Here is a 53,203-nt window from a genome sequence, read left to right as displayed (position 1 = left end):
GATTTCACCGCCTCGCGCCTGGAATGCAGGCAGAGGAGCGATGGCAGGGCTGGAACGGCTGAGGGGGGAAGAAGCCCGTGGCTATTTCTGCACGTCCTCGCCCTTGGGTGAGGTATTCCCCCCCTGGTCAGAGTAGCTCCATCGGCCACGGGTGCTGCAGCCCACGCCCACGCTTTGGGGTGATTCGGGAGGTTTTTTGTCACTCTTGAGCTCGGCGCCCGCGGGGCGGAACTCTGTGTCCGGGACAGCACGGAAGGTTTCCAGCGACGGACGCGGCGGGGCCGGAAGGCGGCGGCGGCTCCGCCGGAGTGGCGGCATGGCGGGATGGGGGCGGCTGGCCCGGCTCGGCCGGCGCCTCTGGGCCGCGGCGGCGCCGGCGCCCGCTCCCGGACACAGGTAGCGGTACGGCTGGGAGGGAAAGGGACTGCTTCGGGAAACGGGAGGGAAAGAAGAAGCAGCGGGGAGCAGAGCGTTGCTCGGTCCCTGTCGCAGCCCCGAGGTCGTAGAATGGTAGAACGGCCTTGGTTGGAGGGGGACCTTGAAGGTAATCTAGTTACACACCCCTGCTGTGGGGAAGGACGCTTTCAGCTAGACTAGGTTGCTCAGAGCTGCATCCAGTGTGGCCTTGAACGCTGCCGGGGATGGGGCATCCACAGCTTCTCTGGCAACATTTCAGTGCCTCACCACCCTAAAAGCAAAGAATTCATTCCTAATGTCTAATCTAAGTCTACTGTCTTTCAGTTTGAACCCACTCCCCCTTGTCCTGTCACTACAGGCTCTTCTAAGTAGTTTTGCCTCGTCTTTCCCGTAAATTCCCTTCAGTGCTGGAAGGTGAGGGGCACCTGAGCGGCCCTTTTCCCTCGGCCCGGGGCCTCTCCCCGCCCCTGGGTGCCGCCCTTTGGAGAGGCCTCTGTGTGCAGCGTGCTGGCAGCGCCTGGAAGCTTTGTTCTCCGTGCCTGGGGTTACTGCTGGGGCATTCCAGCCTTAGAAATACTCCCAGCCTGCATGGGAGTTATGGCGGGATAGGCGTGTTCGCGTCCAAAGCGTCTTTGCAGCATAGTGAGCGACTTGACCTGCCGTGTTTTGGGTCACCTTGGCCCGCTGGCCGCGTGCATTCACTGCCTGTACTATTAAATACTCTTCCGTTGGCGTTGCAGAGGATTGAGGAGCAATCAAGCCTTTTTCAGCCCTCGTAACATTTATGGCAGGACACTGAGCTGTTCAGCAGTGTGTGTAGAGTCAGAGAGTTGTTGGGGCTGGAAGGGAGCTGAGGAGCCAAGCTGAGGTCTAAGTTCTTTCTCACAGTGTGACCAGCTCTGAGGTCAGACAAGGTTGCTCAGGGCTTTGTGGTTTTGGGTCTTGAAAGCCTTTAAGGACTGAAACTGCACAGTCCCTCTAGACCCCAGTGCCAGTGTTAAATTGTCTTCAGGCTGAACATTTTTTTTTCCTTAGGTCAAATCCGAATCCCCCTTTGCAGCTTATAGCACTTCTCTCACTGTCCTGGTGTGCACCTCGTGACATGGCCTGCCTCGGCCTTGTCAGTAGCTTTCTCACAAATTATTCCAGGCCACTTGTGGCTGGGATGGTGCATTTCTGCTTTATGGATCTCACTGGGTTCCTTGTTGGCTTGTCCTTCTATCTGGCAGAGGGACACCTTTGCCAGATAGAATCACCACTGCTCCCTTCAAACTTAAGAACAGTGCACTCTTCCCCTCTCAGAGGCCACTGAAAAAGATATTGAACAGGACAGGTTCCTGAATAGAGTCTTGGGGAGCTGTGCTTGTAACTGGCCTTCTAGTAGAGTCCAAACTGTCAGCTGTGACTCCTTCAGCTGACGATCCAGCCAGCTTTTTGCTCAGCTGATGGCCCACCCATCCATGCCATAACATCCTATCTTGGATAGAAGGATGCCACAAGAGATTGTTTTAAAAAGTCTTGCTAAAGTTAAGGTAAACAGTACCTACTGTAATCTCTTTGTTCATGGATCCAGCTGGGGTTTTTTTATCTTAAAAGGAGTGGTTGGTTGGTTGGTTGGTTTGTTTTTGCTTGCTCCCCTTTGGTATAATTCAGAATACTTAGTCAAATGACAGATAATTAGGTGTTTTATAAATTAGATGTAACATACATGTTATGAGACACTTTTTGTACTGATAAAGACACTCAAAACCTTTTCCCACCTTTGGAAAGGGGTCAGCTGGGCTTTGTAGTCAGACACCTCAACAGTTCAACATGGTGGCATGAGCATCTTTCTGAAGAGAATGTGGAGTTCCTCAAGAAGATAACTGCAGAGGAGTACAAAGCTCAGACAACCAGCAAGCTGTGCCCTCTGAAAGACGAGCCATGGCCACTGAATAAGTGGACACCAGGTGAGAAAGTGTCTCTTCTGAAATACTTGTTTATGCTGAAATTAATACTGTTGTTGTGTTGTTGCATTCAGTAACATCAGGATTCTATCTTGTGAAGTATTCTCCTTTTGGCTTTCACATCAATTGTAGATAAGTAAATGTAATACATCAGTTCTCTAAAAAGCTTTTAAAATATTACAAGATGTTAAGAACCTTTAAATAACTTTTAGCTCTTAAAGATAGTTTTTAGTCAGCTCTTGGCCCATCCCACTGCTGTACAACAACAAGATAATAAATTAAGAATTTGTCCAAAAAGTCTCGTTAAAGCATAAAGTGTATGACGTTGAAAATGTTTTTGTTAATATTGCTGGACTCTGAAGAAAAAGTGAAATATAATACATCCCACTTCTGGTCTGTGATTACAATTTCCTATGGACTAGAATACAGAATTAAGGTTTTGAGCTTTCAGAAGGGTCACATCATTTGTGTGGCATACTTGATAGGTTGCCATTGCAAAGACTGTGGTAGGAAAAACCTCCTGCAGCAAATTTTTCAATAGTTAGTTTAGCTCTAATGCATGGGCATTGTATTTTGGAAAAGAAAAACAAACCAAAAGTAGTTGCATTTTCTATCAAACACAACTGAAACAGATAGAGCTTTACTGCTGGTGGGGTTAAAAACCTCCAGCCTACCTGCAAGGATTTAGTGGTGTTTTCTCTCCTTCACCTCCTTAGGAAAGATCAGAGTTAATAGAACTTTGCAGATTATTAGATGAACTGTTTCAATTACTAATTGTGAAGGTGCATCCATGTTCTGTTTTGATCTACAGATTCCATCAGAGTTGGTGTTGTTGCAGTAAAACTGGGAATGATGCCAATATGGACCAAATCAGGAGAAAAACATGCTGTCACACTGCTTAAGGTGAAGTAAACCATAATGAATTTAGTCTCCTATACTGTATTCAGTTTGTAATCCAGCTGTTTCAAGGAAAAGTGAAACTTACTACTTGTGCAGAGTAGGAAATCCTGAAAGAAAGTGAAGATTTCTTTCACTCCTGTATAGTTCACCATGCCCATTCTGTTTATATCCATCCATACTTTCTAGGAGTGCTCTGCCCTGCTGCCTCAGCTATTCAAATGCGGCAGAGCTGTGAGTGGTGTTACCTAGGTGATGCAACAAAGCTGGGGTTAACTATCCCACTTCACTTCTTTTATTTTTCCACCTGTGGGCATGTTGGAATTAGTTTCACCTTGGTTTCTGAGCCTTTGTAGCCCTGGAGCTGCTTCTTCATATTCTCTGGCAGCTGCTCTTGTGATGAAGCCTTTTGCTGACTGGTTGCTGTCACAAGAGGAGCCACCACTGTGAAGGCCATCAGGTTTACAGGGCAAAGCAGCAGGAATCTAAAATGGGGGCTCTTACTGTGTGCTTTGACTGCTTACAATAGGGATTTTGCAGATCTTGTGTGAAAAAGGTGATTACAATTTCTAGACTATTTATGAAATTAGTTTGCCTTATGCTATTTTTTTTTCTGAAATAAGCCTTCAGTTCATTGGAAAAGCAATGTCAGTGGTAAAAACACAACACACTGTCTTACTTTTAGACTGTATCTTCTTTTATAAAAACAGAGACTGACTTTGGTGTTTTGTTGTCTTAATGTGTACAAATCTGTTTATGCTCAGATGAACACTTTCTTTTCTCTAGGTCCAAGATTGCCATGTTTTAAGATATGTTTCAAAAGAAGAGTCAGGTGGAAAAACAGCTAAGCTGCTGGTTGGAGGCAAAAATGTATCTCCTTTTTCTGTAAGTGAAACACTTTGGGTGTCTCTGTTGGAATAGTTGTTTCTGTTGTGATTACAATACAAATGTAGCATAAGTAGACTTCTGAAAGATTTCTTGGCATACAAGCGTGCTTTGTAATTGATCTTTTGTCACATTCACCTTTGCCATTTCCTAAAGTGAGTGTAAATTCTTGGTTAAGAGAATAGCAAGAAGAATTTTTTGAAAGTTTTACCTCTTAATTTTCTAGGAAAGCTGTAGGTTTAGGAATTTGCTTTGATGTGCAGTGTCCTATGCTGGTGAAAGCATTTGAAGGACCACTAGCAGTGGAGAAATGTGTGTTCTTCATGTCTGTGGACATGCACTTGAGATGAGGACTGCAAGATCTTCACTTGTATACTAATTCTAATACACTTCAGGAGCCTGTTGTGAACTTACTCAGCTCCATCAGTTGTTTACAACTTAGTGCTCTAGCTTACTCTTCGGTACTGTCTTTTTAGCTATAGTTCAGCTTTTCCCCAGGTCTGTTGACATTGTTTAGTTTGCCTATAGTTCTGCTGATAAGTAACTTTAAGACTTACTTACCTTTTCAAGAAGATAGCTTCATGATTGTAACTCATCAAAAGCCATATCAAAGCCACTCACTTGTTAAGACATCCCAGTTGCTTGATGTGGAATTCCCAGATATCTCTAGTGGCTGAGGTTGTCTGGCAGAGCTGTCATTCCCCAGGATGAGTTATAGATCAAGCAGGAACAAAGCATTCCCTCAAAGGATGTTTCTATGATGCATTATTTCTATAAAATATAATTTTTCAATTCTTGCAATATCCTGATACTCATTTGTCTGATTTGAGCAAGTAAAAAAATCCCAGGGCTCATGACTATTAAGCAGATTATCTCAGTTCATGATCATGGCTTTTTGTGGGCATAGATTTCCATTTTTCAAATGGATGTTATCCCCGGGCCTCAGAATTATTCTGTATACTTGTTTCTGCTTTAGTGGAGGTAAGAGAAGGAGGACCTTTTTTCATTTGATAGATCTGTTTTTTTAGTATATTCTGCTGATTTTGAACAGGCTTATACTTCAAGGTACCATACATTTATTCAGTTGGTTTATGCCATGTTTGACTAGCACAGCTTGCACTCTTCAGGTGTCTATTCTGTCGCTTCAGTCCATTTCTACCTTCCAGGTATGACATTTTCCTGGAGAAATGACAGCCATGTGTTTTTCTTTCCTATTACTTTGGTCTACGACATGCAAGAGTCATGGGAATAATGTTTTCAAGTTGTATTTTGCTCATTAGACTCCTTAGAGTTGATCTTTTCATTAAGATGGTGTTACCAGTAAATCCAGTATGTTGTCAGAGTAAAAATGTGCCCAAAGTAAGGAGGTATAAAGAAAACTCCTTTTTAAACAGCTCCTATGAAAAATTCTTCAAAGCAAAACTACATAAAAAGTCAACTCAAGGACTTTTTAGTAGTGTAAATTATGTTCAAGACTTTCTTTGGGCATAACTTTTCCCAAGTTAGCTTCTAATAATTTGCTTGAACTTAGACCCATCTTAATAAACAAATTAAATAAATATTCTTTGAGCAGTCTTTGGTGAGGTCCTGAAACTGAACTGATGATGATGATGATGATTATTATTATTATTTTACTGAGCTCTGTATTATTATTTTTGGCATCATCATTTTATTAACTAGATAATTCCTAAGGAAGAATTTGGCAGATTAGGAAGGAAGATTATGTACAGATTATGTGCAGATTTACTTGTTAAGGTACTAAGAAGTGATGTATTTCAGTGGTTTGGCTACAAGTTTGGATCATTGTTTTCCTATGTTTATCAGCCTTCTTATGTGTTTCTTTTCTCTCAGAAGTGTCAGAAGTGAAATAGAAAAGAAAGCCAAATTATACTGTCTTGTATTAGCATAAGTAATTTCTCTTTTGTTAATTCATCATAGGAACATCTGTCTTCCTCAGATTCCTCACATCTACTGGTTTTTAATGAGTTCAATCAAAAGATTTCTTCAGTAATTTTTCTAACAAAGAATTTCCTGTATTTCTTTGAAGTGTCGAATTGCTTTAAAACTCATAGGAAGTGTTGCATTTTTTAGCAAGATTCATTTTTCCTTTTTAGCTTGATGTATTTCACTCTGTTATAAGTGAACAGATTTTTCATGATTTTTTAATGCAAAATTATGCTCAAAAGTAAGTTCTGTCAATGCTCAGACTTTTTTTTTTTTTTTGGTCAAAAATATTTTATATGCTTCCTGTAAGTGAGGGCGTATCGATCATTTTCTTATAATGCTGGAAAGTATTGTTGGAGTTTTTAAAAATAAGGAACATCTGAGAATTCTCTCAGTGTTCCCCTCTTCAATATTGCTTTTTAGGAAGGGTTTGTAAAGACTGAAGTGTTTTGTTTGTAAAAATACGTCTCTGACTTGGCTGTGTGAAGAGGAGGTGCTGTTACAGAAGAACAGTGCAAGGCTACAACCTAGAGTAGGACTCTTGAGATACAAGTGAATTTTACCCTTTGACTTCACCGTGCTCTTCTTCAGCTGTGGTTTCTCTTTCCAGCCACCCATGCTGAGCACAGAGCTCCCCTTGCTGTAGCATAAGGCAGCAGTTTGAGGCAGCTGGAAATAAAGACTTGATATACAGGCACTTAGTAGGAAGTCCATATCTTTTATTTTTCATTCTCACATATAGTTCTGCAGATTATTACAGGTTCCTCACTGATTCATCAAATATTTGTGGTCTTAGGAGAGATTTTGTATGTAGCTGATTCTGGTTTTTTAAAGGCATTTGAAGTATTTTGTACTGTGACCTCAAGTTAACAAATCTCTTGGGAAACATATTTCGCTCTCAAAGACAGATTCATAAACTTAAAATTTCTGGGGTTTTTTCTAAATCAGAGATCCTTGTCATCTTGCTTCCTCGTTCTTCATAAAACTTCCACTGTTCTAACACTTTTCAACAAATGTTCGAAAACAAAAGATGAGGCAACATTTTCAAAACTGTTTTCAGATACAATAAGTAACATTTTTAAAGTTGTCCACATTACTTGCTCTTAAAATACACAAAATAATTTTTGAGAGAGAGGGAACTGCGCAGGAGTTTTAAGAGCAGACCTCAGAGATGAGATTATCCAAGTGTGACAGTATTGTTAGATGCTTAAATTGCTTTCTACCAGAAATCATTTGAAGGAAAATCAGCTGCATATCTTTTTTTTTTTTTTTCCTGTGGCCACAATTCCTGCATCACTGTTTCTATTGCTTGGTTTTGTCTCAGTGGTCTGCTGTTCTGTGAGATGTCTTGCTTAAAACAGCTGAGAATAATTTGAAGTACTTTAAAATGTGTCAGACTCATCTAAAAGCAAAATCCCTGCTTTAGTAGGTCAGCAGTGGTTTGACACTGAGTGTATTTGCTATATCTTAAAATTACGTGGATCATAAACTTGTTGTTACTAATTTTTCTTTTTTTGCTCAAAGACTCAATATTTTCTTTTATGGAAATTTAAGCATTTCTAGAAGTTTCCTCAAGACAAGAATTTTTTTTTCTATGGTTTTGTTAGTTAAATAAATTACATTTATTGTGGTGTTGAACTGAGTCATCAGAAGCTTTGAAAAAGAGAACCTACTTCTAAATTACTACAAAACTCCTTGTAAGCCATGAAAAAAAAGTAGCATCTGTCATCTACATTCTAAATGATTAGTTTCCCTCCTCAGATTTTCAATATCCTCATATATCTCTCATTTATATTAGATAGCTGTTGGGTAACTACTTGACAGAAAATAAAAGGCAGACATTTATTTATTTTTAAATAAACTATATGTAGAGATAAAATGCAAGCCTGAAGATGAAATTTTAGTATGATGTATCTGTTTCTCCAAGTGATGTTGACAGTCTGTAATAGTTTTCTGTGCTAGGTTGAATCTTGGGTATTTTAAGATGACTTCTTTTTTTATGGCTGCTTTTTGTTGCAGAAACCAGAGTCTGCCCATGAAATTTTTAAAGAAGCTGGAGTGCCACGGAAGCAGAAAGTTACAACATTTAATGTAACAGATGACGCCATAATTAAGCCAGGTAATTTTTCTGAGCTACTGAGTATTATGTGCATAATCATTTAGCATCTGCCACTTGTAGACCTAAATGAAGTTATGATGTGTATTTCAGTGTTGTTTTTTATAGAAAATGCTGAATTCTTTGTCTTTACGCACCAGCAAGCTTTTTGCATAGGGAAAATCAGAAGATGGTTTTTACTTTTTGGTTGATGAGATGTAGGATTTTTGCTTTTTCCAGGATACTGTGTTTCCACCTATGAGAAAGGAAATCCAATCCAGATTTGCTCTGAACATTGAGTTAAGAAGTAAATGTCTATAACCTTGACTTATTGAGCATAAATATGGATACAGTTACAGGAAGTTCTGTGTTTATCCTTATGAGAAGGACACTGTTTTGTGGTAATGTTTCTCAGGACCCTGAAATAGCACTTTGAGTTTTGTTTCTTCTTGCTGCATTCAAAAGTAGGACGAAGGCTGCTTTTTCTGTTTTACAGCTTGCCAAGTAAAACACACTAAATCATGTTTATAACAAACATTCTCACTAAAAATCAGTATTGGAAGTTTGGTGATTAAATGAAAAGTTTAATATTTCTGAGGTTTTATTAGGTAGTCTATTTAGGTTGCATTTGTTTTGTGGTTTTTGGCATTTACAGGTATTTTCTGAAGAATTATATAGGGTAGGAAATTCTAATGTATTGCATCTTCATTGCCATTAGCGGAGCTTTTTGCAAGACCTATTTCAGACAGTGCAGTAACTGCTAAAAAACAAATCTGACATGAAGAGGAAGTCTGGATTGATAAATGGAAGCAATAGCTTGAGATAAAGCGGAATTGCAAGTTTTTGATAAACTGGTTTTGCAGTGTGTGTATTTTATACATAACATCCTTAATGTGCATGATTTTGTTTTAGTTGGTAGTTATCCAAATGTGTGGATTATGTAAATATAACATGAAATAATATATAAAAATTTTTATGCTTGAGACTTATGAGAGGTTTACATAATTTCCAGTTTGCATTCATACATATTTGAGAAAGCATGGAAGCAATTGAAAAGACATGAAGCAATTAAAATTTCATTTTTTTAATGGTTGTATACTAGACTGCAAACTAAAATATTCAGCTATATGAATCTTCAGATTAAAGTTCATTTAGAATGAACTAAATTTACAGTTTTGCTTTGTTGGCTTTTTTTAAGCTGCTAATGAAAGAATATTTGCACTTGGGTGAAAAAAAAATCACTGAAGACAAAACAAATCAGAAATTAATATTTTGATACTGCAAGTACTTAAGGAATTAGTGTAATTACAGTGAGGTGAATGATGTCACTGACCTACAGTAGCAGTGTTTCTGCTAAAGGTCAGCATGTAGACAATTCCCCAGTGGAGGAAGCTGTACTTTTGCCAGAGACTTTAGTTTGGAAATGCTGTGTCTTCATAGAGGAAGTGTTGCAAAATTTCATTTTTTTTAATCTCATTTTTTATAATAAATGGGGGGGTGGGGTTTGTTTGGTTTTTTAGTTTATTAAAAAAAAAAAACTCTCCACCTTGTGAAGTACTAGTAGTTCTAAGTGCACCATATTAGTTTTTCTTGCTTAGCATATGTATTATGAGTCTTAACTAATTAGGCACTTTGGTCTTTGGCAGTGTATGAAGGGCAATGTATCTGAATAAAGCCTTGACCCTTCCTGCTAATCTGAAATTGGGTTATATCCTAAGAAGTGTGCTTAAATAGTAAATACAAAGCATCTGTTTCAGTCAATGAGGTTTATAAAGAAAAACAAATAAGATGTAAATAACAAGTTCTGTTTCCTTTCCTGTGACTGTAACCTACCCTGGAGGATAATGACTACTGGGTAGTGGTTTGAGGATTTCAGCACTAAGTGGAACATGGTCTCTCCTCTTCTTCTGCAGGTACTCCTTTGTATGCTGCTCACTTCCGCCCCGGGCAGTTTGTGGATGTTACTGCAAAAACGTAGGTGCCTGAGGATTTATTGTGTCTTAAATCTCTCTCAAAGAGACTGGCTGACTTTTTTTTTTTTTTTCCCCTCTAATTTGACTTGAACCCATGGCTCACAAAAGCTGAAATACAATTGCAACAGTAGTGACAGGAGATTGGCATCCATTCACTCATTGGGTCAAAAATATCAAGTTATATTTCTTGATGAAGTTTGCTCTTGCTTTTGAACAAGACAGGTAGACTATTAATACTATTGAGGCTGAGGTCTGCCTGTGTTGTCTCTCATATGCTCATGATTAGCGTAGGCGAAGAGATACTTTAATACAGTGTCTCTAGTAGGTAAAAATGGAGAATAAATGCTGAAAAGTATTGGTTCCCAAAAAGACTGCTTAATTTTAATTTGGTGAAGAGATGAGAAGAGATAAGTGGACTGAAAGGATAGCAATAAGATAGTGAATACATTTAGCAGTGAAACAGAGCTGTAAAATTCTTTTTTTGTTTGTTTTCTCTCGCATTCCAGCTAATGTCCCTGCCAGGAGTGGCTAAAGATCTTTTACTTTAATGTGGGAGGAATAATTTCCTCTCAGACCGCTGCAAATGCCAAATGAGAGCTTAAGTAATAAGGTGGTGTTCAAAAGAAAAACTGGCATCCTGTGGCAAAGGCTCTTGTCTGCCATACATCTGTGATTTCCCCTGACCAAGAGAGCTCCTGTCTGCATATTTCAGTGCCGTGGTACAAAGATATTATTTGCCATTACATGTTTTATTTTCTCTGCAATGGAGATAGTACCCAGCTGCAGTTGTCTCACATGTAGGGTGTAATACCTATAAATGTCCAATGCTGTTCACAGGATTTTGTATATATGGGGAATCAGTTATATCAACAGAGCTGAGTATGCAATTCTAATAGAGCTACACCTCACTACATTGCAAGCACTCTGTTGAGAGAAACAGTTTAAGGAATTGACTGAAATTAGTATTTTTTCCATGTCAGACTTTCTTATACACTTAGATCTGGCATATTATTCATTCTGCTTGTAAATTGCATTGGTGAGCATCCTGCAAGAGACCATAGCTTGTTTGCAAAACAAAGCTAAACAAAGCTCATGATCATTAGGAATACAGTCATTTAATGGAGATTACGTGTCAGTCTTTGTTAATGCAGAAAAGCTTTGCTTTTCCAGGAGATTTTCCAAGAACTAGGAAAGGGATTTTTTAGCAGTGTAGAAGACATTGGTAAACAGCCACAGGTTATTGATTTGTATCTTGCTTTGAGTATTTGAAAATACTAGCAAGCTAAAAATTGACTGGGTTTTTGGTCCCATTCAGTGAATCCAGTCTTTCTATATTAAAAATTTTTAACCATTTTCTGTAGCTCCCTCACATTCTGATTTCTTCTTCTTTGGAATGCTTCATTTATCATGTTTCCTTATCTCCTGGGCAAGAATTAAGTTATGTTACTACATTTCAATTTTTCTTCTATTCTTTTGGTTTTTTCCATGCAATTTCATACAGCAGGGTCCCATCCAACCTGGGGATGGACTTGGGTCTTTCTGTTTCAGACCATTATGGACTTGAAAAACAGTAATTCCCAAGACGTGCTGTCAAGTAAAAGTTTTTAGAAATATATTTACATTAATATGTACTTTACATTTTTGAGTTTGATGGTAATTTTGCTTTAATTGGAGGAAACTCCAGAGTGTACAGTGTTAGAAACCATGTGGATGAAAATAGCAATGCTCTTGATAAAAGCATGATTAATTGTAATAAGTCCTTTAAAAATGAAAGAAAGTAAATGTCACCTCAATGAGGAGGTAGATAGTATAGTGGAATATAAAGGATATTTTATAGTATAGTGGAATATAAAGGATATTTTAATCTTTTACCAACTTTTAATTGTTTAGATGAGCAAGATATCCTTTTGTATGCTTCCTTCTGCCAAAATGTAAATAAAAAATATGCTCCTTATCTATAAGCAAACTTCAAATTTCATTTCAGAAGTCTTGAGTTAGCCTCTTCATTTGGTTACCAAAATGTAGGGGGTTTTCTATGACTGTCTTCTTTTAATCTTCCCTGCCAATGTTTTTTGTCAAAGTCTTTTGAAATGTTTTGATTCATTTATACCTCTGTAAAGAAAAACACGTTTGCAGGAATGAGAGGGTTCAGTTAAAGATTTATGTTTGCACTTTGTTTTTATTTCAAATCTCATAATTGTTTAGCCTGTAATGAGTGGCTTTTAGGGCACTGAGACTGGGCAGTGTGTCTGCATGCTGTCAATCTTTTATAGTGCTGAAATATTTTCCTTAGTACCTATTTTCAGTAATTTAAAAGCTCAATCCTTAAGTTTAGCCCTGCTAAGCTTGGAGCTAAAATGCACAGCACCATCCAGAAACACCTCTCTCACAGGCTGCAGCTCTGTGACCCCACCTTGAGTACTGCCTCCAGCTCTGTGGTCCCCTCTAGGGATGGAGCACCTCCCCTATGAGGAGAGGCTAAGGGAATTGGGATTGTTCAGTCTGGAGAAGAGAAGGCTTCAGGGTGACCTAATTGCAGGCAGTACCTGAAGGGACCCTGTAAGAAAGAGGGAGAAAGACTGTTTACAAAAGCATGTGGTGACAGGACAAATGGCTTCAAACTGAGAGTAGGTTTGGATTAGATATTAGGAAGAAATTCTTTACTGCTAGGGTGATGAGAAACATCAGAAATGTTGTCAGTCCCAAGAAAAAGCCAACAGTAGTTTTGTTGGAAATGGGCTAGAATTAAGTGGTGAGTCTGAAGTGTTTCTAGTTTAAGTTTTGCTCGATTAACAGTGTAATCTGAGCCTGAATCAGAACTCTCTGTTTGCCCAAAGTTATCTGAGTAGGTAGCTCTAATACTTTTCCCCTGCAGCATTGAAATAATGCTCTTTTAAATTAACTACATTTGAAGAGTAACTACCTAAGTTAATTGTTTCTTAATTAGAGTGCTTTATTCCAGTAGCTTTCTAAATTAAAGATCTCTCATTACGTACTGGCATTTTACTTGCATCAAATCTGGAAAATGAGGGTTTGTACAAAATTAGGTGGTTGACCTCAACACCTGCTTTCCTGCAGGTGAGACCAGAACAACTGTAATTAAACTCTATTTTTAACTCTGCAGAAAGATTACTTTTCTTTTAACTCTTGCATGTCCTAGTTTTTCATATCATCACTGCTCCCTGTGATTACTTTCTGGGAATCAGGCTTCACTCAGTGAAGCCAAGTAAATGAAGTCATTATATTGCATCTGTTGAGGAACAGGGGCATTCTGCTTTTCAAATCTAGTTTTATAAGTCTCATGCATGTGGGGTTTTGTGTTCAGATATATTGTCTAATGTTACTGTTAGAACATTAAAGATGTATAGCCCTTGATTCAAACCAAGACAACAGGTAGAAGATGCCTTAGCGTGATATCACAACAGGGCAAGTAGGATGTCAAACATTCTACTTCAGCGTAGGTTCTTGCTTATCATATTTCAGATACTGTAGCAAAATAGATTCTTTCTGAGTGGATTCTAGTATTTGATTCTGTTAAGTTAATATATAGTACTGGATTAACGTCCTGCTTTGACAGACCTTAATGTTTTTTAAAAATCTCTGCGGGCTTAGGTTAAGTTTGAATAATTACTTTTCTTTTATGGGAGATACTTGCTGAATGTATTCACATGTAGTAATTTTTAAGGAGGGCAGAGAGGGCAGTTAAACAATTTGAAATTAAATGAGTGATATTAATAGCTGACACCTGGTGTCTGTCCAGAAATCAACAAGAATATAATCTTGCATAATATTCATTGTTTTTGTCAGAATAAAAAGTTTAAGAAGACTGTGCAATGCACTGTACAAACCGTTCTCTGATTTTCCATAGTATGTCTTGAATAGCATGCATCTTAAATTCTCTTCCTTGTTTATATAAGATAAATATTAGTTTCAATAGCACATTGCATTTCAAGAATTTAAAATTTTTGCATTAGAAATACAGATAAATTGTCGGTCATGAAAAATGTACTCATCTTTTTTTTTTTTTTTTTTTGCATATTGTGGAGAAATCCACTACTTGTCTGAAAACAGATCTTATTCACATCAGCTTAGGCTGGAAAAACACTGTTCTTTAGAATGCTTGAGGTATATTGCCTGAGCTACTAACTGCCTAGTTGACCAGTTCTAAATTTTATTATAAACTAGATGTTAGTAGTTCCTTACTGTATTTTAAACTTTATATTCAATCTAGATAATCTTATTCTGTTCTTATTCTGGTTCCAGTTTTGTTTCAGATAGAACATGAGTCAAATAAAATATACACTGTGTAATTGTTTGTCTTCTTGACATGTGTTTAAAAAACATTACACATCATTTATTCTTTTTTAAGGTAAAAAAACTCCAAAATAAAAAATAACCTATAGCTGCTTCTCATTTAATTATTTCAGTCATGATGGCTGTGTCATATTGAATTGGAAATTAATGTCAGGAAGTCATAAGGTAAAGTGTCCTTGTAGGTAATTGAGTTATTTTTACAAATAAAAAATGAAACTAATCTGAAACATTATTGAAAATGCCTTGATAGATAGTAAAAAAATAAAAATATGAAAATAAAAAAGTATACAATAAAAATGTTTAAAAAATTATAAAATGCTCCTCATTTCAATATTGTGATATCTTTCCTTGACTTTAAGCTGAATATTTCAGAGACTGAAGATTTGTTTTCATATTCCAGATCAACAGATGCAGGAGAACTTTCAGATTTACTGGAGTACTCTTTTTTTCAGTCTGATCACACTTCCTATAAAGTTCCTAAGGCTTTGGTCTTGTAAAATCTGAGTCTTTGTTCACAGAAAATACATGTGTAATTAGAAGGACCAAGAAGCAAATGAGTATTCTCTACTGCATGAATCATTTAACACTAACAATGCTATCTTGTAATATAATTGCTTTTTTTTGAAGTTATCTTATAATATTTGATGTACTAAACTCTATTTAAAAAATACATCTCTTTCATATATGAAATATTTATGTTTTAAAATTTTTAAAGCACAACTGACAGTATTCTAAATTGTTCATGTTAAAAAATAAGTTGAATGAAATGTTAAAGTGGTTTCATGACATCAGAGATTTATTCTTCTTGGCTAAGTTTGACAGTAGTTTTTACTTTTGAAATGGTAGCTTTCTATGGTTGTGTGGTTTTCTCTGAATTGCAAGGGCATTTCTGCAGCTAAAGAATTTATCATGCCCCCATCATTTAAAGAGAGAATTTATCTGCTCGCTCTGTTGACTGCACACCTGCAACCCACTTGCAGTTGGTTTTGGATACTTTGCTAAGTCCATCTTCCAGCTAGAGATGCCAGAAGTAATCTGCTTGGAAAACATGGCCAGTAATAGGTAGTTTAAAAGAAAAAAAATAGCTCTTTGGCAGAACAGATATGAGTTTTTCTATAGCTTAGTTTCTGCATATATTTCATAGTTACTGCTCCCTAGCAATATGAAAGCAGAAAAACAAGTTTTGAGCCTCTCTTAAAATGTATTTTTCAAACTGTTTTTTATGACTATTGCTGTTTCCTACTGCATGCTTTTAAAATAAGCTGGTTCTATCAGAAAGTAGTGTTACAAACCATTGTTTGGATTCCTGTCTTGTGTTCCTGGTCCCAGGTAACCCAGGTCCTCCCTCCTGCAGGTGCTTCATTCACCTTCCTCTCATTGCCCCAACTCCCTTCATATCTTCATGTCCCACCACTCTCTGCTGGTCTGGAAGGACTTGTCTTGCTGGTGACAGCCACTTGCATGATTGGCCAGCTGACAGATCAAAGGAAGATATCACTGCTTTAATTAAGTTTTAGCTTTTCCTTAGCTGTAGGTAAGGAGCAAAAAATGTTCAGGAGCTTCTAACCAGTAATGTTTATATTCAAACAATTATACATGTTTCTTTGCCAGATTTAACTGGGATTGTCCCTTAGGTTCTGAGCAGGGAAGGGTAAGACCAGGAGACAGACGCCATGGATGCACAACTCATGTTCCCTTACAATTCTGTAGCTTTAGAGAGTCTTTCTTTATGGCTATTTTTTACTGTGGGTTGATGTGTTCAAGATAACCAGGACAGCACTTAGGGGAGACTTGAATCAAGTTGAAAGAGGAAAGAATCTACTCTTCATTAATATTGGTGTTTTCTGTGTTTGTGTGTTCACTAGTTTTTCATGGTAGTGCTAAGCAGAGAAGCAGCCAAGTGCAGTTCCTGCATAGAGCATGCTCTGTGCATGCTCATACCCCATTTTATTTTAGATGCAAAGTGCGAAGTGCATTAAAAGAAGGAGGATTTCTTCTGAAGAGAGAGGATTTCTGTAAATTGGAGGAAAAGGATTCTCTTGCAGAATCACAGGATATTCAAAGTTGGAAGGGACCCACAAGGATCACAAGGTCCAACTCTTTTAAGTGAAAGGGATGCAACCCACAACCTTGGCATTAGAAGCACCATGCTCTGACCAACTGAGACAATTTCAAGTTAAATTTAATCATCAGTGCAGTCATAAACATTGTGGTCAGGCTTCTACTTTTGGACACAGATAATGCCAGTTTAACACACACTTAATTCAGCTTTTCCTTTGTGCAGTGGTGATTTTTCCTATTGAATCTGTCCTTGCAGTAAATAGGGAATTCCAAAGCCAGTAATGCTGTCATGTGGCTCAAAGATGAAGGGCATAGTCTCTGAAAATACATTTTATTTGGTATTGTGTTTTAGCACTTATTTGTTGGATGAGTATGGATCAAGGGAATTATGTGTCACTATACCCAAAGCTGCTCTCAAGAGATGAGTTTGTTATATGGAAAAGAAACGTTCCTTCTAAGTAGCCATCTCTTTCCTCTCTCGATGCTTAGGCTGGACATTAAGTTGTGGTAATTGGTATTATTTGGGGTTTTGACAGGGATTTTGTTTGTTTGCTTGCTCTGATGCTCACTTGGTGACAGATTCTTTATGGTAACTTTTATTGAGGACAATCACAGCAAGGAGCATTTTATGTTGGTCTTCTTGTCTGTTTGACTCTTCTAGTGCTTCTTATTCTGTAGAGCAATCTTTAAGCATCGTACTAAAATATGTTTATGGTACAAAATACAGATTTTATACCATGTTTAAGTATGTTCTTCCATAAGCTGAGTGTTGTTAAAGGTAAAAAAATCACGAGCCTGACTGTAATTGTTGATTATTGCCTGAAAGCTTATGTCTGACTAACCCAGGTTTGTTTCTTAATTATTTTTGTTTCTAGAATTGGTAAAGGATTTCAAGGTGTCATGAAAAGGTGGGGATTTAGAGGTCAGCCTGCAAGCCACGGCCAGACAAAAACTCACAGAAGACCTGGAGCAATATCTACCAATGTGAGGATTCTCTTTTCCCATTAAAGCATTCTTCAGTGTTTTTAAAACAGCTTATTAAAACTGAACAAATGTACAATAGCTAGCTGTCACATTTACTCTGTGCTAGCAGGGAATCCCAGCAGCAAAGGAAGTTCAGAATCCTGTAGAAGAGGCAATGCTGTTCTCTTAGGCCTCAATTTATGAATATTCTGTATTGCTGGTAAATGCACATATTTTAACTGAGCTAATGGGCATATTTTGTACTATCGGGAGAGGAATAGTCTTAATACTTCAAAGAGAGTTCTAAGAAGCTTTTATCACAGCATTTATAGATTGGAATGGATTTGCCTGTTATTTTATCCTGAAGATATTTTACTGTTCTTTGGAACCCTGGTTGCTTTTAGCACCTTGCCTGGCATGTGTAGCTGCTTAATGAACTGATCCCCATAATTTAGTAGGGAATTATTCCCAGAAGTGTGTAAGCTTCTGTGCATTTCTAAGCAGAGTACAGTCATATTTTTACATTTCAAACTATAAATAATATTAGTATAAAAGCTCTTTGAACAGGTTAATTTTAGACTTTGTCTTATAAATGCTGTATAATATTTAGACTGAAATAAGAGGCATATTTTGCAAACTAATTAAGATCAACTGAGTCATAGTACTGAACATGAACTGTCTGTAAATTTCTTAGGGAAATTAAAATATAAAAAAGGATTAATAATGTTCAAGAGAATAGTAGAAGCAAAAAGGCAGCAGTCAATGAAGTTTGAGTAATTGAGAGTGTAAAAGCATGTGTTACTGATTTATAGTCCTCAGTTCCAGCTGGCAAAAGATTTCTACACCTGGCACTTCTTTTCACTGAAGAATGTAAATATTTGAACACTAAACACTATTTTAGCAGATGGTATTAATCTTTACAAAATAACCCCTTTACTTTTCTTTAAATTAGAATTTCCCAAGCAGTAATGCTGCATGTAATTTCACAAAGTATATAGAATGAAAAATGGTATTGGAAGTAGGTATGATGGGAAGGAAACAAGGTGAAAGGATGCAACAGGGGAAAAGCAATGCCTTGACAGTACTTTCCCATCTGTGGTTGGCTATCTCAGACATTTTTGTAATCCAGGACTGTTCAGTAGAGAATCCTCTCCCTAGAACCACATTGCAACTGATTTCCTGAAATCATAATTTTCACAAGAATTAAGAAATACTCCACGAAACATTATTAATGTATAACAGAGAGGTGCAGGATACAAATCCTTTGATAACAGTGTGGAATTGAAAATTATTGCACTTATTCCTGCCTTTTTTCCTCACCTTTGTTGTCCAGTTTATGCCCAGCCAATCAAAATTGGGTACAGAAACTAAGGAATAGTGGGGATTGGAATTAAAAATTCCACTCTCAAGAATACACACATTAAAAAAGATCTGACTGACATCAGTGTAAAAACTTTTTTATTAGGGGAGGAGAGAAACTACAGTGTGTACATGTGTGTGTGTGTGTATACACACACACACACACACACAAAAATCTTGTGATTGTGGTCAAGTATTTCAGATCACATGTAGAGTAAAACCTAACCTCTGGCAGGAGGTATTTAAAATGCTTATCAGGATTAGATTTTTTTGATATTATATATGTTCAGCCTTGGAAATACCAGCATATTTTCTCTGGTGCAGCTCTTGAGTTTGTAAGTGTACCTCTTGGAGTTAAGATGGTTTTGGCCTTGTTTTTATCTAGAAAGCTGCCAAAGTTTATCGTGGAAAGAAAATGCCTGGTAAAATGGGTAACATCTATAGGACATCTTTTGGATTAAAGGTGAGTTCTGGGTATACCAGTGTGTATAAGGTGATGGCATTGCCAAGCAATGGTGTCCTGTCTGCCATCTCTGCTAGAATTCAGACAGCAGCATCTTGAAATAAGCAAGCTGGAAAGACCACAGCAGCAAATGTGTTCTTCTGTTCTCTTGTGGGTTACAGATAACTTATCTGAACATCCTTTGTGCTTGTGGTACCTGGGAACTGGGATTTTGGGTGATGCTTCCACATTCATTGTGTTTTTCACTATGTCCCTTGACTTCTGTGTTTGAAGAGGGAAAACAATCAGGCTTTTAGTGACTTCAGTTAATGTCTCCATGCCTATTCCATTGTTCATACCCAACCCAAGTCTGAGTTGTTTGAAGCTCTGACTTGATCGTGGCCTTTTGCTTTCATGTGCAAAAAGGGGGTTATAGTTTCTGTCCTGATTCTGATTTGTGCATAGCTACAGCAGCTCTTGAGCTATTAAAGCTACTCTGTCTCTGAAGGCAACCTCTGCAGTTTGCACAAAAAGCATTTTGACCTCTAGTTTGCCAAAAAGTGCTGCTGTTGTTCTCAGTTTACTATGATTAATTTTTTGTAGCAGAAAATATGTGTGTTCAGTTGAGCACCTGGTTGAGTTAAGAAATTAACATATGGTAACAGAAACATTTTCACGAGGACATTTTGTTTTACTTTGTCACCTGTGATGTTTTTCGTCTTTTACAACTTGTTGCTGTTAGAGGAAAAAGAGACCTAGGAGTTTTGGTTGGTGTTACACTGGACAAAAAGCTACTTTACCAAATACAGTCACCAGCCCTTTAAAACTGTTTCAGCCTCTTGCATTAGGAAGGTTTGCACCCAGAGTGGCATGTGAGTGAATTCTCTGGCAAGTTTAGGCCTGTACAGAACATTTTTCTTCCCCAGGGTATCACAGCCAATTAGTCAGTCTGGACTTTGCTAGACTTCTTTTTCTAAAACTGGAAATAATCTCTAAACAGTACTCAATGTTTGATTTTTTTTTTTTTTTACCTGTCTCCTAGGTGTGGAGGATCAATACAAAACATGACATTATTTATGTAAATGGGTCTGTTCCAGGTCACACCAATTGTCTGGTGAAGGTATGTTTGCTACTTTCAGTACTGTTATTAGTGACTCCTAAGCTGTCTACAGATCAATTTACAAATGAAAAAACACTGGATGCAATTTTCATTTCTTCTGAGAAATCTTGTACTGTTAAAGGGCAGTGGAATCAGTTCTGTGATAGAGCGTGGTCAGCAGGGGCAGTGAGCACTCAGAATGGCTCAGTAGGGCGCTTCTAATGGCTCCTTCTTAGATTTGCACCCATGTATCTTAGGCCACAACAGCACAGTTGTTGAACCCTGTGGTAAGCTGTGTCCATCCCCTTTGAATGCCAGCATGAGCCTGTAACATGGTGGTGAGATTTCCAGAATGTTATTTAAGTGTTATATTCATGAACAGAGATACACAGCAAGTCCTGCTTTAGAGGTTATTTAAAGCATTCCCTTACCCAGTAGCAGTTACCTTTCCAAGAAGCAGTTGAGGTACAGGAAGAGACAGCTGGAGTTCACAATGAAGATCTGAGTTGCCTTTGGAATCAGTATAAATGTGTCAGTGGTATTTTCTGTGGCACTCTACAAGATTAATTTCAATTTTTTTTAATATTGTTTCAGTTTTCTGTAGACAGTCTTGAAACAATGAAGAGTCTGATAAGTGTTCTTGTGATGTAAATAATTCACATCAAAGCAAGAAAAGTGCTTTTTAAGGGTAGTTTTCAAAGTAGATTTTTCTTTCTACTTGGGTATATTCTATACACCTGCAAACACCACTTGGAAGAAGTTGTTTCCATTTTGGCTGAGTGCAGGGTATCAAATGTCTTTGCTGTGAAGGACTATGATGAGTTTGGTAAGCATGGACCTGTGTATCTGAGAGTTTTAAATCCTCAGAAGTACTGCAGAGATTTTAATGGTTCAGGACTTGAAAAGTTAGAGTTCATCAAATTCAGGTGTTTTCAAATGTTTTATTATCTTCTTCTATTTTACTGTGGGCATCTGGTTTTTGTCTCTTAGTTGTGCAGCAGAACTCTACAGCCACTGGGCCTTATGTACAGCACCCTTGCCTTCAAATAGGTGTTTTACCCATAAAAAAAAGATGTTTCTCTCACTGCAAATAAGGCCTTTTTTCCTGGGCAAGGTATCTCTTAACTGTTTTTATTTTAATATCCAGCCCAAGCCTGGGACACAAGGGAACACATTACACATTTCTCTTCCAAATATAGTGTAAATTGGTTAGGAGATGTCCAGGAAAAGTAGTTTTCAGGACAACTTCTGCAAAATTACTGGGTGTGACATCAATTACATAGAATTAAGAGTGTGGTTTGATTGGCTTTTCATCTGTTCAGAGTATTTTTTCCTAATCCTGAGGCATGAACCTGGTGTCTCAATGTCAGTCTGAAATTTAATTAAGTGGGAATTTATTTTAGGATGTTAGTTTTAAATAATAATGTATGCATACAAGCAGCATAATATAGCTGAAAAATTGAGAAATGTTTGATGCCCAGACTGTATTCTTTGATCTTAATAGTTCTCTTAAGCAAGAGTTAATTGCTGAAAAATATTGTGCATCTTGTTACTCTAGTCATGCTGTTAAAATCCACGCTTGGTGGCAAATGCAGGTACACATCTCGCATGTTTTATCTGTAAGGATGCAAAATCTTATGAAGCCACTGAGACTGAATACAGTACCTGTTTTTACCCGATTATAACTTTTATTCTAACTAGACTCAGTAATTTAATTTTTATTTCTGATTTTGAGCGAGTTAAGAAAGCAAACATCTATTACACACCTGTAATATAAATTGTTTTTAAAAACAAAGCTGTGTGTGTTAATACTTCACGTTCTTATGTACACCATGAAGATGTCCTTCAAACAAATCATTCTTCCCTTGCTGATCAGACACTGCACGTTCTGCTTGGAGAAGAACATACATGGGAAGAATGAGGCTTTCCTTAGAGCTCCTTGCTTAAGATAATAGAGTATATGAAAGATCTTGACCAAAGTGCTTCAGACTCAAATTTTCATGACATTTAATAATAAGTAACACTGTTTGAGGTAAAGACACAGCCGTAGGTGTCATTACTATTAAAGACACTGCTATTAAAAAATAGGTCTCCAAAAATTGCTTCCAGTCTTATTAGGAGATTGAAGGCAGTATGTAGTAAGCTACATTTCCAGTTCCTTGAGCTGGTGGATCCATTCTGTGGCTTTTTCCTTGCATGAGCCATATTAATTACATTACATTCATTTTTTCCCTTATTTTTTTAAATATATCTGCAAAGAGTAGAAAAGGCTTTAATTATAAAATCAGGTAAAGCAATACTATTTGGTTCTCTGATTTCAGGGTTTTTTCCCTCCATTAATCTTGCTGCACTCATCTGTGGTGTTTTTAGCTTGCCTTATGCCTTTCTTCCAGGGTGTTTTCTTGTTTGCTTGTAGACATTGGCTTCCAATATATTGTTGTATATTTGTTTGGATCTATAGTTGGGGAGAGGAATTATGGGATATTAGCTGCTGTAATTACTGTTCATTCCACTAAATACCTGCCTGTAATTAAGTAGGAATAATGTCTAGGGAATTTGAATCCATCTGTCTTTGAGCTCCAGAGTGAAATATTGCATAACACTTTTGTCTTTGCGTGCCTCCAAGGGGAAGGCATTTGTGTTCAGTACCCACTCTGTGTTGCTTGGTAACCATTAAAACCGTAGTGCACCTTTAAAGCATATATTTATTTTGTATGTTGTATTTTTGGAAACTTCATGCATCAGCACTCTATTCAGACAGAGATGAAGCACTTAAATTTTTCAAGTTTTGTTTTCAGCAGAATAAAATTGCAGAATACTAGGATTGATGGATTTCTGGTTTTAATTAGAATCAGCTTTCATTTGTTATTGCACACTGAAGTATGCAGGTAAATAACTGACATCAGTAACGTTTCTAGCCAACTGGAAAACTAATGAAAAAAGCTTACATGGATTTCTTTCTCAATTGCAAGGTGTGATAAAATTAAGAAACTTTAGGAGTGTGCTGGAATGCACAGAGTTCTTCTGTTACAAGAATAACATTGCAGAGTAAGCAATTGTAAGATTTGTGTGTTGGGCCTATCAAGATCCCCTACCTCAGGAAACATCTATTTCTTTCTGGGGTATCTTCTTAGATCCCAGGGCCTCTAGTTACCATCTGTAACAGCTTTCTCTTTCTAAATGTTATGGCTCTGGATTGCTCTCCCAGGTGTATTACCAAAAACTTCTCTTTTGTCATTCAAGAGAGATGCACAAGACTCAACTCCTTTTTTAAGTAGACGCCTTATAGGGGAGGGTAATATAGTATATTATAATTCACGATGTTATACTTTTTCTAGGATAGTGTTTTATACCTGCTCTGATTTTAAGACACCTAATTTTCTCAGGATACTCAGTGTTGATCACTTTGAGTATATCACTTGTAGTGAAGGCAGAAATTCTGTCAAATCTTGTAGCCCACAGGAGTTCCTTTGCAACTGATACTGAACTGACCTGTTTGTATGCTAGACATGAGTTAAATTGAAGTATCCAAGTTGCTTTAGTATGATGTTCCACTTGAGCTAGTAACTTAAGTCTTGATATTCCCTATTTTTGTTTGTCTCTCTTTTTTTTTTTTTTTTTTTTTTTTTTAAGAGAAGTAGTGATTTGCATCCTACTTATTTTGTATCACGCTTCCCAGTGTGATTATGCTGTGTCTCTAGTTGTTGATGCCTGGGTTGGGTGCTCTCTGCTCAAGTTGAGGACATGCAGGGATAGTGTGGTGCCTTCAGTTCTTTCATGTTCCTGGTCCAGGGCCTTGGGCCTCTTTCGTAGAGCTGTGTGGAGGTTTGGGGGGGATTTGTATGGTTGGGTTATTTTTTAAGACAAAATAAGGCTGGTAAGAAATGGATATAATTCTTGGGTTCAGTTTTTATGTCTAGCTTCAAAAATAGCAGGGAAGCTGAGTTAGGTGATGTATGACACCTCGGGAGCTTATTTCTAATCATTTTCTATATTTAAACACATTTTTATACACAAATAGCTTGCATTCTTTGCTGTGTTGCTAACACAGCCTGAAGCCCTGTTAAACTACAAATGTGAGTTGTGACTTAAGCATCAGTTTTTAACACTTGTTTAAGACCACGTTAAGCCTTTTGTAGTGATAGATTTCTGAGTTTGTGTTTGTTTATACTACCCATTATGCTGTCAGTATAGGGGACATACATAAGTGCAGTTTATTAATTGTCTGCAAAACCCTTTATGACTGTTCTAAAGATTTAGTGACAAAAACCCAACCAGCTCCAATTTCAGCTTTCTCTAGTATTTTTCTAGATAAAATGACCTGTCAGAGAATACACTGTAGTGGTTATACCATCATCTGTATATTACGTCTATCTGTCTATAGTATAGTCTACTGTAATATACAGTGCTATTAACACAGCAGTTGAGTAAGCCCAGTATTTATTATATGAGGGATATAGCAAATGCTTTTATGGATTGCAGTAACAGTTTGGACTATGAGCTTGATTCCTTCTGTGGATGAGAGCCAAATTTACTGGATTTTAGTAACATAGCATGAAATTATTACTCCATTACTCCATTATTAGGGTTGTTCTCAGGAGGTTACTAGGAGAGCAGGAAGAGCTGTGCTGGGTCACCTGCACTTCTTTTTCTGTGCACGTGCTTATACAGACAAGTGTAGCTGCTTGCTGCTGCTCTACACCAGTGAACGCCATTATACTGCTGTGAAATGTCTCTTGAGAAGACAGATGAATCATACCATGTTTTAGTTGCTAATCGATATTTTCAGGTGCAAAATGAAGTTGAGTTCTTCCTTTAAATAGGAATGATAATGATAATACCTGATAACAGAATACTGTCCAACTTTTTTAATTTCAAGGAGAAAGAGTTTCATTTAGTTTGATAGTGATGCTCTAAGATAACACTTTTTTACTTTAAATTGCATTTGAAAGCTATAAGTTTAGAGAAAGATGGAAAAAGAGCTGTAGCCTCACCAGTCAAAGGAAATACTGCATCAATTATAGCAATAAAAAAAAGACCATATCAGAAGAAAACAATTTTAACAGCAGATGTGACCTGTGCTCCTGGGATCTGTCAAGCTTCTGAGGAGTTTGGAAGGGGCAAAATGAAACAGTGTTGTACTCCTCTGGGTGCAACAATGGTCTGTTTCAGCTGTTTCATGAGAATCTTAAAAGTATTTTAAGAATTCTCCGTATCACACTGGAGATTGTCTGTCCAAAATGCCCCTTAGCATTAATATGTAATTCATACCATGTTAAGTGGGACAGAAATCTTAAATTAATTTAAGTAGACTAATGCAGGACTGAGATTAGACTGGATTTTCCTTCAGCTAACAGCAGATGTCTTACTGCCAAATCCTGTCATAAGAAAATGTTTTAAGAAGTAATGGAAAAAAAAATAGGAGGAAAACAAACATTTCAATTCCTTTCATTTTCCAAGTGTCCAGAGCTGCCTGCAATGACACAGCCTATATGCAACAGCACATACTATTTCTGGGTGAAAATAATCAAAAATAACAAGAGTAGACATGAAGAACAGTTAAATAAGATATACATTAAATGAGTAAGTTATCATAAATAAAATAATTATTCTAATCTTTCTGATACTAACTCATGTAGGAATCATGAGGGGTTTTGCTATTGACAGAGAAAGCTTTTGTTGTGTAATAGGATTAGAGAGTAAAGGAGAAATTAGCAAGGGAAATAATAGATAACCAGTGAAACAGTTAAAATGGGATTTCATATAGCAAAAGAAACAGCCACAGTGTATTGAAAGGGAAGGATGACATCTCTGAAGATGCCATCCTTCAGGTGACATTGCTGAAGCTCTCTGACTGTTTCTTTTGAACTCACTGTGGCAGCAAAGGTCTGTGGACTTGGACCTCAGTCTAGTTCATTCCAGCTAGATGTGCAATGTAAATTGGGAAATACAGGTCTGGCAGTTCACAAGGCCATAGAGAATGCTTCTGTGGAAGAGGAATGTTCTACTTGAAAAGCTACTTAGCCATCCTAACCAGTGCAACACATTGAACCCCTCATCCCCTCATTCTTAGAAAAAGGCTTTCTTCTGTTTATCAAGCTCGCCCTTAAAAATATATTGGAATATCAAATTTATTGTATATGCTATCTGCAGGAATCCTCATGGATTTTGGGAAAGGTTCAAGTAATAGTAGATATGAATTTGGTAAATACAGTGCTGTCAGAACAGAGCATTAAGTGGGCATAAATTTTTTTTTATTTAATTTTTGGCATGTCAGAACTGTCCTATGTGAGGTCTTTGCCCAACCAGGTAAGACCAAGCATCCTGTTCTTTAAAACCCCACCAAAAACTAAGAGGAAGAGCTTATCTTCTCTGTACTAAAATTTTGTCTAATCTATTTGCACTTTTTTTTTAATCCACTTGAGCATAGTGCCTGAAGGGGATTATGACAACTCAGGAGGAAGATGATATGTAACAATATAGAAAAGAAGAATTTAATTTTAAATCAAATTTAAGAATTTGTAGCTCTTTTTTTTTTTTATTCAGAGATACCAGCCTTCTATCTGCTACTGCAGACAAACTACTTTCTGCTGATAATTCTAGCTACTAATTTTCTTCAGAGATTGGAGTTTCAGGGGCTAGATTCTAAATCTTTCCATATGTAGAGAGGTCAGTAAAGGAATTTCTCTGTGGCACCACTCTTCTCGCAAATAAGCTGTCTTAGAGGCTCATGTTCTACAAACTTAGGTACTGATTTCTGAGTGGAGAATTTTAGATGTTTAACTCTGCAGTCTCTGAGCAGCTCCGCAATAGCCAGAGGGATTCAGTACAGCACATGCACATATCTTTGCAAAATTAGTTGTCATAATTAGTTTGCATCATGCATACAAACGCGTGTCTTGTTTGTTGAAGAGGTGATTACACTGCATAATAGAACTTGGAATGTCATGTAGGAACATACTGTGAGAAATAAGCACTGTTTAAACAAGCCATACTTCTATTTTAATAGCATTGTAAAATATTGAGCAATGAATTCATAGAGTAGGCTTTGATTCCCTGTAATGAGAAATTCTCTTAGGATTTTTTGTTTGTTTGTTTAGTTTTGCTGATTTTTAAAATCTTTTTAAGGCTGAGTACAAAACATTAAATTCAATATCTGGGGCTGATGTTAAAGTAGCTGATGATTATACCTGGAATTCTTTAAACAAGTGGAACATGAATGCTGTTGGGTTTTCTTATGCATACAAGCTGAGTTCTTTAAATTCTAGTGTATCACTGTCTAAAAATCTTTTGTAAGATTTATTAACCCTACTCTCCCCCTTCCTGCTTTTCAGGTCAGAGATAGCAAATTGCCTACTTACAAGGACTGCAATAAAAACCCTCCATTCCCTACATTTTTTGCTGATGGAGATGAAGAACTGCCAGAAGACCTTTTTGATGAGGAGATTTTCCAGTTCACAGATCCATCTGTCACATTCGCATAATGTTCCTCGCATCTTTGAAAACACAGTTTTGTTATTTTCATGTACATTGCAATGCTGTGTAAAAGTAAGCCTATGAACTGCAGTCTGGTCAACTGACTTAAATACTTCAGGTATTGTCATTTTGGTCAGGTAATCAGATTTCCCACTGTCAGTCTCAAACCTGTACTTAAAGCAACAGGTGTGTCTGAGGGACAGGTTGTAAAGCACACCAAACTGTGTGTCTTCAGTGACCTTTTGTCCTCTGCCCCAGGCTGTGAAAACCTACACAATCCTGAAAAACTGTTGTTTTGAAGATGGTTCCAGTTCATTTTCTGAATGTGAACAAATTCTGTTTCTCTTTTATGTGAGGTGTACTGGGAAACTCTGATCAAATCAGAAAAAGGTTCCAAATCTGCCTTGGCATCTGAGGTGGGAAGGGATCCATGAAAAATTATCCAAAATAAACCAAGAAAATGCGTGAGCATTGTTTTGCAGAATGAGCTTGTTTTGCTTCCTTTTTTTATCCAGATCTTTCTCTCCTTTTGCCTTTGTGTTGTTTAATGTAGCAGATATCCAACAGGTTTTCTAGAGGGAGGGTGATGGTGGCCGTGTGTAGGGTGAGGGATTGTTTGGGTGGGAAACATTTGGTAACAAAGCAGCACTAGGACTGCAGGGGCCGCCTGTTTGTCAGCTTTGTGAAACAGCTTGTTCTGAACTTCACTGAGGGTCCCTTGAATGCTCTCTGGAGAAGTCTCTGTGCATCTACCATGGTATTTGTATTGGATTCTTATGCTGTTACAGAAGAGCTATTTCCAACAAAGGAGACCAAATGTGAGGCATTTGTCTTTATGATAGTGTTCATTTTTCTCTTCTGTCCCACCTTTCAATAGCAGCTGGGATCATCCCCCTTCTGCTTTTCATTTTCCATGATTTACTATTTATAAGTTTTATCTTTTGGATTCTATAAATCTTCTTATGTACAGAAGTACCTTCATAACTGTCAGTGCCATCTGAGCACTTTACTCACAAGCCCTGCAGTAGTTCAAGAATTTGCATACACTGTTACCATTAATACCCTGGCAGTGCTGTCTGCTCATCTTTGCAGCTTCTTCACAAGCTATGAGCTCAAAGGAAGCCACAGGTTTATGGCAGTACATTAAGGTGAACTCTTACTATATTCAGATAATTTTTCAGTGGGGGGAAAAATCAACAAAGTACTTCAATTCCTGTTTCTTTGGTAAGAGAACTTTTCTGGGGCATAAAAAGTGAAATTCCAATGATCTGATCATGTTGCTCCAGAGAATGACTGCAGCCATTCAGACAGTACTGTAGTTAGTGTTGCCTTCCATTTGTTCAGTTTTAAAGTTTCTGTTGAAACCAGTATTCTGTTACAGTAATCTCTGCAGTTTTGATTTTGAAATGTGTGCTGGGTGTGAGCTGTATGATTTTTTGAGATGCTGCTTATTCAGGTCCTGTTTTTACTGAGATGTGCAGGTGAAACCTTTTCCATCTTAATCAGGAGTGCTTGAACATCAAAGACAAGAGCTTGCATAGCTCAACTACAGAGTGATGTCCCGAAGTATTTTCTGTAGAGCAGAAGCAGAGTGAGATGGGTAAGATTTGCTGATGTGAGCTCAGAGTAGTGCAACTCAGTTTGAAACATAAACTTCCATTTGACCCATTCTTCCATCAGGCATTGGAAGGCTTATGGTGTTTTAATTTTCCTTCTTGTTCTCATCTCTCTTTTCTGCTCTTCTCAGTAAAGAGGGGACTTTGAGTTGAGAAAGCTGGGCTGAATTTATTTCAAGGAGCAAAATTGTTCATAATTGTAATGACACCAAATGCTTTAAGCCCACCTACAAGTTTGTTCTTAGAAAAGGTTAAGGATGTTTAATAAACTATTTTTAGACATTATCAAAGGTGTTGAAGCTGAATATTTGTTCTTCATTGTAGCCAAAGGCTGTAGCTAATGGAGATGTGCTTTTAAGCTTCAAATAAAAGACAAAATTAGGCAAATATCAAGGCCTCATGTCTCAGATGAGCTGACAGTTTCTCATGCAAAAGGATGTGTTGATTTTTGTGAAAAGATGGACCAAGGGCTCTGTTGCAAGTAGATGTAACTGTGTTTTTTGTTGCTCTGTCTGAGTAATGACAGTTCAGAGCCATCAGGCAGCATTTTCTCAGGCAAGCAAGAACAGCAACAAAAAGTTCTTATTCCACATTACCTTAGTTATTTAAGGAGAAGGAACTGAACATGTTACCAGGGGTCTGAATCCTGTAGGACAACATCCTACCCAAAGTTGGGAGCTGTTATGCTCCAAGGAAGTAATCACTGGCATGCTCTGCTACCAGTGCCCTAACTTGAGAAGGTTGCTACAAGGTCTCCCCAAAGACTTCTCCTCTCCAGGCAACCCCAGCTCCCTCAGCCTGTCTTCATAGGAGAGGTGCTCCAGCATCTGATCATCTTTGTGGCCTTTTTCTGGAGTCACTCTAGGAGTTAATTCTGTGCCCTTGTGCTGGGGGCAAGGCACTGATCTGGCATTTGCGTGTCCAGGAGCTTGTTAACCTTCTCTTTATGCTGTTGTGTTTGTTGGGGTTAGTGGGGTGTTTTTAACATCAGGAACATGCTGCTCTGGAGGAGGATGTAGGGTTAAGCTTTAGCTGTATCTGTGGCTTCATGGTGTGACTGCTCTGAAAAATTAATACTCTTCAATAATAACCCCTCTCAGTGGTTCTGTAATAGTACATGAATAAATAGTGTCAAGCTTACAATATAAGTTGAAGGTAAAAAGACAGCAGGAAGAGGAAATCAAAACATGCATGTATCTCCTGACAACATAATTGCAGCCATTGATGATAAACAAGGAAAGTTTATTTCTCTTGAAATACCATACTTTCAAATACCATTGCTCTGTCATTACGTGAGACTGATAAACATTTTCATTTGCTATTTTCACTTCATGTGGAAAAATGTGGTTTGCTCTGTTAGTGTTTAACAAATATTATTCTAGTAAACTGCAGGGGTGACAAGAGCTTATGTGTAAAATTCCACCTTCCTTACTGTTTCCTTGCTGAATTCTAGAAGGCCTGGAGGACTTTGATGATCCTAGATGCCTTTGCCAACCTTGAAGACTCTGTGATTGAAAGACAAGAAAACTGATTAGGATGTAAACTGTGAGGGAGCTGATGTGCATAACCCAAACCCCAATCAGAGGCTTCCCACAGGAAGCCTGGTGCCAGCTCCATGCTTGTGAGCTCCAGCACACAGGCTCCCTGGAATGCCAAGGTGAATACTATTCAAAAGAAGTTGCTGGCCCCATCCTAGGGTGCTTCATAAAATCTGGCTAATAGAGAGGCCCAATAACCACAGTGGGGACAGTGGTGGGGTTCATTAGTTTTAGGATTGCTGGGTCTGTAGCTGTGGCTTTGCTTGGGTCATTCTTCTGATTTATGTCATTTCCCCCCCCTTGAGATTTTGTGTGGGAATGCCGTGGTTTCATAACTGTAAATGTTATTTGTACACAGTTTCTTCCAATAATTAGCTCCTCTGTCCTTCAGTGCACAGGCAGTGCCTATTAATTACATTTAATGAGCATCTCTTTCCTGCAGCAAATTGCCCTGGTTTGTTGCACACCTTAGCATGTAGCATAGCTTGGTATGATTTATTCATGTAACACCCTTGAAGGCACTTAACATCTCTAAGAACATGCAGGAATGCTGACCTTGGCCTTGGGTGTTTACTGGTTTTGGACATAGCATGCAGTTTCTAGAGGAGGAATTTGAATTGATTACACATAGCCTTAATGTTATCACAGCAGAAAAAGAATCCATTTCAATGAGTGCAGCTCTGCTGTGTCTGAAGTGTGGCAGCGAACAGACATATGGCAGTTTTCCCTGAGGAATGTGAACAGCCAAGTTGTGGTGTCAGGTAGGAAGGGGGTACCTCAGGACTTGTTGTCTCCAAATCAAAGCAGCCTGCTGACTTCTACCTCATGAAGTACCCCAAAAATATATGGGATGTGAACTGTAGAAGACTATCACTCTGCTCCAGCACCCTGCCCTTGTGGCAGTGCATCTTCCTTGCATCTCTCCCCTCATTTCACAGAAGCGTGTGCGTGATAAGTGGGAATGTGGCACTGGAGTGGGCATCAGGAAAAATTTCCAGCAGCATCAATGTCCATAATGATGTCCTAGTTCTCCCTCATTCCATTAAGGTATTACATATGGGGTCCCACTTTTATGCATGGTTGATATGGCTTAGGATCATTTCTGTTGGAATACCAAAGACCTGAGCTGTGGTCTTGCTTTTTCATCCAAGTGGTACCCTCTGCCCATGAATTGAAAATAACTGCTTGGGAATAATTCCATTTGAGGGTTAAATTAGTATTCACTGTCATGGCAGTAACTTTGGACAATACAACAGAGCCCAGAAGAGAAAATCACCTGAGAAAATGAGTGCAGTTTTTAGTGTGAACACAGAAAATTATTTCCATTATTTGCTGTAATGTAATGAGTATATGCTGGAGATGGGGTCCTCTGTGCTGTGGCGATTCCTGCTGCTTCTCAAATTCATGTGTGTAAAGTCTGGCATAAGATGTACATATTGAAGTCAAGTTATGCACAAATCCAGATCTGGGGTTTTGGAAGAGGCAGGATTGCAAGGTGGGGTTGTTAGCAAAAAATTGACTTAAACCAATTTCATATCACTCAAGTTGTGCTATATAATTTGCTTCACATTTCCCTGGATGATACAGTCTTCCAGTCAGCTAAATCAAGCTTTCATTTCTCTGTTTTTATCTCCTTCCTCACTTCCTTTCTAAGTAGTAGAAAACCTTTAAAAATGTGGGTTTTTTCAGGCGCTCAAAACCTTGAAGAAGGTCCCTTGGCAGGTTGATTCTCTAATGAAAAGCAGCATGACTCATAATTCAGAGGCAAGAGTCATTTTATAAAAGTTTCTCTTTTTTATTTCTAAAAGATCAAGAGGAAAGATCAAGATTTCTGAAGCAGAGTCTTTTGTGCACATGGCCTCTCTTGAAGTGATGTTCCACAAACTCCCACTATATCCCACCTGGACCCTTTTGTTGCTCCATGCAATAGTGAGCTTCCATCACAAATTACAGTTTTTGTACCTCAGTCCTGCTTAATATACATCTGCCCAGCACCACACAATATATGCATGAAGATTTGGCAGTGGGCAATGAGAGATTTACTACATGGTACATATTTCAAAATCACAGTTCCTTTCTCTCCAGCAAGCAAGAAAGGCATTTTTGTCCACTGGTTTGTTCTCAAATTGCACTGCCTCTTTCCAAAGGGAGATTTTTCTCTGGAGTTACCATGTTCTTCCTTAGGCTAGCTTGAAATTTTCCTTTATTGGAATATTTCCTTTATATTAGAGCTGCCTATGAGAAATAGCTTGATAGAAAAGAAACATTTTATTTCATTTCCCTCATCTTTCATTTCCCCTGATAACAAGCTGAGAGAGAAATGTTTTCCCTGTACGGCACTTTAGGAGAAAATCAATTGTTTTCTGTGAAATTGCCAGTTGGTTTCTGACCTGCGACTTCACCCCCTCAGAACAAGGTGCCATGAAATGTCCTTTGGCTCTTTGTCACGCAATCATGGATCCATACAGCCATGGCTGTGAGCCCAAAGGCTATCATCCTGCAGGCACAGCAAGCACCAGAGACAGAATGTTTCAAGCCTTGTTATTTGAAGCTGTTGGACCCTTTAATGGTGTGGCTGCTCATTCCTGCCTCTTTTTATGGGCTGCACTGAGGGCACTGACCCACCCCCATCATACACACAATGTGGAAGGAGTTTCAGGGAGGCTTTGTCTTCTCATGCTACTGAAAAGCCAAGGAGTGCTTTGGAAGCACAGTTTGCTGAGTGGCTGTTAAAGCCATGAACTATTACCCACTCTGAGCTAGAAGCTGAACAACCCAAGCCACAGAGTGTATAAACTGTGTGTGTACATGCCTGTCCTCCAGCACTTGCTGTATGTTATTTCTGATCAGCAGTCTCACTGACAGCCTTTCAAGCTTCACCTGTTTACAGTTCAGTGCAACTGCTCCAGCTGGCAAACAGTCTGTTCTCTGCACTCTTTGAAAAAAACTCAAATGGAGTCCTGAAACTTCAGTGTAGACACAAAACAAAAGTGTTGGCCTGCTCTCCTATTGTGCATCCCCCCAGTCAGATCTACCATGTTTACTGATGGCCAAAATATATGCTTTGATGTGAGCACAAAGCTGGCTCTCATCTGAAATGCAGACTGCATCAGAAATACCAGGTGGTGTCATCTGAAGCCAGTGCTTTAACTGGTCATCTTCCATTAATCGCTTAATAAGCTTTATTGTGGATGATTAAAACTAACTGCATGTTTTCAAATACAGAGAGATTTTGACAAAACAATTTCATAGTTATTAATCATCAGGAAAAAATAATTGTAAGTAAAGAACCGAGCACTAGTAATGCATTAGGTTTCTTACATGTGAATTTACAAATAATTGCTGTTTTAAAAATGTGGAAGTATCTCATCTGTAGATTCACATGTAAGAAACCTAATGCATTACTAGTGCCTGGTTCTTTACTTGCAAAGTATTTTTCAAATCAGATTCTTACCTTTCCAAATGCTATTTATGTGTATTTATATTTATCCTAGTAGATAGTGGCTTCAAGAAAGCACAAGTCTGAGATATCAGTATACTGCAACATTCATCCCACGGACTGTGGACTTTAAATGAAACTTGACTCAGGACAAGTGTGTGTGAGGTCCTGGAGAAGCAGGGACTTCTCTGAAAGGGTTTTGAAGGAGAAGAGATTAAACACCTTACAGCTGAGCACTGGGCACATTGTTAGAGCTGTGCTGCACCGAGGGCAACACCTGAGAGCTGATGGAGAGGGAGGAATGACGAGGGAGTGGGGAGGAAGCTGTGTGTAAGGAGTGTGAGCAGCCCAGCACTGCAGGCACTGGGGCATGGTGTGGAGATGAGCAACTGAGGAAGGAGGCACTGAGGAATTTGCAGAGAAGCAGTTCTGACAGTTCTGACAGGAGAGACATGGCTTCGTGCTGCAGGTTGGTGGGAGCAAGGGAACAGGCTGCAAAACCAGGATAGATGTGGGTAGAAAACCTAGGAAGTGTTTGTAGCTAGGGACTGAATTGAAAGGATCCAGCCTGGGCATCATCTGGGAGAGCAACTGGAAAAAATCATAGAGATGAACTCTCAGGAGAGCAAGATTGGAGGGAGATGGGGGAGATAAAGATGCCTCACATGCTTGGTGAGCCTGCTTTAACCCAGCTGAAAAGATAAGCAACCCTTCTGAAACGAGAAATTCAGGCACATAATCTTCAGAAGAGGAATCCAGGCACTCAGTTATTTCCTGAGGAAAGTGCCTGCCGGTTGCCTGCAGGTAGGCTTTCATTCCCTGATTAAGGGCAGGATTTAAATTTAAGCCCCATCCTTAGCTGGTTTAAGTAATCCCCTGCTTGCTGTGCCTGCTGCTGTGCATTTTGGTACCAAGATTATTTTGTAAGGGGCCAGCAGGATGTACAGACCTCACATTTTGAAATGCAAGGAGGATCTACACGGAGGAGTCCACCAGCCTCTGCCTCTCTGTTCTCCTTTCATCTGTCCCTCTTTGCCTCCCTGTAGCACTGGCTGCCAGTCATTTAAGAACAAACTGAATTCCTGCCAGTCACTTGTTGGGTGTGTGGTGGCTGGTGAACTTAGTGCAACAGCTGGCAAGAAGCAGAGAAATGGGGTGCAGCACATTAGATTGGTGGAGGAAGAGAAAGTTTTGTTTGGAGGAAGGAGTTGCATAGAGAAAAGACTTCATCCTGCATCTGGTATGTACCCAAAAGTAGCTACAGCGCAATATTGGAGGTTCACTTGGAGTTTAACATGTGCTTGACAAGCTCTGTGACTGATCACATCTGTGCCTTCCTGGCAGTTCTTATCCAGCACAGGTTGTGTTAACATCTCCAGAAAGCTGTTGACAGACAAAATCCTAAAAGGTGATAATATCTTGAAAACAGCTCAGCTTTCTTCTCTCTTCTTTTTTTCTTTTTTTTTTTCCTCTGCCTTGTTTTAATAACTTTTCCCCTTTTTTCATTCTTTTTCCTTTCTCTTTTTTTTTTTTTTTTTTTCCTTCAGTACCTCACTCTAGCTGCCAGCCAGGTCAGTAATCCCTGATCAGCTGTTGTCAGGCACTGCAGATTTGGTGTGACAGCAGTGGTGCTTGTGCTGTGTTCTGCACATGGAGTTCTAGCAATTTTCTCCAGTGAGAAGCAGAAGATTCTTGGCTACTTTGTTGTAGAGCGGGAAAAAATATTTTATTTCACATTCATGTAACCTGCTTGTCCTCAGCTGCTTTTTCCCCACTCTACTTTGTCCAGTTTTACTTTGTGTTTAAAATAGGAAACAGCAGGGCAGGATCTGACCATTTTTGCACCTTGAAGTATTCAAAATCCAAATTTAAATGGATGAATCTTGGAGGATTTTACTTTACTTTGAAAAATACTTTGCTAGAGATTGGATCTCATAAAACCTAGCTTCAGGTTCACAGACTAGGTAACCATAGTCAAAGTTAACTAAAATTTGCCTTTTAGATATAGTTTCTAATTTCCTATAGCATCAGTGCAAAGACACACCTTTTAAAAAATTCCCTGAATAGAGGAATACACATTCTTGCATGTTCTTCTGCATAGTCAGACCAAGAGAACCTGCGTGAAAGGATTGAATGTGGATGTGCCATCTCCACAGCAACAGTAATGCAAAGGAAAGTGGAGGGCAGGATTTTCCAAGGCAGCTCTTCACCTGAGGGACTGGGATAAGTAGGGGTGACTGGGAAAGCACTGACTGTAAGACACAGCCTGTACTGGAGGACTGCAGGACCACATGTGCTTCCAGCTCCAGAGAATGTGTGCTCCTCTCCAGCCAAACACTTTCCTGTCACCAGGAGGTGACAGCAGGGCTGTGCTTTCAACCTCAAAACTGATCCCAGTGCAGCCTGGGGTGAGCCCTCCAGACACAAATGTCTCACATCCTGGAAGGGCCTCCCTGCTGTGGCCCAGGAAAGCCTTTGGACCCAAATAGCATCAGACTGGCACCTGTCACTGGCAGGGGTCCACAGGGCTCCATTTCGGCTCTGTGCTTTTCAACATCATCAAAAACCACTTGGATGCAGGACTGGAAGGGATAATAAGTTTGGAGATGATACAAAATTTAGATGAGGTGACAATTGCCTTGAGGCCCTGCAGAGAGACCTCGACAAGTTGGAGATGGGCAATCACCAACTGTGTGAAGTTTAACAAGGGAAATACCAAATTCTGCACCTGGCTTGGGACAACCCTGCAGGTACAGACAGGCTGGGGAACGAGAGGCTGGAGAGCAGCACTCTGGAAAGGGACCTCGGGGTCCTGACTGATGGCAAGTCGAATGTGAGTCAGCAGTGCCCTGGCAGCCAGGAGGGCCAAGCGTGTCCTGGGGGGCATCAGGGACAGCATGGCCAGCCAGGAAAGGGAGGGGATTGTCCTGCTCTGCACTGGGGGACCTCACCTCCAGAGAAGAAAAGAAAAGAAAAGAAAAGAAAAGAAAAGAAAAGAAAAGAAAAGAAAAGAAAAGAAAAGAAAAGAAAAGAAAAGAAAAGAAAAGAAAAGAAAAGAAAAGAAAAGAAAAGAAAAGAAAAGAAAAGAAAAGAAAAGAAAAGAAAAGAAAAGAAAAAGAAAGTTTGTTTTGCTGATAATATATTGCTAACAAAAGCATGAGACCTCATGTATGTACTTTGCATGGACAGATGCAGTTCAGCTCTCCTTTGTGTGCTAAGGCAATGCAGTTTTCAAATGGGTTGCAGCAGCACAGACTGCAAAGCAAGAGAGCCAAGCCAGTCCTAAGGGACTTACAATTACTATTCAGAAAGTTAGAGCAAGCTATTCTTCAGTGCCAAAAAATTTCAGGTCATCTAATTATGGGGTGTGCACCACCAGCAGTGACAGTAGGAAAACAAGTGCTTGTTGGAAAATTTTCCTCACCTCTGTTTTAACCTCCAAGATGAGTTGTATCTTACCCAGTGCTTCAGCATGTGATGATTCAGGTGGGATGTGCAGGAGCTGGTATCAGCTCTGCTGCCCCAGCAGTGAAGCTGCTGCCAGTTATTGACTTTATGGGGAGTGCTGACAGCTCTTTCCTGAGCTCAGAGTTGTTTCCCATTCCTCACAGCCCACGAATGGCCCCCACTGCCCCGTGAGCTCTCTGGAGGTTTGCTGGCACCATCTTATTCCCCAGCTCCATTAAACAAACAGGTGTGTGGCAACCAAACCATTTAGGCTGTTCCAAGACATTTCTGTGCTGCAGGTCCAGGCCACACTGGAGGCTGGTGCTCCCTGTGAACAGAGCAGCTCATCCTGCACTGCCTGTGTTTAGGAGAGCTTGTGCTATATGTATTTATGCCCTGGATCCAAATTCCTTCAGCAGAGCAGGGGGTGATGAAGTCTCTTGGTACAAGGAAAATCTAATAGAATTTTGCTGATGCCATAACAGAACCACATCACTGGAGCTACAACAGACTTAGATGAGGAGATATACTTGAGTCTTTGAAAGAACCAGAAAGCAAAAGTTGTTTGGGTTTTTTTAAAGTAAATTGTTAGCAGCTTCTCACCATCTTTCCCTTTAATTAATCTCATGTTTGCACAAACACTGTGAAATCCAGACAGAATATGAAGTACCTTGTTAAATGCAACTGGTATCCAATCCTAGTGCCACAGTCCTATAAGTGTCCCAGGCAAGAAAATGAGAGTGGGAGACAAGCTCTATTTGCAAGCTTCATTACCACAACAAATCGAAATGATCAATCCATTCCTTTCCTTGTAGTTTGACTACACTTTTTTCTTTCTTATCATCTCTGTCTAATTGAGGTGCAAAAAAATGTGCAGAGGCTGGTCCTCAACTTACAAGCATTCACTTTTCGTACATCATCTGTTGTTTAGGTTGAATGGGCTTCCCTTACCCAGGGATATCTCTGCCTTTCAAGCTTTTAAGGTAATTTGACCTATTTGCTCATTGTTTGTTTAGGGTCTTCTCTGGAAATCCTTATTCTGAGCCTAATATGTCTATTTACTCTCATCAATAATTGCTGCTGCAGTATCAATAATGACTGAAAAGTAGTTCTTTCCTTCACTGTACTTCTGGGGTGGACTTTGCCTGGAATTTGTTGTACTTCTGGGATAATATTTGCCTGGAAATGCTACAGAAGTCTGCGAGAGGGGAGCCACAGGAGCTGTGCCTCTTTGCTGCTCAGCCCCTCTGTGGAGCTAACTGAGCTGCACCACTGGTCAGTGAAGGGGGATCCCAAAGGCTGGTGGCTCCCATGGAAGAGCTGCATTCTCCAGGTCCTGATGTTAAACTTATGTGAATTTTGGGAACAATGAAGCAAACCAACAAAACTGAACTACTGAATAATGTGAAACAGATGAAAATTAGGACCCTGACTGTACTTTATATTCTACTTGTAGTGAATTTGCAGAAAGCACCTACATTTAGTCTCCTATATTCAGTTTTGCCTACTTTCCAACTATGGACAGTTTATGGACGGGTGTTTAAAGGATTTGACCTCTTACTTAGGTACATAAAATTTAGATGTAAGAAATTTAGGACAATCTTGAAAAAATGTTCTGACCTGCTGTGTTAGATCTTTGCATTCTGCTCCTCAAACCCTTATCTGAGCTGAGATAATGTGGCATGAGAGGTTCAAATTAGACATTAGGAAGAAATTTCTCCACGCTGGAAGAGGTTACTGAGAGGCTGTAGATTAAGTGTCCAGTTTAGACCAGTGTCTGAGGGAGAGCCAAGATGTGGAACTGCTGCACACTGGCACCAGTGGTGCTCAGCCAGCATTTCTGGGACTCTGAAAACTACCCTAGACTGTCTGCATTTCAAATATAGGCAGAAAGTTGCTCTTCATTGCTATGAAATGGCCAGGAACAACACAAATACTTGTTCCACTGTGTACTCAGAAAAGAATGGAATTTATTTTGGTTTTTAATGCAATGTGCTATCAAATCCTTGCTGTGCATTTTCCATCCCTAACAAGCCAATCTTTCTTCTCCTGACTATAGCTGCAGCTTAATCACTCATTATGTTTCTTACTGGAGCAAGCCATGTGGTATAATCATGTTTTCAAACATAAACTCAGACTGGAAGTTAGCTCTGCTTTTCCAATCATCTTCAGCCACACTTGATGGATCTGCCTGTTTCACTGGGTTCTCACTGATCATTCACAGGTGTTCATTGGTCTTTCCCCAGCCAGGCTTTCATTGGATGTGTGAGTGAAGGGGAGCAGTGGTGCTGCTGTGAGTTCCTGCTCTGAGCAGGAGGGATGTGTGTACAGGTTGGGGCAGCCCCTAAGGGCTTTTTTGTACGATTCTTTGCTAGATGCCATGGGATATGTCCCTGGAAAAGTTACTGATAACTTATCATTTCCTGTGACAGTCCCTGATAAGCTGTCACCTCAGATTTGCCAGGTCTTGAGATGTGTTCAGACTCCAAAATTTTTTTTCCAAGACGCTGCACCAGCTTCTTCCACCAGGGAGAGCAGCTGTTTTTTCCCCATGTGAATAGGGCCTGACAGCCCTCACAAGCAGTCCTGCTGCACTGCACAGAGTGAGGCTGGATGGCAAAGCCTGGGCCACTGGGAATTGTTGGGATACATCCATAGCTGACCAGCATAGTCCTAGCTCTGGTAACATCTCCAAGTGCATGTCCTGTGGCTGGGCTCCCATCCCCAGACATTCACCTCTGCCTTTTACTGCAGTGTCAGCACACTGCTCCATCTTCTCTGCTTTCCCTCCTCACTCCATATGTTTCCTCACATATGTTTCCTCACATATGTTTCCTCTCCTGATAAACCACTTCAGCTTAACATACAGAGGCTGGAGATTCCTTCTCTCTGATTTTCACCCATAACTGACTGTGAACTATTTATAGCAGCAGATGAAGTCCATTTTTCCCACCCTTTTATACTCATGACTTCAGCAGAGTTCAAATGCCTGTCTGCATGAGGGGTGTGGGAGGCTTTAAAGAGATGAAAATAACAGGAAGGCAGCTGCTGCTTGTTGGCTCCCTTGGTGGAGCTCAGCACTCCCCTGTCTGTTGGCGGACGGATGGACTCACATTAATCAAAATACAGTGAGTATTAAAAAAAAGCAGAGAAACTCTTCTGCCTGGGGGCTGAATTTCTATTCATTCTGCAGTTTAGCTTCCTCCACAGGCTCATCAGAAAACAGAAATCACCATTGTGCTGGTGATTGCTGGAATTCTTCTTAGAGGAGCAGAAGAGGGAGAATGCAATATAATTTAGGCTTTACAATCTGGAGGTGCAGGGAGAGAAGCCTCAATTGTTGCTGTGCATATTATTACCACAGTCTCTGTAAAAACCTGCCTTGTCAGGTGGGAGCTGGGGAGGTCACTTCTGGGGGTGCTGAGATGCCCACAGCTTGTCTGCAGAGTCCAAAGAGGCAGTTCAGGTGTGGGGCTGCTTTTTGGGCTTGCAGGGCAGACTCGGGCAGACCTGGAGATGATGTGGGAAAGATCCTCCAGGCTGAGTGCCAAAGTGCACCCTGAAGCACAGCAAAACGTCGTGCCCTGGTGAGGGGACGCTGGTTTCCCCTTAGAAAAATCTCAGCCAGCTTCAGCAGACAGTTTGTGTGCTCTCACTAAAGCCAAAAACAATTTGGGAGGGTGTGTTTTCATCCCTGGTTGTTTGTAAAAGCCCTCTGCAGTTTGGCTGCTCTGTAAATAGCAATTACTTTTAGTTCCTGATGAGAAATGTCCATGGTACAAAGTCCTAAAGGAAAATGCACTTCCTGCCAAGTCCAGATGGAGGGTTTGGAAGGGAGCTGCAGCTCCCCACGTGTTGCACGGGGCCTAAACGAAGCTCTGAGGGAACACGAAGGATTTGTGCCAAGTGGGATGGACGCCTCAGGTGAGGGTGTCAGGCAGACACCTGGTGTGGCTCTGGGGAATGAAGCCTCTCCCTGGCTCTGCTCTGCTGACCCCTCCATCCATCCATCCATCCATCCATCCATCCATCCATCCATCCATCCATCCATCCATCCATCCATCATCACTCCCCAGCAGTCTGATTGGACTGGGAGGTCAGTTTGGTCACTGGAGGCAGCCACCCACCCTGGATCTTCTTGATGGCTGCGTTTGCCCCAGGGAAAAGCGGCCAAAGCCTGGGAAATGTTCTGCTCTTTTAGGCTTGTCCCTGAACCTCAGGCATGCAGCACAACCTCAAGATGCTCAGCCATGCAGAATTATCAGCTGGAATCAAGGCAGAGTGGAGAGGAAAGTCTGGCTGTGCCTAAGGAGACATCCTGTGAGGCCACCCAGGGCTGGTGCTCTGATGTGTCCCTGTGTCAGGGCTGGTGTGTGCCCTGGGTGCCAATTTACCCCAGACACTGGGTGGGTGAGACCATGGAGCTGATGGTCCCTGCTCAAATACTCCTGATTTGCTGTGTCTATACTGCTGCCAGGCCTTTTGTCAGCACTAGATGAGAGGGGGACATCTGACTAAATGGTCTAATTTTGCACAGCACAGAAATATTGATGAGCAAGAGGCTTACCAACACATAATAAAAACATAGATGATTTATGCCTCCTCACTGACCTGGTGTGGTAAAACAGTGACTTCTCTATGTATTGTGCAATCTTAGATACAACTACAGGTAATAAATTGGTAGCAAACTATGGCTGTATTCAAAGCTTGTTCCTAAAAACATTTTTGCTGGAAGGATTAGTTGGATATTGTGCTGCAAAGAACTTTCTGAAGAGACATCTTTAATTTTCTCTGTTGTTTTAGTCACTGCTAGTAAGTGCCCTGCTTAATTATGAATGTTTCATGTTCTCCCAAGGATTCCATCCTTTCCTCTTCTCCCATCAGGAGCCGCCTTCTTCTGTGAATGTCTCTAGATGCCTTAAAGGAAGAAATGTTCTGTGGGATCTTTGCAAGGTTTTTGCCAGGCTCCTTTAGGTGAGAGTGGGGATTCACCCATCTATCCCAAAACAGGCCACTGCCATCCTTGTGCACTGCAAATGCCTAAAAACTATCCATTGTCAGTGGAGGGCTCCAGAAGCAGATGTACCTGGGGAAGTCAGCTGTGGGGTGTCTGCTGCAATGGATGATGTTCCCTTCCCATATTTAACCGGGACCTACTTGGTGTGGGGATCGATTTTACCCCATCCTTTAATGGCAGTTCAGTCTAGCTTGTGATCAGAGCTGAAACTGGAGCCACGTTGTGACATTTGAAAAGGCTGTAGTGAAAACTCTTTAAATGGTACTGGGTCACTGGGAAAGGACAGAGCTGGTGTTGGGGCAGATGCAGCACTTTAAGAAGCTCAAGCGTTTCTGTACAGCCTTCTGCCCTCTTTTTTCCCCTTTTACAAATGGCATTTGATCCTGCATATGTGGAGAGACAGCTGGGAAAGCACAGTTGAAGGAGAGCTGTAAAGATGTCTTTCCCAGAGCCCTGTTGTTGGAACACACCCATTCAGGAAAGAAGTTTAGAGAAACTCACACTGCTGGAGAGGCTCATCTAGATGGGCATGAAGACAGGCCAATGCCCACGGGACTGAACAGAGTTTTGTTGTATAGGGCTGTGGTTCAAGGACCATAATAACCCACACAACAGCTCTGAAGATAGTAGGGTTAGTGGTTCCATCTTTTTTTCATGCATTTCATATATTTTTTTTTTTTTATAGTGAGGATGTAGATTTGGAGGCTGTTTGTGTCATCTCCCCCATCTACCCCCTACTGTTTTCCCTAAGAGTTACAACATTTTTTTCTATGGGATTTGAGATAGCTGTTTATTTCTGCTATTTCTTAACTCCCTCTGGAGAGCTTTTTCATGCATCAGTTTTTAGGGTTGTATACAAAAATAATTGAGAATTATGTCTGCTTCATTCTCTTGTTTTTTATTCATGTCACTAATAATGGCACAGGTTCTGATCACAGTGGATCAGCATTTAGAGTCAGCCATGTCAGATAATGTGCACATTTTCTTTCTTTAAAAAAAAATGCTTTCCTTTGTCTAAATTAATTGGATCAAATGAAAAAAAAATATCTTACAGCCCTCAGTTCCTCTGCCATCCTCTCATTAGAGTCAGTAAACACTTCCCTCTGATTCCTGGAGCCTTTGCGTTAGACCATTATAGAGGATGGGGCTTCTTGAGACAAAAGATATTTTTCCATTCTCATAACTTACAGTCACAAGCTTTTAAGATTTGATCATCAGTTGTTTTGAGCCAGTTCCAAGAACAGTTCCCAGATTCACACAATTGTGTTTGGTTTCTTTGTTTTTTGGTTTTTATTTCATGATGATGTATTCATCAAGGCAAGGTTTGTTTTCAGTCTGGAGTACGATCATGCTCCCAACTTGAAGGCTGCCAGGATCAGCAGTGATCCTTGTAGAAGTGACCTAACTGCACAGACAGCCCATGGACCACCTTAGAGGAAAAGAGGCTTCAGGAATAAGGATGAGTCAGAGAAGGATGTGTTCATCATCTGACTGGGGTCACCAACTGCACTGGCCCACAATATGTGAAAGGGTGATTTGCACCAGCTGATGTTAACCACGGTGAAGCAAAGCTCTCCTATTTGCCTTGCTCTCCCTGGCATCCTCACACTTCCCAGATCTTTGTGCCTTCATTTGACCTAGGTTATTCACAAAATGAGATGAGTCTGAGATTCATTATGCTCAAGGATTTGTCATGTTCTGGCTTGATGAAGAGGCGTGATTAATTCAGAAGTTGCAAGGATGTTTCCCAGCAGTGTGCGTCTCAAAAGCCAGAAACATGGGACAAATCAAGGCAGAGTGGGGCAGAAATTTGCTGAGATGCTCTGCTAGGGCTGTAGGCCAGAGCAGCTCCTTTGGCAGCTCTAAGCCACAGCCAGGCTTGGCTCACACAGGACAAGAGGGGCTCATCCACTCTCCACTGCCCTTGGCCACCCCTTGTGCTCAGCAGGCATGCACAAGCACCGAGCCTGCAAGAAATGACAGAGGATTGCACTGCTCACCAGCCTGGGACAGCGTGTTAACAAACCCAGGCACGTTAAAGGAAGGGCTCAACATATTCCTGGGGAGCACCGAAATTCAAGCAATTGCTTTTAGGTAGTCCTTTTCAGAGAGCCCAGGTGGGAAGACCACCTGCCTTCCCTGGGCCATTGTGATAAGATGGCAAACTATCTTGGAGCGCCTCCCCGCCGTGGCTGGCTGCTCAGCTGGTTCCTCCACAAGGCTTTTGATGTGTTGGGGAATCAAAGGGAGAGACACAAAGAATAGGCAGAAGTCATACATATGAATGTGCACATACATAGACAGTAGCCTTTCCTCCTCTGATTACCCTGGCAATAAATGCTTGTGACATCAATACTTTATGATTACGAACCCGCGCTGTTACCAAGCGCTGCTTTGGAATTGCGGGTGGGGGAAGAGGAATTAATCACCCTAGTGTAAGATAGCTTAAGTGACAGCTCAACTTCTATAAAGTTACAGAAGTTGGAATGAGCAAACACCATAGAGATAAGCCATTAGTTCTGCTGGAAGTTTCACATAATACATGAATTTTTTATGTGGCTGCTCTTGGCTGGACATTCTGCTTCATACAAAGCAGCACCTCAAAGCACTTATGTATGTTCATGTGTGTGTGTGTGTGTGTGTGTGTGTGTGCATTTGTATGTCATATATATGTTTCACATGCATTTTACATGTGTGTATATAAATATATCTAAAATATGCACCATTATGTATACATTTGTATACGCACACGTACAGAATGCAGAAGTGCTTGGTTGAAGTGCCAGGGTGGTTTAACACTCACAGATATTTTTAGTTGAGTAAATAAGAGCAGGAAACATTTCTAGCATCTGAGTTCCTGCCAGCTGTTAAGATCTAGCCAAGAGCAAGAGGTGTGCGTAAGTTTTGAAAATAGATTCATTAATGTCATATTTTTACTCCTGAATTATAACTGATTTGGTTAGTTTTTGCACTCTTCTGCATTTCAAGCCTTACAGTAAGATTTGTCTTCCAAAGTCTGGTGTATTTTCTGCAGCTCTGATTGAGGTGTGGAAGATGCAGTTCAGTGGCTGAAGGTGCAGAGGGGGCCAGGAGGACCAACAGAGGGATAGAGACATCACTGTCAATGGGAAGAAGGGCCCTCTTGGGGTAGATATGCTTGTTCTCTAGCACTTGATGTCAGAAGGTGAGGAAATAATTACCAGGAAAGAAACATGGGTTTAAGATGGCCAGGAATAAATTTTGGCCTGAAAAAAGTATAAAGGAGTAGACTAAAGTATTCTTCAGCTTTAACACTCAACTTCTTTAGGTCATGAAGCCCACCTGGCCATGTGCAACACCAGCCAGGGCTGTGCAGTCACTTCCCAAAGTGCATTCACAGCTAACCAATGCAGTATAAATGACAGTGATTTAGCATATCAAAATGTTAAAAAGCTGAGAGGGAGATGGCTTCATACAGAGAACATGATGAAATCAAAGCACAGAGCTTGGGACTCTTTGGGCTCTCCTAGGAAGGGAAAATATCATCAGCTCCTGAGACCATTTTAGCTTTGACTGGCTGCCCAGATGTAGAACCATCAAATGATTTGGCTTGAAAAGGACCTTAAATATCATCTAGTTCCAACCCCTCCATCATAGACAGGAACATCTTCTACTAGACCAGGTTGCTCAGGGCCCAATCCAACATAGCCTTGAACACTTTCAGGGGTGGAGCATCCACAAGTTCTCTGGGAAGAATGTACTTTCTTTACAATGACAAAGAAGATGATGTCTTTTAAAATGGTGTGATACTTAATTTCCCTGTAGCAGGAGAGTCTCTGCTAGGGAAGATCTTATAATTTAAAATAGGGCATTTGATCAGTTTGAAAAGAATCAAAACTGAATATCAGATGCCCATTATAAAACCTCCTCAAAGTCCTTAGAAGGGAGGAGTGACTGAAGGTTTTCTCATTGAGCGTGAAACATCCCTGGCCTTCGTTGCAGTAGATCCCAGGCCAATTATCCTCTGCTATTAGTTTGAAATAGACAGGCTCTAAAAATCTCCCCCTCTGTCAGCTGCTGGGAGAGCACAGGGCCCTTCCCTCACAGCCATGGCTCTGCTTGTACAGGCTCCTCACTTTGGGGCAGCAGCCTCTAAAGCTTGTCCCAGTCCCACATGTGTCTGCCAAACACTGCAACGTTCCATCTAGTGAGGCTGAGTCCAGCCAAAGGGTTTGGAGGAGGGAGGAGCTCTCCAAACTTTGTTTGTTATTATTTGGGATTGTTTGGGACTGTTGTTAGATATTGCATGAAACTATAAATACTACATTTAAATTAAACATCATCATTATCTGCAATAGGGAACCAATTGGGAGAATCACTGAGTTGCATTTACAGAAAAAAACAGCATTCAGAAATACTCATTAATAACATGATTTATTCCAATATTTATATAAAGCAGTTAACAGAATAGTTCTTGAGTAATGTGCTGTAAAGAAGCAGATACAGAGAAAGATTTGGAGCAGCAAAGGCGCGAGACACATCGTATTGTGCAGTATTACATTTAAATTATCTTAACCCTGGGAGAGGAAAGAGAGCAAGAACACAAAGCAATAGCAATAAAATATTAAAGATCTGAGAGAGAATGTTATAGGCAGTAGTCATTGCTGTCAAAAGAGAGACAGTGAGCTCTGGAAGAAAAAGAATCTGTTTGGCTGTGATGAAATGCCAGGTAATTGTCTGTCAATTTTAGCTGAGGAAATTAGCAAATGACTCACAGGCTGCAAGCGGCGAGGAGCAGGGGGAGCCTCATCCATCATCCCCAGAGCAGCCTTCACTTTCACACACTCTCTGCTGCTGTTTAACTGAAGGACCATGTGAAGGGAAATGCAAAAGGTCATAAATAAAGTGTCTAAGGAAGGCAGAGGTTTAACCTAAGCAGTGGCAGCCAAGTGTGATGCTAATGGTTTGAGGGATTGTTGTTATGGCTGATGTTCAGAAAGAATTTCCTGAAGGCCTGGTCCCTGCCACAGGGCTAGAGAGGTTTGGCAGGGTGGGAGCTGCAGCCAGTCAAGCAGAAGGAGCCTGTGCAGACAAGCATCAAACAGGACTGGACTCCAGGGAGCTCAGGGGATTGTCTGCTTCCAGAGCAATGAGAGTTAGGTACATAATTAATGGAGGCGGCTCTATAATCTCAGCTGGGGATTTCCTTGCATTTTTAGGTGAAAAACTAAAGCATGAACAGCCCAGCCAAATGCTTCTTACTAAGAAATATGTGGCAGGGTGGGATGTGTTGGCTGGATTTTGGAACTGATGTGACCCATTGCTTTTTTTGAGATGCAAACCTCCACTCTTACCCAGGCTAGTATGGGGCATATCCTGGACTGAAGGAGAGCAGGGAGGGATGAAGAATGCCCCAAATGACAGAATTTTACTAGCTAGAGGGAGTGGGAAAAAATGTTAGTTATCACTACACTATAACAAGCCTGATTATCCCGTTATAAAACCAGTGCTGTTCTGTTGCAGCTCAGTTGACAAAACAGAGTGTAGGTGGACTGGTAATCAAACCTTGTGCTTATTTGTAAAAACCAAAACATGATAAAATATTTTCCCTGGAAAAGTAACCAATACAGATTCAATTTCTGAAACTGTGACCATCTCTGTTTACAGGAAATATAGCATCTAGATGAGGCAAGGACCCTTTTGAACTCTCACACCCTGTAAATGCAGAATAGAAGCAGTCAAAATAACCCTTATTCACTTTCTCATAAAATAAAAAGTTGGTATGAAATTAAGGGTATCATTTTCTCCCAAATAATTTTCCGGGTATAAATAAACAGGCAGTCAGGTAAATACAGTCTCAGACAACATGGCAGCAACTCCTATTTGAAGGGTATAGTAATTTAGCAATGTTGAAAAGTGCTTTTGAAAAGAACAGTTTTTCAACTAAATTCCCTCAAGAAAAACAGCACAAAATATGCTTCAAATTATCACCTTTTCTTATAAACCAGCAGCAATTCTTCTGTTTCACACCAAGGCTGATACACCTGTAGAGGAGATAAAAAACCTCACCAAACCTCAGTCAAAAAAATGTGCCAGAGAAAACTCCTTTGATAGCAGGCTGACTGCTAAATTAACAGGACAATGTTTGGATGCCTGTGTGTCAGCTTTCCAAATAACCTACATCCATCTTTTTTATATTTTGTCTCTTGTGTTTCTTATTTGTGCTCTTAAACCGTGGTCAGACCTCTGAGTAAGAAGTTTATAGATCTCTGGTGGGGAAAGAAAAGTGATTGTGAGAAAACCAGTACTTCCCATTTCTCACTGATGATACCCTGCTTGTCCTTTTCACAGAAAACAGTTTTTACAGTAGATCACATTGAAGTCCCCCAAATCAGAGGTAAAGATGAAAGCACATAGTATGAGAGCTAACAGCAGAAGCTCTCATGTTGCATGAATCCTGTCGATCCAGAATATCTAGAATGTGCCCTCTCAGTTCTCTGCCCAGAGCACAGTCCACAGTTATTTCACTAAACCTCATTGATTTTCCTCCCTTCTCAGCACTCTTCAAAGACAGGGGAGGAAGCCAAGCTCAGAGGGGTGGTAGGAGGCCAGGGTCAGCCTGCTGCAGAGGGGGTTGCTGCGAGTGCATTGCGTGCTGCTGCCCTAAAGATGCCCTCCCTTGCTGGAAGAAGGAGACTTTCAGACAGGCAGTGTTTAATCCCCAGGTGAGAAGCTTGGTCCCCATTTGACATGGAGAACAGTAGGAGGTCAGTTCATGGTCCACACTGGTTAGGTCAGTCCTGGGAGGAACAGGCTGCTCCTGGTGAGGCCAGGCCCACTACCCTTGCTGGAACTGTGGCACAAGCTGGCAAGCTGGGCTGGGCTCCCCCATCTTCTGGGACAAACACGTTGGTCAGCAGCTGTCTCCACTCAGATATGGTTGTGGTGGCTGAATCAGCTAAAACCAAGACAAATAGTAAGTGGCAGCAAGATATGGGAGTGATCAGTCATGCCAGTGTGACACCACCCAGCAGCACTCATAGACCTCTTGTGTCCTGTATCCTCAGCCTGCAACCAACCAGTGCCGCATCACTGAACTGTAGAATCATTTAATTTGGGGAAGACCTCTAAGATCATCAAGTCTAACCCTTAATCCAGCACTGCCAAGTGCCACTAAACTGTGTCCCTAAGCACTCCATCCACAGGTCTGTTAAACAGTTCCAGGGTTGGTGACTCAGCATTGACATGACCTCCCTTCCCTATATCCCAGAGTTGCATCACTCCCTTCCAGCCCAAGCACCAGTCTGGCTTGCCACAGTTCTCACGGCTGTCATTCCCTCTGGCCACCTGCAATAACCTCATCTCATGCTCCTTGCAGTGGTTCCTCAGATGTTGCCCAGAGATAAACAACGGGAGAAAAGCCACAGAACAAGTGTAGGTCAAAAAGGGGACGCGTGGTAGAAGGTGGGAGTACAGCTTTCTTCAGAGAGGCTGGAAACACCTTCTTTGGAGGGCATAATCCTGCCAGCCTGATTTAAGGAACCTGAGCAACACCTTTTCCAAGGCCAGGCTGGCTCTTAGATAGCTGCAAGCCCCAAGACAGGCATTGCTTAACCAAACTCAACTCTCATTCCTGGTCAGACAACACTTCCTTGGAGCTACCAACAGCTCACTGCACCAGGACAGAGCACATATGGATGTGTCCAGTGGGTTGCACTCTCCTGGGATGGGCATCATCTCTTGCAATGTGCAGGTGGTCACCTGGTGATTTTTCAAAGGCAGAACACGGATGTTATTTGGTAAATGGAGGCAGAACACTGCCAGCTGGAAGGAGGTGCTTGGAAATTACTGTAAACAAAAAGTGATGAACAAGTGTGAAAAATGCTCAGGAGATTCTGGGAGGAGTATGAAATTCACACCTGACCCCATGGTGAGGGTGAATGAGTAATTCCAGAACAGTGGGGCATGAGTCAGGTGGCAGGAGGTGTAATGGGCTCTTTCTTTCCAGACTCTTCTGACTCAGGATCAGCCTGCTGCTGCCCAGGGACCATTCTTTGAAAGGCATTGCCTCTGGGCAATCACTCTTCTCGGAGTGAAACAAGTCACAGTGTTTCTCAAACACTGCCAGAAATTCAAAGCAGGTACTGGAAGTCAACAAAATGCTAATTCCCCAAAGGTTAATTAAACTGAACGGGGCTTGTAGATGAAGTGCAGCAGCCGACTGCTGCAATTAACTCTGGCATCGTGGTTAGCATTAGGTGGCATTCCAGTGAAGGGGAGCTCCTCAGATGAGTTATTTTGGCACTTACTCCCTTGAGGGGGTGGAGGGGGGCTCCTGTATATATCAGTCATTTTGTTCTTGCCTGCTTTCAGGAGATGGAAATTAGTGACACCCAATTCAGTCAACTGGGGAAAGAAAGTGTGTTGCTTTTCTTCAGCCTCTCAGAACAGGCACTCATCAATGCTGAGTTATAAAGTATGAGGCTCCATTTAAAGTCAGTTTTCTGACCTAAATGCAACAGGTAAATCCTATGTTTTACTGCCTGACCTTGCAGGTGAAGCTGGAGAGAGCATATTGTTTTGTAGGCTTGGGGAGGCTGAAGACAAGAGAGGGCTCTGCAGACAGCAACAGGGAACCCAGAGGAGGGTGGGGGTTTTACCCTTAAGATATTAACTTTTGGTTCCAACATGAGATTCCATGTTGTCTTCCACAGCAAAGAGCTGGAGGATGTGACTTCTGAGCTTGGAGCTGCCTTTTGGGGGCCTGTTGAGATCAGATGAATAGCTATTGTCCCCAGGAGGTATCTACCACATAATACTATCCAAAAAAAAATCTTCCACTTACTGCTTTTTTAATACAAATTTGAATTACAGAAATAAAATATTTTCCAGAAATATGGGGAACAATTATATAACAGCTGCATGCAATTGCTATATTGGATGATGTGACATTTCAAAACAAAGACATAATGTGACTTTACAGGTTTATCAGGAAAAAAAAATTCTCTTAAAATACAAAATTTACACTCATGAGTTGAAAACACTGAAACCCTGCCCTCCTTCCCCTTCTTTTTTTTTTTTTTTTTTTCTTGGCAGTATTTCCTTTTAAAATAAAGGCAGTGGTTGATCCTTCAATGCAAGTCACACCAGTTTTTGGCCATCTGGGGATAAGTGGATTTAAAAAAATAACAAAACCACCAAAAAGAACGAATGAGTAATCTCATGAGCAAAAGTATGAAGCCTGTACAAAAACTTGTGCTTTGAGGTAAAGACCTCTTTTCTCTAGGATGACCAGATAGTTTAGCTGGCAGCCAGGACATCCAGAGGCAAAAGTTTTTCCCTTCCTATTTCATCCCTAAGCAAGCTTTTTTATGGTCAGGAGGTTTCCTTTGTCATCAAGGCTTGTCCCCTTGAAAAACATTTCTCCATGATTCTGATGTATGTTTTTGTGCTCACTTTCTGGCCTTCATTCCCTTCCTTCCCTGGTGTACAGTCAGACTGTCCTGAGGTGGTCTTATCATGAGAGAAAGGGATGATTAGCATGGAGGAAGGGAGATACCTGGCTGGAGGAGTGAGAATGAAATCTTTATAACCACAAAAGACAATAGCACCACTCTGATTCCTCTGACTTTTAACTTGGGCCAGAAAGGAGAACCATTTCTGTGCCTTTCACAGCCCATCAGCCCATGAAAAGCACCACAAGCTCCCAAGTCCTCAATTCTGATGCTTTTTTTTATATAAGCTCTGAGCTATGGTCGCCATGAGCAGCTATCATTGAGGTGATTAAATGGTAACAGTGAGCAGTCTTCATAAAAGTCTGATTCCCACAAATGTCATTACCATGTTCAAGACCCCTGCACCAGGCCTGCCGTGGGGATCAGTGTGGAGACAGACCAAACCTCCCCTGGAACATCTGCATCTCTTTCCTTGCATCTTAAAAAGACCTCAGGTCACAGAGCCAACAACCATCACTCCAGCCTCTCCTGCGAATCTCTCTCCTTCAGCATAGCTAGGCTGAAATAAAGATGCAGCTTCATGAGAAGGTGGCCTGAGAAAGCTGATCCAGACTGTCCAGCTTGTAAATTAACTCTCTACTCTGGTGCATCCAGCAGTTTGTTTTGCTCAGCCAAAGGCCTAGAAGGTCATGAGGTCCCAACAAACAGCCTTCAGTCGTTTGTTTTCTGCATTTAATTTGCTCTTCGATATCACATTTCCCTTGAATCACATTTTGCTCCAGGCAGACCTTGTTCTGAAAAAAATCTGGAATTACTCGTATCTTCCTAGGGGAAGCAGGGC

The 53,203-nt window shown here is 40.4% G+C and overlaps 1 protein-coding gene across 1 annotated transcript; it reads left to right on the top strand.

Moving 5' to 3' along the window:
• Positions 1-257: 257 nt before the first annotated feature.
• MRPL3 (mitochondrial ribosomal protein L3) lies at positions 258-28,355 on the top strand. The gene is made up of 10 exons (XM_059847527.1): positions 258-396; positions 2,188-2,366; positions 3,175-3,266; positions 4,047-4,145; positions 8,109-8,208; positions 10,098-10,158; positions 17,408-17,516; positions 19,240-19,317; positions 20,339-20,416; positions 27,730-28,355. Exons 1-10 carry the CDS (start codon positions 317-319, stop codon positions 27,877-27,879), a joined length of 1,026 nt encoding a protein of 341 aa, XP_059703510.1. The 5' UTR covers positions 258-316; the 3' UTR covers positions 27,880-28,355.
• The last annotated feature ends 24,848 nt before the right edge of the window (positions 28,356-53,203 follow it).

This window comes from Haemorhous mexicanus, chromosome 1 (genome assembly GCF_027477595.1).
Source record: "Haemorhous mexicanus isolate bHaeMex1 chromosome 1, bHaeMex1.pri, whole genome shotgun sequence".
Taxonomy (NCBI): domain Eukaryota; kingdom Metazoa; phylum Chordata; class Aves; order Passeriformes; family Fringillidae; genus Haemorhous; species Haemorhous mexicanus.
Note: the sequence above shows the minus strand (reverse complement) of the source record. Positions and strands in the feature narration are given on the sequence as shown.

Bases quoted from the DNA above. Each gene is read 5' to 3' on its own strand.
- MRPL3 (XM_059847527.1), top strand. From the start codon at position 317: ATGGCGGGATGGGGGCGGCTGGCCCGGCTCGGCCGGCGCCTCTGGGCC. The intron at 4,146-8,108 runs GTAAGTGAAACA...TTTTTGTTGCAG, and splicing joins AAAATGTATCTCCTTTTTCT to AAACCAGAGTCTGCCCATGA. The intron at 8,209-10,097 runs GTAATTTTTCTG...CTTCTTCTGCAG, and splicing joins TGACGCCATAATTAAGCCAG to GTACTCCTTTGTATGCTGCT.